This window comes from Panthera leo, chromosome A2 (assembly GCF_018350215.1).
Source record: "Panthera leo isolate Ple1 chromosome A2, P.leo_Ple1_pat1.1, whole genome shotgun sequence".
NCBI classification, from domain to species: Eukaryota; Metazoa; Chordata; class Mammalia; order Carnivora; family Felidae; genus Panthera; species Panthera leo.
In genome coordinates, this window is record NC_056680.1 from 133,475,055 (window position 1) to 133,536,002 (window position 60,948).

At 39.9% G+C, this 60,948-nt stretch overlaps 1 protein-coding gene across 2 annotated transcripts; it reads left to right on the plus strand.

Moving 5' to 3' along the window:
* The first annotated feature begins 22,733 nt into the window (after positions 1-22,733).
* CAV1 (caveolin 1) lies at positions 22,734-57,835 on the plus strand. 2 transcript variants are annotated; one of them, XM_042922696.1, is made up of 3 exons: positions 22,734-22,920; positions 24,347-24,511; positions 55,619-57,835. In XM_042922696.1, exons 1-3 carry the CDS (start codon positions 22,891-22,893, stop codon positions 55,958-55,960), a joined length of 537 nt encoding a protein of 178 aa, XP_042778630.1. In that variant the 5' UTR covers positions 22,734-22,890; the 3' UTR covers positions 55,961-57,835. The 2 variants fall into 2 exon arrangements, with proteins under 2 accessions (XP_042778630.1, XP_042778640.1); XM_042922706.1 differs by lacking the exon at positions 22,734-22,920 and adding an exon at positions 23,453-23,631.
* Positions 57,836-60,948: the final 3,113 nt, after the last annotated feature.

Below are 60,948 nucleotides of genomic sequence, written 5' to 3' on the forward strand. Positions count from 1 at the left end.
CTGGTTCCCTATAAATTTTTCTATCATTTGATGAACAGTATACACAATGAATTGTTCACAAACCCATCATACTTCATCTTCCTCATGAAATGAAAGTCTCTTGCTAATCCTAAATAAACTGATAGTTCTGTTTTCAATTTTTTAAATAAGAAAGTAAAACAACATAAATCACATGTACTTGGATACTGGTGCCATGAAGCCAGACTAGAGTCCAAAATTATTTTTGGAAAGTGAGTATGTGAAGAGTAGCTGCTGATATTGGCATGGATTTTCCCATCAGTTAATCTGGAAAAATGACCAGCTTCTAATAATAAAGCAGGTGTTTGGCTTTTTAAAATGCTTTTTATAGTTTTGAAAAATTTTCCTCTTTTCAATAGTCATCCACATCCCATTGATTTATTTAGATGCCTTTCTTGGGAAGCTGTTACAGTGCAGTGAAAAGGGCCCTGCCTTCCAGGTTAGGCATCTGGATTCCAGTCTCAGCACTGCCATTACTGAGGTGTGTCACCTCCTGCAAAAGGTTTCACCTCGGGCTCTCAGTTTTCTTATCTTTAATGAAAGAATTGAACAAAAGGATGTTTCAGGAACTTCCTATCTCATTGCTTTCTGTGACATCAGTAGGATAAAGCCTTGGTGCTATATGCAATGAATCTAGCTGTTCAGGAATTTTTTTTTAATTAAAAATTTTCTGTCAGAGGGCTGATGTGCTATAAATACAATAACAAATACATTCACTTTTCACTCTTCAGTTGACTGTGAAGATGAGTGTGTGGCTTTGATTATCTATGACAAGGATTCCTAGATTTTTAACAATTCTGAGGATTATTGTTACATTTTCTCTGAAAATAATGTGTTACTCTATTTTTTTTAGTTAATTAAAGTGTATTGTATTTGAAGATGTTTCTGCCAAAATCACTGCTATTGCCTTCTTCATCTTTTGCCTGGCTAGTTGCCACAGCTGCCTAATGGGCCTCACCTCCAGCCTTCAATATTATCTTCTCTAATCCATCTTCCCCTTCAAAAAATAGTGATCTTATCAAGACTCCCATGACATTCTCCTGTGTTAAACTATCAATTGTATGTGGTTGCCCTTAGACTAAAATCCAAACTCTTGAGCTATTTAGACAAGGCCTTCACTACCAACCCATTGCTGTCTACTGTAGCCCTTACTGAAGTGCCATACTGCTCTTAAGTGCCCAACTCTCTCTTCTGTCCCCATGCCCACATCACTCCTCTCCTCATGGCCTGTCCCATTCCCGCTTCTAAAACTCCTCGACATCGAGTGCCTCTTCTGTGTCTTCAGATAAAATCTTATGCAAACCCCTATTGTTACTTCCCACATGGTAAAACTAACCCTGTTAATCCCCTCTAGACTGCTAGATAGGTCGTTGAGAAGCAAAAACATGACTTCCTCTTTGTTTCCTGGGATTATGAAATGGTGCCCGGCACATAGTGAGCTCAATCAATATTTTCTGAATGAATAACTATGTGAATAAATAGTTGAAAAAAACTTGGAATGACTGCAGAGCTGGAATGGGGATCACATTTCAATTTCATAATTTTCTTTATAAAGAAAGAACCAAATTTTCTTTATTTGCAAGAGAGGTTTGAAATGCACTGATTCTAACAAGATTTCCTTTCTCACCATTTTCTCATTCATGAATCATCAAGGTGGGAAAACAAAAATGTATGTAAAACAGATATATTTCATCCTTGTCTTTACTTGTGATGCTTGTCTTTACTCTTAATTCTCTTATCTAAAATGTATTTTCATTTCTGAAGTGTAGGAAATACTAGCACTTAAAAACTCATTTGGAAACATGCTTCCTGGTATTCTAATATATTGCTATTTCCTTTACTATCCTATTTCCCATTTTGAAATGTATAATGCTAAAAGATAGTTTTATGGAGTTTTACATTTTAGAAAACCCAGTCCCATATGTTGTCTCATTTGAATCCCAGGACAAATTAAACAGCATGGCAGAGAAATCATATACATAATGGCTCAGTTTTTTTAGCTTGCAGCTTTGTCATTTTAGAATGTTTATTTGAGATAACATGAGCTTAAAGGATTTTTACAAGGCTACACATTAAGAAACTAAAAAAAAAAAAAAAAAATGTAGGTACTGCTACAGTGAAAAATTACCACCACAATGCAACTTATCATAAACCAGGATTTGGTATATTTCCTTCCTTCAAGGTATATATGTGGGGAGGACAAGGGAAAGAATTATAGGAGAAAAAATCAGAGGATAAAGATATACTAGATATTCAGGCAATAATTTGTAGGAATCAGAATAATTTGGGCTTCCACAATTTAATCATCACAATCTCCTTTCCTATTCACCCCCAAACAGCAAATGAGCAAAAGAAGGCACTCTTTGTTGTATTTTACAACATTTTTGTACCCACTCCTCAGCCTTTTTCTTTGGACTATATCTGAACTGTCACCAATAGAATATTACACTTTGATGCTTGCTTAAGTAAAAAGTACCCTTGGGTAGGGTAACATTTACATCCATAAACAGTCATCTATTACTTTAATGTGAATAAGAAGGGCATATTGAAAACTACATGAGGGACCTGAGCATGAGGGCCTTGACCTGAGTTCCATATGTGACTACCATATACTGATTAAAAGACACAGCACCAAAGAGAAAATTGGGACAGGAAAGGGAAAATAGAAGGCTCCCATGATACAATCATCACCCATCACAGTTTTGCTTTTGGACAGCCCTGCCCCAAACCTCTAGTGAAGGGGGACAATGGAAAATGAGCAAGGATAGAGGGAGTTGAAATCATCTAAAACTTTCCTTTCCTTCATAAAGAAATGTTATTTATGTCTTATTGAATGGAAAGGGCTAGAAGGGGTTGTGAGGGCTTTGCTACCTCCATGGGCCCTAAAGGCAATGCAGAAAAGCAAAAGTTAAAGTATAAAGAACACTACAAAGTCTGACCATCTGTCTCTCTTCTACCTTGCCTCTCTGTGCTGTTGACTGTTGCCATGTGTCCGTAGCAAAGAAAGAAGACCATGCAGCAGTCAGAGAAATCAGAGGACACCACTTCAACAATTATCCAAAAATAGGACAGAGACACCTATCTGCCTGCACTAGGACGTGTTAGGTCACTCAGCTTGGCTGCACGGCTGGAGAAGTGGTTTTTGCCATTATAGGAAAAGGTAGGGGTGGAAAATGATGAGAGAAAGGAAGAGACATGACTCAGAGTGGGAAACAGCACGTAAGCAGGGGAAATATTTCTCCCAGACATAAATGCATCAGGAAGAGATTGGAGCAAAAGGTCATCTTTGGAGCATTCTTTTCTTTCCCTGCCTCCTAGTAGCTTGTCATCCAGCACCTGCCAGTAACAAAAGGGGAGGGAAGGGCAGTAAGCAGGACCTGCTTCTCTAGCTGAATGGCATACCAGTTCCAGCCAACTGCTGGCTCAGCTAACTGGGACAGTGAAACAAGGAGTCATTTGGAAAGTTGCAGGGATAAACACAGTTTCCCAGTGAGGCAAGTAGCAAGGATTAACCTGCTTCTTTTACTGAGGGGGAAGCTGGTTGGAATCCTTCATGCCTTATATCAGCAGATGAATTCTGATCTCCGATACAAACAATAACATTTACATTTGGTGAGCATTTATTACCTGCTAGGGTTTTATTTAACCTGCACAACAACCCAATGATATAGGTCTTATCATCATCCCCATTTTTCAGGAGAGTAAACTCATGCTCTGAGGTTGAGGGATTTTCACAATGGGAGTCAGGATTTGAGCCAAGACAATCTGACACCAAAGTCTAGGCTCTTAATCACTACAGAGATGATTTGCTATTTCTAGCATGTGTCATAGCTGTTCTAATGATTTGTTCTCCCTTCCAGGCAAATTCTTCTTTTTCATTCACCATTCAGTCATGTCACCTTCCCTGCCCTGAGAAGCACCTTTTTTTTTCCTTTCTCCCATCAATGGAGTCAGTTCCAAGTCCTCAGTGGTAAGAGCTCCCCTCAGGCTGGTAACTGAGTTCCCTGTACCCTCTTCACTCTGCCCCCTTATGATCCCTGAGCCCTCCCCTAGCCTTAGACCGTGCTCTCCTGAGCACACCTTTTCCTTCCCTTTATGACCTGTGCTCTAGGCCCTACACTCTAGCTTAGGTCAGAAAAATATTTTTCAAATATCATTATTCTTACCTTTTTTAAATTTCATAAAATTTCACTATCTTTAACAAAGACATCCTTAATATGTATCAAAAGCACAATGATGATATTTCTCCTCAATACCTGACAGCTTGACACATAAAATATTAATAATTATAGTAATAATTTCTATTTAGACTAAGCATATATTTTTCTTTATTTTTAATTTTTTTTTTTTTTTTTTTTTTTTTTTTGAGACAGAGAGAGGCAGAGCATGAGCAGGGTAGGGGCAGAGAGAGAGGGAGACACAGAATCCAAAGCAGGCTCCAGGCTCTGCACTATCAGCACAGAGCCCGACGCAGGGCTCGAACTCACGGACTGTGAGATCATGACCCGAGCCGAAGCCGGATGCTTAACTGACTGAGCCACCCAGGTGCCCCTAAGCATATATTTTTCTAAACAGAGGGCACATTTTGTATCTTTTCTTATTTGGTTGGAAATTTCTTGTCAGTTTGTACATCTTTTAATATGTTATCCAATCTTATTGGCAGTTGTTTAATCTTGGAAATCCCAAAGAAAACCAGATATAAATTTGTTTCCTCTTATAGCGTAATTTGCTCATGATAAATTTTCAAAAGAAGAAAAACTGGATTAATGTATATAACCATATTAATGGTGTAGTTGTATATTGTCTAACTGCTTTGCAATAGGTTTGTACAAATTAAAATTGCAATAGCAGAATGTGCTAGTCAGCATTTGTGTGTATATATATATATATACATATATATATATATATATATAATGTATATTATGTATATATGTATATATATTATATATATTATGTATATATATATGTATTAGTAAAAAGTTATACATGTATATGTAATTTTTACTAAGGTATTCAGTGTTATTGTAGAACAAAATTGTAGTATTCCATTGTACCCAAATAAAAATTTAGTAAACTTTTTTTTCTATAGTGATAACAAGTATTGTGACCCCGATTCTCATTTATCCCCCTGAGTTTTCACTCATATCTAAAATAGTAATGCTGTCTGTGCTTTGCAATAATGGTTATCCTAGAGCCTATCATAGGGCATGGACTTTATATTTCCCAGTATTGGCAATGGCTAGAACAGATCTGCCCACTCTTCTCTTCCTTTTCTCTTTCTTCTCTTCCCCTTTCCTGTCCAGTCCAATGAATTGAACACTTTAGATGGCTTTAAAGGGTAAAGGTTTACAAAGTTTTGCTATGAGACAAAGAAAAACTAAATGGACCATACAATATGATCTTGATGTTTTTAGAACTTTGTCTTAAATTATTTACTTAACAAAATTTAATATTCTTTCTGACTAAAACTTTGTAAACTACAATGCACCCAAGTAAAGAAATCACCAAATTAACATGTCTGTAGTGGCAAATATTTTTTACATTCATATTTTCTCGAAAGTAACAGCCATAAACTAATCAATATTAAAATAGGGAGCAATATTGAAGATGAGAAGTCGTAACACTGGAATATATAAAATGAAGCATAAGATAAACTGAACCTTTGTCTCCAGTTTAGATATGATCTAGCTGAGGCAGTCACAGGAATAGGACACATCATTTGGGGTTAAATAATATAAACAAATAAAAACAATGTGGGGAAATCTCCAAAGAGTATTTAGCATACTCAACCAATTTCATGGGCTCCTTGTGTAGGGGCCATGCAGGGGGTGGAAACTGTATGAAAAGGGCATAATCAAAACATCAGAAATAAAAGACCAAAAAATCATTTGCTATCATGCAAAAGAAACAAGTGAACAATCAACTGAATTATTTATATACTTTTTTTTAATGTTTATTTACTTTTGAGAGACAGAGCATGAGTGGGAGAGGGGGGGAGAGAGAGAGAGAGAGAGAGAGAGAGAGAGAGAGAGAGAGAGAGAATCCAAAGCAGACTCCAGGCTCTGAGCTGTTCAGCACAGAGCCCAATGTGGGTCCAAACTCACGAACCATGAGATTGTGACCTGAACCGAAGTCAGTAGCTCAACTGACTGAGCCACCCAGGCGCCCCTTTTCTATTGAAATTTTATTAAAAAAATACTCCTTTAGAAAAACTACCACAAACTCGTAGTTTATAAGCCAGTGATTCTAGGATATATCTGTGATGATTTGCCAGCTTTTACTTCAGAGACTGGAATACTTAGGGTATAAAAGTCAATTGTAATTATTATTACTTTTTAATTTTTTAATGTTTATTTATTTTTGAGAGAAAGAGAGAGCACAAGCAGGGGAGGGGTAGAGAGAGAGGGAGACACAGAATCTGAAGCAGATTCCGGGCTCTGAGCTGTCAGCACAGAGCCTGACCTGGAGCTCAAACCCACAAACTGTGAGATCATGACCTGAGCCGAAGTTGGATGCTTAACCGACTGAGCCAGCCAGGCACCCTACATTTTATTTAGATGAGAGGAAGATGCTATCATAATTAAAAATTTGAAATAGACCACTGAAAAAGAGCCAGTTATTGGTACTATTTACTCTAAAAGTGATTAAAGGGCCACATGAAACATGAAAGATAACGATTCTATTAAAACTATTTTTTTTCTGAGAGAAAGCCTAAGTGGAATTCTCTTAATGAAAATTCTATTACAGTAGATATATACACACAATAAGATTGTGATCATAAATATATTCAAACAAAGGGAAATGGTAAAAAGAAGATTGTAAAATATTTTTCCTGCAAGAACTTTGGGGATGATGAGCATTAATCTATCTGGGACAGATTAAATGTAGGCAGGTTCAATGCTGCATATTCATTTAACTAGGGATTAAATGAATGAACCAGGAATTCTGAGGTTTGCCCAGCATGAAACACTTCATGGTTCAAGACGAGGTTGGGCTACTTTAAAGCAGTCTCTAAGAAACTGCTCTGTCTTCTTATAAAGTTAACAGGCTAGTTCTGCCTCAATTCTTATTACTGGCCAATACTTTTTGGGTGTGGCTAACAGGATAGTTTAATATAGCTCAAGACCTTCATAGCTAAAAAAAAAAAAAAAAAAAAAAAAAAAAAAAAAATCATGTTGGCTGCTACCCAGTTTGTAATTCTTGATTTCACAATCCAAGAAGCCTTCAGTTTATAGAAATGAAAAGAACTGCCAGTTCTCTGCAAGCAACTTGGCCAACTAAGCCTGTAGGGTTCCCCCTTAAATGATGCTTCCTTCAACATGTTTACAAATATTTCTTTAATAGTATGTTTGTTACTTCCTCTTGTGGAGTTGGGATTCCCTGTTAAGTCATCTAGGCTTCAGTTCTACTGTTCTTCCCATCACATAAAGGTTATTTTTGCATGTAATTGTGGTGGTGGTGGGGGGGGGGTCTTCAATTATAGTTCTTATATTGGAAAGTAGTATTTGCTGTCATAACTCTTGCTTTTAAAATGCCCTCAGAGTGTGCATTTTCAAGTTTCCCCTAGATCACAGCTTCTCATAGTTTAAAGTGCATACAAATAACCTGGAGACCTTGTGAAAGTCAAGATTTGGATTCAGTAAATCAGGAACTGGGCCTGAGATTCTGAATTCTAACAAGTTCTCAGGCCATGCTGATGCCGATGCTGTGGCTCCCTGGACCGCACTTTGAGTAATATAGTCCTAGTAAAGCTTGAGTAAGACATGGAGAGAGAAGACCATGAAGCAGCTGCAGACAGAAAAGAAGAAACTGACAGAGATATTTGTTGGGCCCTATCAAAGGATTCTACAATCTGTCCATAACTATAATCCCCCACACCTGCTTTTAAAACACATTCACATTTCCTCTGAAGTGAGTTGAATTGATTGAAGGCAAAGCCAGCAGTGCAGAATTAATCCCTTCCTCCAGTATGTGATTAGCAATCACAAATTGTCTCTGAAATTAGTGAAAAAACTTAATGGTCAAATTAACTTATGTGTGTGTGTGTGCGCACACACACACACATTTTTTTAAGAGTGAAATGTTTTATGATTAAGCATCATTGCTTCAAAGGGAGTGGCTGTAGAGATAAATTTCCCCAGGTAAAAGCAACTCCTGGTAAATACTTTATTTACTAGGGAAAGGGCCAAAAGGAAAGAGAGTTTCCTTTGTTATATAATGGAGCTCTGACTTAAAGCCAGATGATTACAAAACAAAGGGCTTTTGTGGAGGCATCCTCCCAAATATTTACATTAACTTAAGAAAAATACAGCATCTGTATCTCCTTATAATTTTTAGTAGTATTCAGGGGATAATGTTATTTTATTCTTTATCATTTCATTATAGTTAAAATGGAATTTTTAAATTTGTAAAAATAAAATATGTGATATTCTAATATGCTGTTTAAACACTCTAACAGTATATTATAAAATGGTAAATATTGCACATATATGTTATATTACTTTATATCATATTGTATTTCATTATCCTACTAGGTTTTTCTATGAGTTAGTCGTAAGTTGGATAAGACTTATAGTTTCCATATTTCTAAAGGGTGCTCATAATTTTGTTTTGCTTGAATAGAAGGAAATGTAGTCATTGTCCACATATCTAAATATTCTACCTCTCTCAGTTAGATGTAATGTAGTAATCTTGTTCACCACTTGACCCCAATTTTTCTGAAAATTGCTATATCCAAGCATTACATTAAATATTTTCAGTCTTGGATTAGATAAGACTGGAATTACTACTTTTATTATTGATATAAATCTATCTAGATGAAAAAATGAGCCAAATATTTATTTACCTCTTATTTCATGCTTTCTGAATGCATTATGCCTAGGTTATATTACCATTTCACTCTAAGTTTGGACTAAGATTTTCCCTATTTAAAGAATACTAGACCAGTTATTTTCTTAGGGCTATTATAATCTGGTTATTAAAATAGTCAAGGTAGGTAGATAGCTCAATTTCACAGCAGTTAATTTGATTTCTTATGTCATCATAATGAGATCCTAAATTGAACCTGGAATTTTGCATGGATCTAAGCACAAATTAAAAAGAACTCAATGTGACTTGTGTTTGCTTATAATTTATCATTTTCTCAATATTTAAATTTACTTTGAAGATGAAAAACCAGATTGTTCTATGATTTTGTTTTTAATATAATTTGTTAAAGACAATGTCTCAAAGAAAAAATTTTACAGGTAAAAGAAAATGTAAGGCTGTAGGTTTTGAACACCTACTTTTAGAGATATTTTGCTACATTTTCAAAGAAAACCACAAGTTTCATCAGAACAATAATAATAAAAATAATCCAGAACAATTAATCCAGAATAATAATAATGGCAATGACAATGATAACAAGAGATAGCCTAATGTTTTGAAACTGTCAACTATCTGGAAAATCACATTCTGCTTTAAGGCAAGAGAGTTCATCCTGTGACTGGTCTAGGCTCCTCTCTCTGAGGCCTTCTGTCAAGCATCATATGTGAGAATCTTCATATTGAAGTTTGCATTTGAGACTAAGAGATATTTTTTTGTTACCAACTATTTAATGGGAAGATTTTTAATATATAAAGCTTTATGAGAATTAAATAAAAGATAGCAAAAGGTTATAGCTCAGAAACTAGATTAAAACATGGAAAATTGAAAACCAAAAACCAGTTCCTAATGACTAATACATTTAATGTAGATTTGTGCTCTTCACACCTTCCTGTATTCACATCCTTGTTATGACCTCATCATTGATGAAAGTTGCTTGACTTTAGGGGAGGTCATGTGACTTGCCTTGGTCCACAGAAGGGGGTAGAAGAAACAATGTGTTATTTCCAGCTCTAGGCTTCTAGGAACCTGTTCATATTTTTCCTTCTCCCTTTTTGTGGCTGTGTTAGAAATAAGCCCATTGACACAATCAAAGGAGGGACACCGAGACTGGGAGCACAATGAAGGGAGGCTCTCATCAACGTTCTTGCAAGAGCAGGTATCTGAAGGACAGGCATACTCTGGGCAGTTAGGGCTGAAAATTTATCTCCTAGTGTGCAAGTCCCTCCCCTGGTTCCTCATTGGCTGAGTACTACAGAGGTTACAGCCTTACCAGGAAGTTGCCTATGCCAATCTAAGGCAAGAAGTAGTCTGATTGGAATAAATGTACATTCTCTAAGGTGACACAGAGATTTTCAGTCCCTCCTCCCTCTGTTCTTTGGCGCATGCTCATTGCAATGAATATAAGCCCTGAAAATGGAGAAGGTAAGAAGAACCAGAAAGTGAAGTGTCCAAGGGTTTGGAACTCCATTTGAGGTCGGGGCAGTTTGTACATATTTCCAATAGGTTGCAAACCTATTGCTAATTAGACCAGACAGCTTTTATTTGGTATTTCTGAAAATGAATCATCTCCCTTACTTCTCATAGCTGCTACTTCTTGATCATGAGAAGAACCTTATCCAATAGCTTGCTGGTCTAAGGAGGACAGAGACATGGAACAGAGACAGCACAGACTTGGAATGAAAAGCAGAGTTGCCCCAGAGCCACCTTAGACTACTTCAACTGAGCCCCAGACCACCCAACCCGTAGAATTACATAAATAAATGGTTGTTCTTGAGCTACTCAGTTTTATAGTTTATTTATGTCCAGTTATTGTAGCAATAGTTGATTGAAACACCCTAAAATTCAGTTTTAAAATACGCATTGGATATATGATGACAAAAAAAGTGTTGGTTGAGGGGCACATGGGTGGCTGTCAGTTAAGTGTCCGACCACAGTTTGTCAGTTATGATCTCACAGTTCTTGAGTTCAAGCCCTGAATCCTCTGTCTCCCTCTCTCTCTGCCTCTCCATCCCCCCAAAATAAATCAAATTAAAAAATAAACAAAATCTTAAAAATTTCTTAATTTTTAAAAAAGTTTTAAAAAGTATTCGTTCTCATCATCTTTCACTTTTAATCAGCTATTGTGATATCACTCAGACATAGCCATAAAGCTTCACCTGCACTGATTTAGTGTGTACAATACAACTATACCTTTACCAATTTTAGTTAGGACACAAAAAAGAATTGTATTTTTCTACACAGGATTTGCTACCCAAAAGTTTTCCCAAGAATTAATCTTCTTTCAATCATATTACATAACCAGCCAGATTGATTTGGTCTTGAGTAACAAAATATTTGATACAAAAACTATAAAGTAAACAGACATGATAGCTAAAGGCCAGATATATAATTCCACCATCAATATTTTTAGTTAATTAGAAGGATAAAAGCCTTAATGCAAGGCTATCAATAAAATATAAATATTGGCAGAAGTTCTACTATATTTAAATTTTGAGTTTTAGGCTTTGTTATAATTCAGAAATACCAGATAGAACTTAAGAGTAATGTTACTGGCAAAATCTTGGCAGGATTTGGTTGAAGGGAAAAAAGAAAACTGAATGATGACACTTATGAGATTTTAACTTAGGTTCTTTTCTGGATGCCCCTGGAGCCCTCCCCTGTCCCCACCCACCCCATGCCTAGGGAAGGATCTTACAGCAGAAAAGCAGAGATAAAGCTTTTCATGATTCCAAAAGCCTTGGTGAATGCCCTGGGGGAATTCAGGGCATGTTAAAAAAAAAAAAAAAAAAAAAAAAAAAAAAAAAAAAAAAAGTTGGGTGTTGATGTAAGAAACAAAGACAGAAGGAAATGGCAGATAAAATTAAATTTCCTTATAACCTGCAGCCTACTGACAAATACTTGGGGCAGGTGGAGTATAATATTTCTCCAGGAACTCCCTACCGTCTTAATGTGAATGCTTTGCTAGAGGGTGAAACAACCTTAGCTTGACAATAGGTAGGCCTCCAGGATCCTGTGAGTCTTCTTTAGCATATGAAAATCCCTTTGGAAACTTCCTCTTGACTTTACCTCCCCCCAACTCCCAAGTATATAACCAGTCTCTCCTCAAGGTCCCAGAGCAGGTCTTCCTGCCCCTGGGTCCTGTCCCTTTCCTTTAATAAAATCACCTTTTTTGCATCAAAGACATCTCAAGAATTCTTTCTTGGCCATCAGCTCTGAACCCATCACTCCAAAATCCCACCAGGTGATATGTGAGTATGCCTTCCTGTGCAAGGGAGAGGAAAAAAAAGCAAAATGATTTTTGACACATGTGTGTCTTTAGCCCAGGCCCAGATAAATGAAGAGGATCTAATAGCTGAGTTATTTGTGCTCAGAGCCTGTGAGACAGCAACCCACTAGAGTTTCTCTGCACCAAGGAAGGGCATTTCTTCTCTACACCACACTCACCAAGGGAGGCTCCATGCTGCTACATCAGCCTGCCCACCCAAATTCATTAGATGTAAATAGAGCCCAAGAAAAAAACAAAAGTAGCAAAAAGTGTCTTTAGTCCTAACAGGTGTATTGAATGACCATGAAGGACAGGGTAGCAGTGCCCTGAGTGGACCAATGATTGAGGACAGATAGGATGATGTACCTATCAGCAGATCTAAGATGCACAGCTAAGGAAGAGACTCCTCCATAGATTCACCCTGAGATGCGTTGGCAATTCATATACCCCTGGAATTTAGGCGCAATCCTAACAAAATGACAAAAACCAGAAATGGACTGAGCTGAAGTTTCTGCCATCTGAAGGAATGGGGGTTTGTGAAAGAAATTAAATTCAGTTATGTTGTAGGTTTTTTTTTTGTTTTTTTTTTTTTACCACAATACCCATGATTCGTTATCTCACTACTTCGAAGAATGAGAGGTGGACACAAAATGAGCAGTAGGCAAAAGTTTATTAGAGTATAAGATCAGAAAGGAAGAATAGTAGGAAAGCTCTCTTTACCTTCGAAAGTAAAAGCCTCCCGACAATAGGCAAGGGTCCTTGTTTTATAAGGTTCTGGTCGCCCCTCCCCTGTCCTTCCCCTTTGTTTCTTCTCAGGTTTTATCCTTATTGGCTGCATAACTCTAGGTGCTGGGTTGTCCATTCCTGATTGGCTCATTTCCATTGTATGAGGGGTCTATGGCCATACCAGTTCTTTGTGGGTCATAGGTTTTACTTACTTTTAGTCAGGTCTTTTGTCAAATTCCTGAAGGAAACCTGAGGGGGAGTCACCTGAAGGGTTTTGCTGTGGGCAGACACTCCCAGCATTGTTCCAAAATAGGTCTTTCTCCACCCAGGGACCTCAGGTCCTAATCCTTTCCCTCTCTGCCTATTTTATCCTATTTTTTTTACTATCATAGTTACAAAAAACAGAGAAAGTTACATCCCACAAAGGAATTCAGTAGTATCTATATTTTCCATTTTAAAACAATCTGAAGCAAATAAAGCAAAATGATGTTATTTGATCAAACTTGATAGTGGGTGTTCATTACACTATTTGCTGTATCTTGGGTGGATAAACTATTTTACAATAAAAATACTTTAAAGTAAAATACATTTATTTTAATTCTGAATCTGTAGGCTGATATGTGTCCTTAACCCTAGCATCTGGAATGATTTAGGCATTATCCTCAGCACTTTAAATGCATCTACCTCATTAAATGTTCATAGCACTGCTATTGGGTAGATATCAATATGTTTTCCATTTTACAAATAAGCAGAATGAAGTTAACTTAAAGAAATAGTATGAAAAGAATATTTTCTCATCCATCGTGATCAGAAAGGTCTTTAAATGTAAAAATAGTTGTTTATTTTTTAAGAAAATAAATTTTAAAAAATCATTTAAAATACTCAAAATGGAAAGGCCCAAGACAACCCGCCAATGTCAAGAGGTGCCCGAAATATCTCTGAGAGAAGATAGGCAAGAAACAGACAAAGTGAGTGTGTGTCTTCTCCAAATTAGTCCTTCCCTTCCCCCTTTTTCCTCTCTTGTGCATGAAAGCTGTCCCTTAGTGGGAGGAAATGGGTAGAAAGCAGAGTAAACTGATTCCCCTGGAGTGTATGTTGAGGAATTTCAAAAGGGATATTCAGGTGGTTGTGGTATGAAATTAACTCCTGAAAAGCTCCAGACATTTTGTGAAATTGATTGGCCATCATTCAGGGTGGGCTGGCCCTCCAAAGATTCACTTGATAAGGGCCAACACTAGTTGGCCCTAGTGTTCAGGGTCATTGTGGGGGGTCCAGGCCACCCCAACCAATTTCCTTACATTGACTGTTGGCAAAACCTGGTCCTATCCAGGCTGCCTTGGCTGAAAGTCTGTTTTGAAGAGAACTGTAAAGTTATGATGGCTCGTGTCATGGCTTCTTCCAAATGCTAGCCCAAAACTGAAAAACCCATACCATTGGGAGAGCCTGAGGAAACCTCACTGCCATATGCCCCATTGTACCCCTCACTGCCACCTGCGCCTCCAGCCACCTCAGCTGCTGAAAACCCACCAGAGCCTGCCCCTAGTCCGAAGGCCTTGCCACCTCTAGCACCACTGGCCTCTCCCGATGTGACTGGCTCTCCCGGACCACCAGTCCTAACCTCATATACCACTCCCAGAAGGCAATTAGAAGATCAGTCCAATGGAGACAGTCCCTCCTTGCAGCAACACCAGGGAGCCCTACAGATGCCACTGAGGGAAACTAGGGGACCCATCTATTATGATTAGGAAGGCCATATCCGAGGAGGCCAGAGTGTTTTTGTGGACCCTTTACCACTTTGCCCTTTACCTTTACGGACCTTTACCACTTTACTACTTTGGACCTCCTAAATTAGAAGCGCCATACTCCCTCCTATATGGAGAAGCTGCAGGCCATGATTGAACCAATGCAGTCCATATTTCAAACCCATAAACGTACCTGGAGGGACTGCCACCAACTCTTCCTGACCCCCTTTGACATGGAGGAGCATTGCTGAATTACCCAAGTGGCCCTAAAATGGTTAGAGGAGAGTGCCCTGGCTGGTATGCTAGACACCCAGGCTTATGCTAGGGCTCACTTCCCCGGGGAGGACCCCAAGTGGGACCCAAATGACTCAAGTGTAGATGGAGAGCTTGCAAAGGCTGAATGGTATCAAGGAACCCTTCTAAATGGCATGAAGGAAGTGGGGAAAAGGCCATAAATATGAGTAAAACATCAGAAGTGCTCCAGGGACCCAAGGAGAGCCAGAGTCAGTTCTGAGAGACTATGTGAGGCATTTCATCTCTACACCCCTTTTGATCCAGAGGCACCATTAAGCAGCTGATGGTCAATGTGGCTTTCATAGGTCAGCCCCAAGGGACATCTGGTACAAGCTGCAAAAGCTAGAAGGTTTCGCCAGCATGAATGCTGTTCAGTTGCTGGAAGTAGCAACTAAAGTGTTTGTCAACCGTGACCAGGGGGCGCGGAGGGAAGAACACCCAAAGACAAGGGCCAGTTGATTTGGACAAGACTGCCTCAGGGGTTCAAAAATTCCCCAACTATTTTTGGCACTGCATTAGCCTCAGACCTAAGAGCCTTCCCAGCAGATCAATATGGCTGTGTCTTGCTTCAATACGTAGATGACTTACTGCTGGCTGGAAGGGCTTGGAGGGTTGCATGGAAGGAACTCCTTACTCTCCTATGGGAAACTGGCTATAAGGTCTCAAGGAAAAAGGCCCAAATCTGTCAAAAGAAAATCAAGTACTTTGGCTTTTACCTCTCCCAGGGCAGTGCCAACTCAGCCCACCCGGAGAGAAAACAAGCTGTTTGTTCCATCCCCATCCCGTTGACTTGTCAGGTTTGGACATTTCTCGGGTCCACAGGTTTCTGTAGAATTTGGATACCTAACTTCCCATTCTTGGCAAAACCCCTTTATGAGGCCACAAAAGGGGGAGAGTGGGAACCTCTGTTATGGGAGCAAGTACAGTAAAGGGCCTTTGAAGAGATCAGATGGGCCCTTGCCAACACTCCTGGTCTGGGACTCCCAGACATGTCTAAGCCCTTCTTCTTGTACATTCATGAATGTATTGGAATTGCCGTGGGAGTCCTAACCCAGATGTTGGGGTCATGGCATCACCCGGTGGCATATCTCTCCAAGCAGCTTGACTCTGTTGCCCAAGGCTGGTCACCCTACCTATGGGCACTTGCAGCCATGGCCCTCTTAGTGTCTGAGAATGACAAGTTAACTATAGGACAAGAATTAATTGTCTGAGTGCCACATTCAGTATTGACATTAATGGAACACAAGGGACAATACTGGCTAACCAACACCGGGATGGTGAGATATCAGGGAATGCTATGTGAGAACCCATAGTGTGGACTCTAAATCCTGCAACTCTACTGCCTGTTGGGCCAGGTCAACCAGATCATGACTGCATTGAAGTCATGGATGAGGTGTTCTCCAACCGACCAGAATTGAGGGACCAGCTCCTCAAGAAGCCCGATACTGAGTATTTCACTGATGGTAGTTTTGTGAAAGAGGGAGCAAGCCTTGCAGGGTACTTCATGGTGACCCTGAATTCTATCATTGAGGTCAAACCCCTGCCAAATGGGACTTTGGCACAGAAGGCAGAGCTGATTGCTCTAACCCAAGCCTTCCAACTGGTGTCAGGGATACATATTAACATATACACAGACTCTAAGTATGCCTTCATCACCCTCCACGTACATGGGGCTTTATATAAAGAGAAGGTTCTAATAAACTCAGGAGGAAAAGACATAAAAGTATGGTAAGGAATTCCTTGAACTCTTAGACATTGTGTGAGCCCCTAAAAGAGTGGCAGTCATGCATTTCCAGGGACATCAAAGGGGTCTCCACGGCTGAATGGGGAAACCATAAGGCAGAACAAGAGGTAAAGCTGTGGCCTCCAAAGGAACAACAAATCAGTGGCTTTAAACACTGCACTGTCCCATTGGGCAGAATGGGACCCTAATTACTCACATGAGAGTACCTGGTTTAAGACTGAAAATGGAAGCTACCTCCCAGGTGGATGGTAGAAATTTGAAGACAGCCGAGTAGCAATTCTTGAGGCTCTAGCTCCAGCTTTTGTCAAGAAGTTCGATCAAACCCATATTGGCCAGACAGCTCTCAAGACTATGTTGAACCAATATTTCTACATCCCTCGACTCTCCAGCATAGCCCAAGAAATATGTCAGTGATGTGAAACCTGTGCCTGGAATAACCCACATCAGGGACCCAAGGCTGCCCCAGGGGTGCAGAGTGTTGGGGGAGCCCCATTTGAAAATATGATGGTGGACTTCACTGAGGTTCCCTGGGTCCAAGATTACAAATATCTGTTGGTCTTGTGTTCACTTTCTCAGGCTGGGTGGAAGCCTTCCCTACTCACACAGAGAAGGCATGTGAAGTGGCCTGACTTCTTCTAAAAGAAATCCTTCCTCAATTTGGGATCCCTATCACTATGGGATCAGATAATGGGCCAGAATTTGTAGCTGAGGTGGTGCGGCTGGTGGCAAAGGGGTTAAAGATCACGTGGAAGTTACACACGGCATAGGGACCCCAGAGTTCCTGGAAGGTGGAATGAATGAACCGAACCCTGAAGCAGCAATTAAGCAAACTGTCAGGAAACCCACCTACACTGCTGGTTGGCAACAATGTGTTGCCAATCACCTTGTTAAGGATCAGGCATAGCCCCATGAAGCAGATGGGGTTCTCCCCTTATAACATCCTTTATGGGCACCCTGCCCCCATTATCAAGGGCATAAGCGGGGATCTAAATGAGATAGGCAATCTACCCCTAAGGCAACAGATGCTGGCTCTTGGCTCTACCCTAACCACCTTACATCACTGGATTAGGGAGTGGTTACCTTTGAGTCTGACCACAAACGCTCACCCCTTTAAACCAGGAGATGCTGTATGGTTGAAGGAGTAGAATGTCCAGCCCCTAAAACTCTTCTGGAGGGGCCCGTTCACTGTCATTTTGTCCACCCCTAGTGCAGTAAAGGTAGCCGAGGTGGGTCCCTGAATTCACCACAACAGAGTGAAGCCGGCATCTCGAAACTGAGAGTGCGTTCCTGATCCAATAACGCGTTGTAAGCTGACCATATGGAAGAAGCAATTCGCAACTCCAGAGGCTCTGGGAGACTGCAGCCCTGCTTTCGTCACTCCGGAAGCTGACTAATCTACACAGAAGCTTGAGGAATCGATGGCCCAGTGGAACAAATAAACTGTCCTTATTTTCTATATCTGTTTCCTTACTGTGATGATTGTTGCCCCTTGTTTCTCACTGTTATTGTAATTCTTGCTCTACTTTTCACCACAGGATTGGCAGAGGCTGCCCTGACTGGCTGGAAGTGTGGCGACAGGTTTCTGTTAGCATTTACCTTCCCTTTGTGGATAGGATACTTCATTGGTATTGGTTTCTTCTAATCTGGATCCCTTCTGTAGACCTAGATTCCTCATCCTGTGACCCATGCATTCGCATAACCAGATCAGGCCAGGGAGTCACTATACCATACCCACTTCTCAGGCCAAGGAAAAGTCATAGAGGAGATTACAGATAGAATGAGAAATGTTGCTCATGTCCCAGTCCAGAGCTGGAAAGTTTGGGACCCCAGGGAGTTATCTGGAGGACGGTTTTCAACTCTCAGGGGATTCAAAACCCTCAAAGGTATTATCCTCTTGATTTTGGGAGCTTACTTAATCCTACCGTGCCTAGTTCCCCTGGTTATACGGTCTGTCTCCATCCTCACTGAGGTAATGGTTGAAAGGAAAACTGCCATGCATGTGATGATGTTATGGAAATATAAACCTCTAAACCAAGATAATGCTCTTTGACCCAAAATAGGGGGTCCAAGCATCGAAGAGGGGAATGTGGCAGAGCCCCTCCCTAAGGAACGTGGTGAATACCTTAAGACAAGGGAAGGCAGCCTGGCTATGTGTGTGTGCGCGCAACATCACAACTCTAACATAGACCAACCATTCAGACTGTATGTTACCATATATGGGAGACAAAGGAGCAAAAACTGTACAAAAGGCAGCCCCTAGCTGTGCTCAGGGCTCAGCCTTTTGGGTCTTAGCCCACTGAGCCCATGATGGTACGAAAAAAGCTGCCTCCTAGAAAGAAAAGCCTCGGTGTCCTGGCTGTGTGTGAGTCACTGCTACATGATAACCACTGTTATGATGCAAACAGTAATCCCTTTTCTGAACTCACTGACAAAGTCATATTTGGGCAGTCTTGGGCTTCTGAGTGTTGATAAATGTTGGAAAGATGCTTCTTCTTAAAACCATTGTAAGTAGTCAAACCTTAGACTCCTAATCCTAGAGTGGAAATTGATGAAGCCAGTTTAGCATAACAGGACCTCATGGTGACTGGAAAGGAAAGCTGGAGAGGTGGGGGGGGGTGGGCAGGAAGGTGGTAGGAGGAGGAGGCTAGAGAAGGTAAGAGAACACAAAGGGCAATTAACTTCACAATTATTTTTTAATGTGTATTTATTTTTGAGAGAGAGAGAGAGAGAGCACGTGTTTCTCTGTGTGCCTGCACTCAGGAATGGGGGGGTACAGAGAGAGGAGAGAAAGAATCCCAAGCAGGCTCCATGCTGTCAGCTGGAAGCACAGAGCCCAATGTGGAGCTGGATTTCAGGGACCTTGAGATCCTGACCTGAACCAAAACCAAGAGTCCGACGCTTAACTGACTGAGCCACCCAGGTGCCCCAATTAACTTCACAGTTTTACCATGAGTAGGTCCTCACCAGGCTGCTTAAAAATCCTATGTCCCAGAAACTGTTAATGATAAGGGACCATAAGGCAAGCTGAGAGCCAAGCACAAGCTAGCACACCACCACCCCCCACCCACCCCAAGGTGGGATACATGTGATATTCCTCAGGCACTCCTGGTTGTCCAGGAACAAAGGAAAGGACAAAAAACAATTGGTTAAACTGATAAGAGTCTTCATCGGTTTACAAATAACCTAGTACAATTACAAAAAAAAAAAAAAAAAAAGGCAATCTTTTTAATAACCTAAAGTCCAGGAATGCCCTACTGTCTTAGTGTTAATGCTTTGCTAGAAGGGAAAACAACCTTAGCTTGACAATAGCTAGGCCTCCAGTTATCTATGAGTCTTCTTTAGCATATGGAAATCCCTTTAAGAAACCTCCCCTTGACTTTTTCTCCCCCAAATCCACAGTATATATGGATCACTCTTCACAACCCCAGTGCAGCTCTTTCTGCCCATGGGTCCTGTCCCCGTGCTTTAATAAAAATCACCTTTTTGCACCAAAGACATCTTCAAGAATTCTCTCTAGGCCATCAGCATCAAACCCCCATCACAAAACCCCATCAGTTAACAGGTGCTCTCGTTATTTATCAACTTTAAAATGTTTCATTACCCCACAAAACTCCTTAAGAACAAATCATTTTCATGTATTTAGACTTGAATTTCCTCATCTCTAAAACAGATGGATTTGGATGAATGGTGTCCCTTTTAGCTCTATATTTTCAGTAACATATAATGCATAAGCTGACCTTAAGGCTGTTTCTTTTGGGGCGCCTGGGTGGCTCAGTGGGTTAAGCAGCCGACTTCAGCTCAGGTCATGATCTCGCGGTCGGTGAGTTCGAGCCCCGCGTTGGGCTCTGTGCTGACAGCTCAGAGCCTGGAGCCTGTTTCAGATTCTGTGTCTCCCTCTCTCTCTCTGACCCTCCCCCGTTCATGCTCTGTCTCTCTCTCTGTCTCAAAAGTAAATAAACGTGAAAAAAAAATTTAAATAAAAAAATATATATAGGCCAAATGAGTTGCCATACACTCATTTTTTAGTAAATGATTTGGTGAAAGTTACTGACTTACCTCCAAACCTAAAGTTATCTGCAAGGGTATCAAAAAAAATATTTTGTTTTCTGTATCATCTATTCATTTCAAATATTATACCTATGCTAACAATGTTCTCCTATCTTTATTTCTCATGAAGTTGGAGCCAGTTCCCCAATTTAGCTATTACAAACCATATAATCTGTTTCTTTTTGGTTCTAGCTTCTTGTTGAGGCAGGTTAATGAAGAGTTTGTGGTTTTTCCTCTCATTAGGAATTCATTCTGGCATTGACAACGCTTCAGTGATCATTATGATTCCGTGTGCTGCTGTTGATTTGACTTCGCCTTGGATTTCCCTCCGGTGAGTGCTAGTTAAGCATTCACTCACAGGCCTCCCCGGAAAGTCCATTCCTTGCTGGAATGCAGGACACACTCTCTCCCAGTTCCTGTTGGCTTTTTTTCACAGTCAAGATTACTCATCACAGCTGAGGACTGAATAACAATAGATGGGAAAGGGTTTCCACATTTTTCCATAGAACATAACCACAACTGCTTTGCAACCAACACTTATGAAGGAAGAGTTAGATGAACAGCAGTTTTTCAGCAATCATTAGAGGTAGACTGGGCACCACACAACACACTGACGCTGACACCACTCTTTCCTAGCATATCATGTTTGTTAACACACAATTTGTTCAAAGAATTTAGAAATGGAATTTGGCAGAAATAAACATTTAAAATCCCAATATTTTAGGAGATCATCAGTATTCTAATAATGACTAGCCAGCAAAATCAAAGTCATGCATGCCAACATTTGTGATATTTGTCCTGACATGTAATTAAAATTTTTTTTAAGTTATATTGTTTTTTTGCTATCAACAATAGCCTGTCCTTTATACTTTCTTTTATATTTTCGTAACTTCTCTCCATCTAGATAATTAATTCTAAGTGTTCCATCTTCTATTCCTCTTTCCCCCCCCCCACTCCTTTTGTGCCCCCACCTGTATGTACAGACTGCCTTTATTTTTAATGTAACCTGTGCCCCTTCAGGTTGTTCTCAGCTTTTTTATTTCAAGCCATAATTTTACTTTTGATTGTATATGGAACCTTAGTTAAAATGTCCTTTCTGAATAGCGAATATCTTGACTCATGATAGCTCAAATGTAAAATGACTGCTTATTGTTTAATTCTTATGTTGCTTTATAATAAAGAAAGCAGCCCCAGATTCAGGAAGAGATAGAGCATTTTAAATGCTGACAATTTTTTAAACTTCTAATCAAACAGTAGAAAAACCAAGTCTCCTGTAACTCACAGCCAAGTACATTAGAAAAAACTCCTCTATGATAAACTTGCAGCCCCAGTTAAATATTTCTACAATTGTAAATATTTTATGTTATTTTGTAAATACGGCATAACTTGTTGGCATAAATTTCCTTTGTTCCAAAAAGAACAGTAAACTTTAACATTTTCATTTATTTCAAAGCATTTGGGAGAATTTCAGAAGTGGTTTGGGAAATATTAAATTCTACATGCCTGCTTCTCCAAGTTTCCCATCCACACCGACTAGATGTAAAGGATTGTCACCAAAAGCACACCACACACGCGCGCCCACACAAATTCCTTCCTTGTGTTTAGACGAAATGCACCTAAAGGTCCCGGGCCATTTTTCATCCCTTCCTCTGTGGAACAGGGAGATAGCTGTGTCTTGATCAGAGATGGAACCTGGGCGATGGGAAGAAACGGCTCAGAACAGAGCAGAATTCTTTCTGAAGCTCTGGTGCCCATACTGGGCATCTCTGCTTATGCGCCGTGTCCCTGCACTCCCCACCCCTTCAGGGATGATGCACTGCAAAAACATTCGCTCTCCGCAGGACGCCTCTCAGTGGTTCATAACTGGGAAAATCTTGCCCCAGGTTTAAAATATCTGCCCAAGCAACTCAGAGCGGGTGAAACGCTTTTTCATTGCTCTTTCCTCCCTGCGGGCGCTCCCCACCCTCCGCTGCCAGAACCTTGGGGATGTGCCTAGACCCGGCGCAGCGCAAGTCCCGGCCAACCGCGAGCAGAACAAACCCTTGGCCCGCGGCCAGGAGGCTCCCTCCCAGCCACCGCCCCCCGCCAGCGCCTTTTTTTCCCCCATACAATACAAGATCTTCCTTCCTCAGTTCCCTTAAATAACAGCCCAGGGAAATCTCAGAGCCTTCGTCCAGCCACGGGCCAGCATGTCTGGGGGCAAATACGTAGACTCCGAGGTAGGCTTGGGTGGGTGCGCGCCGGGCCCTGGAGAGCACAAGAAGTGTCTCCTGCTATCTCCCACTCCAAATATTCCGACTGCTTTCCTTGCCCCAGCCCTCTCTTGACTTTAGAACACTCCTCTCGCGCTGGCACCTCTGAGGAATGGGCCTGGGCGGGGAGCTGAAGAGAAGGCAGGAATGTTTTAGATTTTCCTATGAGAAAGGGGCCCTGGGCCCCCCAAACTAGAGAGAGGAGGAAAAGAGGACGGGGGTCCTGAAATTAGGTCTGCTTGCCGGACCGAGGACGTATTTCTAGGTGGGTCCGGGGTGCTGCTTTATTTCGGGACTCCCACCGTCCAATCCCTGACTGCTGGGAGGCGGCGAGCTGGAACGCAGGGTGGGAAGTCATTCACCCGCAATCCTGGGGACGGTCCCCGCGACTCCCCGCCAGGCACCTGGACCGGTTGGCCGGAACGGCAGAGTCATGTTTGCACTTTCCAAAGCTCTTGGGCCACCTCAAGAACTCTTCCTGCATCTTGGCGCCTGGAGGGGGTGTTTGGAGAAGGATGGAGCTCTACTCTCCCCAACTACCACCACCAGGTCCAACTACCCTCCTGCGCTCGGGCTCCGCCCGAGTGTGGAGACCTCGTTTTCCCAAACAGGGCCGCCGCTCAACCACCGGCCGGCAGCCTAGGAGTGACCTGAGGGTGGGTCGAGGGCGCAGTGCAGGTGAGATACCATTGTTCTAGGGAGTTTAGGGGGGTTGACACATGGCTTGGCCCAGAGATGGGGGCTTTCGGGCTGTGACCACTACGAGCGCGGAGAGAGCGTAGGGACAAAGAGCGCAGAGGAAGACTGGGGGGTGGGGCGCGAACAGGTGCGAGGGATATGCGACCTGGAAGCAACAAAAATGGGGACAGCCCATTTTTGGGTCGGGGGTGTTCAACCTGGATCTGAAAGATAAACTGGAAGAGCTTACTGAGAGGAGGAATGGGGGACGGAAAAATGGAGCAGGTGAAGCACTCGGGGCGAGCGTGGCGTGGCGGAAAGAGTGGCTGGACAGACGTCAGAGATCGGATCTCCTCGCCTGCTGGGGTCTCGGCGGGGTACCGCGGGGTACCTCCGGCAGGGCGCGCGCTGGGCGGGGGCCTGGGCTGACTGCGCCGCGGGGTTTGCCCTGACCCCTGGCGGCGGGCGGGGGAGACAGGAGCTCCCTGCCTGGTACGGAGGGGTGTGGTGTCCTCTGCTCGATCCTCTTAAAAAGCTAGCGGCGCCAAGGAGTTTACTGTGCGCTGAGCCACCGCTGCCGAAGCGGTTAGTTCGATTTTGAGCCTCGAGGTTTGCTCCGCCGCCAGCCTGACTTCTGATCACTTGTTTTCCTTTTTGAAATTTTCTTCCCATTGCCCGGACCACCCTCCCCCTCCTGGCCGTCTGCCCTCCGCAGGGACATCTCTACACTGTTCCCATTCGGGAACAGGGCAATATCTACAAGCCCAACAACAAGGCCATGGCAGAAGAGATTAACGAGAAGCAAGTGTACGACGCGCACACGAAGGAGATCGACTTGGTCAACCGCGATCCCAAGCATCTCAATGACGACGTTGTCAAGGTAAGGTGAGGCGGCCAGCTTATAAAGGACGCCCCCCCACCCCACCCCCGCCCCTGAGACGCTGTCAGGGTTGGGACATTTCTCTTCTGGCAAGCAGGCTGTGCATCCTTCTGTACCTTTGCCACACATATCGTTTTCTGGGCTTGATGTGTGGGAGCTCCAGCAGTTTTCAGAAATGTCACATATCCCCTCCCCCCTCCTGCTGGCTAGTTCAGCCGGAATGTAGCTAATGGAGTTTCATATAACTGCACTTTTCCTACAACTGCACTTTTCTCCTGGCAAATGAACCTCTGGATCTCTGCAACAGATTGACCCACACTCCTCGGGAGGGTGGGACAGTTGCCCTGCAGGTCACCCTCTGTCTATTCCCAGGCTTAATGTCTAGTGAAGGGTGGTGCCCTATTGCACATAGAATTAAAGCAGTAAGGTCATTGCATAAGGTCTTGTGCCAAGATGAGAACCGGAATGCAGAGTGGGCAGATTATCGTAGCTCCAATCAAGATATTTTCTTGAAAATAATACAGTGGGTAAAAATGCTTCAGACTAAGTACAAGTAATACATATAGTACATATTATATATAATAGGATATAATATTATACATATGAAAGGTATTTTAACTGGAAAGGTATTGTACTCATGCACAATCAAGCTAATTTACACAACCAAAAATAATGTGTACTTCTTGATTTCTCCCATAGACACCTCTAGTTAGGTATATAAAATTGTTTCTTCAGTGACTACCTGAGTCAGCCTTCCCTCAGCTAATGGGACACTCAGGTTGGAGTTCCTTTTTATACTTTCAGAATGTTTTTAGTGATTAAAAAAAAAGTTAATTGAAGGAGTTATTGGCCAAATTTAGATTTCAATCAGTGGTCAGTTTTTGATTATCATTATATTATTCAACTTCGACCCTTTTAGCAAATCAAGTCAGAGAAATTTATTGTCTGAACCCATCTGGATTGGGAAATCATGGGCCTAAGCCATTCTTGGCAGAGAGTTTTCTTTGAGGGGTGGGGAAGGCCAAGGAAAATCCTGGCCTGAAAGATTACAGTGTGAAGACCCAATTCTGCATAACCCAGAACAGCCAATGGGGCAGATGAGTGATTTCCACGTACCCAGCCTTCTATCTGTGGATGGGAGGAGCTAGAGCTCAGAAACTGTTCACATTTATGAATAATATATTTCAAAAAGGGAAACAATTTAACCTGTAACTGGAAGGAAAACGTAACTGTCAGAACTGACTCTCTTGGCTTGCTGATGGAGGAAAAAGGAAAACTGGAGCATTAGCGGGTTTTTCTACTAGCCAGATTATGGAATATTTAAAAGCCGCAGCAATAACAAGAGTAGTTTATAAACTGGAAATTAAAGTTGATAAAAACTATTTACTAGAAGCATCACTTCAAAGGGGCAAGGGGGGCGGGGCAGGGCATTTTTATTTTTTGCCAGTCTCATGTAGCTTTGGATGAGAAGAGATGCCAGGAAAAGAGGCAGATTTCAGAAAGGGACAGCTTCATTGGAGCCTCCCTGTTGTTCCACCATAGTGTGAGTGGGGTTCCTGGAGCAAGCAAGCCTCCCAGGATGAGTCAGAGAAGCCAGCAGTGTGGATGTGGGTCTCTACACATAGCATGACTAAGCTGAGAAAGAAAGGCCCCACTGGGAAAAGAGACTTCAACACAGATGGAAAAAAGGCATAACAGGCTTAGAGGAAATAGCAGTTTACAGAATAGCATTTCAAAGAGCAAGTGTGGGGATCCTCATATTAAAAAAAAAAAAAAATTAAAAGGAAGAGTTACAGCAAGCTCCTGCTGGCCTAGAGAAAGCAAACCCCTCCCATTTGCTCCTATGAGCAAAACAAGACAGTTAGACAGAAAAATCCACCTTGGGAAGATTTTGGAGACCAGCTGCTTGGTCAAGAGAGGACTTCAGAGAATGCTCTACAAAGACAGACCCAAGCTACAAGTACAAATTTTGCCCAAAGAGTGCTGTCTGCCAGTAGAGCCAGGAAGGGTGGCCTATATTCTATGGAGACTCCTATTTTATAAGTGTTTTTCTTTGAGTCCAAGCACAGACATAATGACAGAAAGAGGGATGATTCTCTCCAGTGTACATGGCAGTAAATAATAAATTTCCCTAAATTTTCCTTTTGATGACACAGACTTCTTAAAATAACAAAATCATCCCAAGTTCTGTGAATGCACAGTAGCTTAAAACTTCATGTGATAATAGAAGAAGCAGTGGTCAGGATACCAAATCAGGTAAGGAAAGGCCTGTTTGAAAGGCAAGTAGCTCCATTAAAGCTGCCTCTGCTGAGTCTGTCATCTCTGGCCTCTTGTGGCTCTTTCAATTTCAATTTCAAATAATTAACATTAAATAAAATTTAAAATTCAGTTCCTCAGTCACACTAGCCACAATCTGAGTTCTCAGTATATGAGGTTACTGGCTCCTGTATTAGCACAGGTACAGAACATTTCCATCATCATGGAAATTGCTTTTGGACAGCTCCAGACTAGTTCCCTGCACTTTTAAAAGTCTCTTATACCAAGTTTAGAAAAATAACTCTAGAAGGAGAAGAAATGAAACACTGATGTACAGTGTGAGGAACAGCATGGTTCATCTGCACAGTGTCCTTTCAGTCTCATAAAACAGCTACTTAGGGAGGAAAAGAAAACTCAGAAGCTGGGTATGCCATGAATTTATATTTTAAGAGGGTAGAGTATTATCACCTATTCCACTAGTGATAATGACATAAATTGGTCTATACAATTCATTCCAATAAAATTAGTTTATCTCACTAAAGGTTTGCTATACTATGAGATATCTATATAGACATTTGTCCAAAAATAGTAGGCTATGAATGCTTTTTAAAATTTCTTCTGATTAAAGTGATCACAACTTCAGACCCTCATTCTCTCTCTGAGATTTCTGTCTTCTTTTTATGTTCACATTTTCATTTGTATGTTTACTATGCACTTATTTGTAACTTCTATATAAATAAAATGGGTTCAGATATCATATTAGCCATCAATCAATTCCTTTGTTAAATTCATCATATGCTAGACTACACACTGTGTTACATACTACAAAGGATAATTCCCAAAATAAGTCCTAACAATCACAAGGATTACAGTTAGTGAGACAAGATGTAAATAGATAAAAAGTTTAAAAAAATACACACACACACCATATCACAATAGTAAGTCACTGCCAAATGGTAACTAATGGGTCCTTTTTGCTTTGACTGCCAGGAAACATATAGCTAGATTTTAAGTTTCATTAACCCATGTTACTTACTCTTTCCCACGTATGGTTTTGTATTTTCACTTTCTTTTTTAAGACAGGATATTTTATGTGGTGTCTACTATAAAACTTCTCATCATCATTTTGGAAATAGATCAAATCTATAATGTAATAAGTCAAAAGTAAGTATTATTGAATATTGAATAATAAAAAGGTTTTTAAAAAGTGAATGGTATTATCTTGATCTTGCTAATCAAACAATGTAGATGTATATCGGATTATCACATTGTACACTTTGAATACATTCAATTATACTTGTCAATTATTCTTCAATAAAGTTTTAAAAAAAGTGAACGATATTGATGTTAAGTGTTAGGGAGACCTTCCTGTGGATAGCACAACAGGGTGAGGGAAGGGAGACGAATTATAGTTTAATAGAGAAGAGCACAAAAGAGTGCAATCTGAGTTGGATCACAAAGGACAAATAGAATGCAAATAGCTGAGAAAAGCACAGGAGGACGTTCTAAATAAACCAGGCAGAGATGGGAATGTCTCATACAGGGCATGATGGAAGGTTTAGTAGCCCGTTTTGATCGGAATTAGAGAGTTCATGTGGCAGAACGGTACATCATAAAGATGAGCCAGATGATCATGGCCAGATGGCAGAGTCCTTTATTCAGCACTCATGATAACTTTGGACTTTATCATCTCAGCAGTGAGAAGGCAAGAAGACTTCAAGTTTGAGTATGACATGGTGAGGGTGGGCTTTCTGGAAGATGACTAGTTAAACTATACTATGTAAGGAAAGGTAGACAGTCTGGATGAGCAGAGAACTGTTACGAGGTAATTGTATTATGGTCTAGACATGAAATGAGAAAGACGGTATGCAGTGGCACTCGGGATAAAAAGCACAAAATGACAGAATTTTAGAATTGGAAGAGAACATAATGGTTACCAGCCTAACTTCCAATTATTTAAGGGAAATTTAAATAAGGAAGTTTAAAATTTTATCCATGTTTTCAAATGATTACTGTCCAAAACAGAAATTTTGAAATATAAGGAAGGATAGACAAGATTATGTGATTCTTATAGACTATTGCTTTGAGGGAAGGAATGAATTGAGATGATTCTGAGATTAGTCCTGAGAAAAATCAGAACATATGAGAGAAGAACTTGGTTGGAAAATAAAAATATGCATTTGTAACTTTCTATCCTAAAACTTGAATGTAATAATTCTTAAATATTTTCAGACACAAAATTTTCTTTGGAAGTCAAAAAAAAGTCATACACATGGTAATCAGACCGGTTTTGATTTCAAAATGACGTCCTAATGCATCCCTGATCCCTTTCAGCTAGAAAGCAATCTAGAGCCATTGACAATTAATCTCAATATAAAGGTCATTTTTAATTCTCTGTTTATTTGATATACATATAATCAAAGCATAAAACTTAAAAGATCAGATGGTCTCAAAGCACTCAGTACCCTCTTAATATTTTCTTCTGTTGGAGTTGGTTTTGTTGGTTTATTTGTGTAGGAGATAGCTTCACAAGATGGTGATAGACATGCTGCCACATAGGACGAGATCATGCATGGAATTCAGAATCTCCAGCTTGTAAAGGAGCATTATGGTCATTTTTGGTGGGAAATTATTCTCACATCACTGAATAAAGAATGATACTAAGTTGGGGGTTATTACTCATTCATAAGCATCTGAAAACACAAGTTTAGCCAACAATGATATACGTTTTAAATGTTTATTAAAAGAAAGTCTCTTTTTCTTCTCCATCTCCTGTCATCAAAAGACACTGAAAGATTAACTCAAATTTGGTTTGGTTATGAAATTTCATAAAACTTATTAAAATTTAGACAAGATACACCAAATGTCTTTGAATTATGAAAAAGTTCATGGTGTGGCTTATTCTTCCAATTCACAACAGCATTGGCTACATTTTAAAAGAGCTTAAAGTAAGAACAGCTGCAATAGTAAACAGCATCTGGAAAGTCCAGTAATTTGAAAAACCACCTGCTTATGCATCCTGCCCACTCAAGTCCATAAAATAACAGACATTTTCATATTCTGAATGAAACTGCTTTAATTTGCCCTACTTTTCAACATAAGTTCTCTATGATGAAACACGCACAGAGAATTGGCCCCTGCAAGAACAGGGCTGCGCGCACTGATCTGTGGGGTTCTGGACCCTTTCATGATACTCCTGGCTTGGTTTGTGTGAGGAAAGGGCAAGGGTGCTGTTTTCATACAAAGGTGATTTATGTCAAGAAACACTCTTTTTTCTTCCACACTCTGGATCTTATATATATTATCTGCTTTACAGTACCCTAAAGCCATAGAGAAAGAGATTTGCTTACTATACTTCTTTTAAAAGAAGTTTCTTAAAAAAAGAAGCCCCCAGCCCCAAGATAAATGCCTGGTGTATAGGTACTCAGAGGCACCTTGATAGAGTGGAAAGAGTATTGTGCCAAGATAAGAAAAAATATTTTTGCAACTTTTGTAACTTTCTTCTCTAAAACTTGAATGTAATCATTCTTAAATATGCACAGACACAAAATTCTTTTCCTTTAACAGTCAAGGGAAAGCATACACATAGTAATCAGATCAGTTTTGGTTTCACCATAATGGCCTAAAACTTTCATGATCTCTTTCAGTTAGAAAGTATCTAGTCCCATTAGTGGAAGACTGGACACCAAGGAAGAAGTAAAGAATGGTTGGGCCAACAGTAGTCCCCGAGAATTGAGCTTATAAATAGGAATCAAACTTGTTTGGCTAATAAAAGCTAATAAACACCAGCCCTAAAAATATTTTGGGCAAGCTATTTTGTTTCTATGCTTCAATTTCTCTAACTATAAAGAAAAGAATGAGAATCATTCTCATATAATAGCATTCCCTCAAAAAGTCATCTACCTTTAAGTAAATAATTATTACGTACTATGCCAGTGGCTACCATACGGAGCAAGATAGATAGGAGCACTACTCACAGAGTATAAAGCTATTTCCTTGCCTCTATATAGTTTATTTTGCAAACTTTTGCTGGAATTTCTTTAACAAATTCTACTGTCTGTTAAAACTTTATAACCTTCAGGGCTTAGTTCAAAAAATGACTCATTTATAATGCCTCAAATTGTTCCTGAGCCAGTAAACAAGGCACGGGCAAAATAAGGAACATATATATTTTTAAACAATTTGCCTCTGTTCCTGTCCTATTTAAAATGTAATTAAATTATGGAAAATATTTCTGTTCTTTCATATTGTCTCTTCCAGCATTGGCTCTCAACTTCTAATATTCCTATTGAATCCTTAAAATTTGCAGCTCTTTAAGAACCTTATAGCCTCTTTACAAACCCAAGAGGGTTATAAAAATGTGGCTAGGCATCAGAATCACCAAAGGAATTTTTTTAAAATACAGGTGCCCGGGGAGGCTGGGTGGCTGTCGGCTGAGCATCCGACTTCAGCTCAGGTCATGATCTCATGGTTTGTGAGTTTGAACCCTGCATGGGGCTCTGTGCTGACAGCACAGAGCCTGGAGCCTGTTTCGGATTCTGTGTTTCCCTTTCTCTCTGCCCCTCCCCCACTTGTGCTCACGCTCTCTGTCTCTCTCTCTCTCTCTCTCAAAAAATAAATATTTAAAAATTTTTTAAAAAATACAGGTGTCTGAGCTTACTATAGATCGATTAAGTTAGAATATCTAGAGTTGGAGCCTAAGGATCTATATTTTTCAAAATTCCCTATATGATTTTTGCAATGTAATTACATTTTGTATAGGTTTAGAAAGTTTGGCTTAAAGACATACACCATGGATGGCTCTATCCTAAGAAAATAGAGGACTATATAGTAACACTGTATAATTCTAGATATTCTCCCTTCCAGAAGAATATTTGAGGATTAGGCTAGCTTAAACCTACCAGAGAGTTTTGAAACACCATGAAAGTCTCCCAAATCCACTTTGCTCAATGATTCTCCATCCCTTGAGGCCACTTGGGTTTATAGCCAACCATAAACTTAGCACTGCAGGGTGACCTAGGAGTGGGTAGCCACAGGCTCTAGTTTGTCCCATTCGGACCAGTTGGTAGTGATCAGCCCCAAGTAACTATTGGCCTCTTAATATGGCCCTTAATAGTGCCATAACAGGCCTTAATAGATATGGCCTCTTAATAGTGCCCCTTCCACATTCAGAAGTGTCATAGCTTAAGAGATAAATTATATGGTCATAGATGGATTGGCAATGGCCTATAGCTGATTCCTATAACTTGGATTACACTGGAAATCCCTACACACACTAATTTTTAGCAGAATGGGCAAAATTTCCACACGCCAGGCATGACATGCCTTTCTTTCCAGCTGACCCCTTCCTGCCCTTCATCGCAACCATCAAGCTGCACTGTAACTTGAAGGAGGAGCTCTTAAGTGCCAATCTACTCTTCTGTCAGCCTTTAGTTTCTCTCCCTGCAACACAGGGTTAATGAAACTGACATCCTTCCATCACATATTTTGTCAATTCCTCCGTCAAGGATTAAAATGTTTAAAATAGTTTTAACTATTTTTCAGTTAGTCCAGGAAACATAAAATGGCATGCTTTTCACATGAACCATTGTTTAGGGTTGGGGGAAGTGTTTTTAATTTTGTCTTAAAGGAAATCTGCATGATCCATGTACAGTGCAACTATCAGGGGAATTCTTTGATAGAACGGATTTACACCTGCACAGAATACATATTTCCTGCCTCTCATGGGAACTATGTTGATGTTTCAGATATAAAATACATCTTGTTTTCTTTTATTGAACCTTGAAAAGATGTCTTCTTGTTGGTCATTATTTCATGGCAGGGGAAATACATATTCCTAAAGGCACAACCAAGCTTCCTCTTCAGCTACTGTCAGCTGTTTAGGTAATTAAGAGCCAGGCATTTTTAATTTGGAGGAGGCTTAAATAAATTTGATGTTGTGTATATGTGCTTAATATTCTATCTTACAGCAATTTAAAAGTAAAATTTTTAAAGCTGTATTCAATATATAAACCTTTCCTGAGCCCAGCAAGGACATTACAGTAAAAATGGACATTGATAGAGTCTATGTAAAAAGATAAATTGTGTCTAGAGCTTGCATTGGATCATCTCCTATTTGTTGCAGGTATCAAACACAATTACATCTTCTCACTTACAACGAGTAACTGGAAAAGATGCTGATATAGGGACCCAAGTAGTTGAGAAAGTGTAAGACTGGGAAAAAAAGAAGCAAAGATAGAGAAAAAAAGAAGGCCCCTTCTCCCCATCTTGCCATCCATTCTGTGCTAGAATGAGCTTTGCACATGCCAACTCCAGTATCCCAACGTCCATTTCTTTCTTTGCACAATGCTGCCATGTCTGATGGCACGGTCAGTGGGGAGAAAGCAAGGGACACAACCAACACCCAGATCAGCAGGGTCTTCTGTGCCTAGCCAAGGCATTTGTCCCTTTATAAGCCACAGCAATCCACAAAGGCATCATTAGGCCAGGAAGCGAACTGATGAGATAAGGCCTTTACTAATAAAAAGGGCTAAATTCAAGCAGTGGGGCCATCCAAAGGGTGCCAGATGTGCAGGCAAGAGTCAAACAGGAGATGGGATGCTTCTGCCAACATTCCTACACACTAGCTCAGTGGTACAGATTACTTACTCCTCCAATGACCCTTTGAGGTAGGGACTATTGTTATTATCACCATTATATTCCCTTTGCAGATAAGGAAGCTCAGGCTTATTCATTTACTCAGAATTACATAGGTAAGAAGTGGTTGAGTCAGAGTTTGAACCTAGACAGTGAGATTCTAGAGCTCAGGTTCTTAACCATTGTACTCCATCCAGTGCCTCTCTCTCTCTCTCCAGCAATAGATCATAGTCCAAGCAGACAGTCATGTCACCACAGTGCAGAAAGAGATGACTGTGTTCTCAGAGTAGGTGGACAGCATTTGGCAAGGGGGATTCCAGAAGTCCTCTGAGTTGGGAGTGACAGGCCTGTAGTCCTAAGGTCAGACTCTAGATGCTGGCAGGTGGGTTGGGGAAGGAGGGAAAAGGACCAATGTGAAGACTAATGTAAGACCCCAAACCTCAAGAAATCTAGATGCTGGGTGAGTTCCCAATAAGACAGGGAGGGTCAAGTCCCAAAGACCAGAATTGGGGTACAAAGTGGGGATGTGGTCTCAGTGACTAAAGTGTAATACATGCCCAGAACCAGACAAGATGCAGTGCTGGCTTGTGCTCAATCACCTGGGTCTTTAAAGCATCCTGATTGCCCAGGTTGGCCAAAGTGCCTGGGGTGTGGCTGGTCCTACCTGGATGTGTGGGGAGGAGGAGCAGATGTGAGAGAATGAGGCATGTCCTGACAGGCACTTTCAACTTAACAGCTTTATTTAAGGTTCTCAATTTGCCTATTCGATTTCTAGACATTTGTGCTGTTACAGTAACACGTTGTGAAAACAAAACAGTTGAGAAAAACCTTAGTTTTATGCTAGTAGGAGAAATGCCTCTTTAATCCTGAAAGTAGTTTCTCTGAGACTTCCTCCCTAGTAATTATGTATTTGTTCTCAAAAACAAATGCCAGAAGTAAGGAACAGACTTAATAAGGCATTTTACAAGGCACCATTAATCTCTCAGAAGAACAATGGGAGTGTTTTATCAATCATGGCTCACTGTTGGCCTTTTCTATATGATTAGCAGTAATAAAATATAGCTGGAAATGGGTATACCAAAATATGTCAAGGAAATGGAATTGCATTCATTGTAGATAACCAATTATTTTGGTTAGGTGAACAGATCTCTTCCTTACTTGATCCTGAGCACCATGCTTTTTAATAGGGAGAGAAATTGCCCAAAATAGTTAATAATCACCATTTCACCAAACTATTGTAAGTAAACACCTCCATTACTGTAGTTATAGAGGTGAGAATGAGAGTCATTCTCAGATAATGCACTCCCTTAGAAAGGCCATTTAACAAATATTTAAGAAAGAAGCATGCACTCTAAACCAGGCACAAAGGATGTCCTGAGTCCTTCCACACCAGAGTCTTCCTGACAGAACCACAGCCTTCTGCCAGGGCTCATCGCCTCTGTTAGCTTTTGCTGACCAATCTCATAGGAATTGGTTATCTCTTTTCTTTGCTTCCACCACATTTTGTTTTTATCTCTATTTTGGCATACATCAAAGCCTTCTAAGTATTCTGCTTCGCTATCCCCATGTCCTCCCCACCTTCCCTTTCCACTGCATGCCTGAGTCCTTCAGAGCTGGACAGTGACCCCCTGGTGGCCCCAGAACTGTGGCTGCCCAGTACCCACCCCAGGGCCCCACACTGAGTCTGCCATCAGAAAATGGATGTCAAGTTGAGTCTGCTGAAATTCTTCTTTAAGTAACCGAATGTCTCCTGCAAGTGAAAGGACAACAGGATTACATTATTGAGTGTCTTCCTTTGCCCCTTTCTCTATGGCAGCCACATTTTAAACCTTCTAAAAAAAAAACATATCCAGATAATAAAGAAATCCAAACATATCAACTCTATTTACTAAAGTAAAGAGAAAACATGTTCTGTGTATATGTTTATTATTAAAAATTTTATTTTTGTCTCCAGTTTGAGGAGGACACAAATGCATCTCTCCTGAGCCTTCAGTGAGCAGGCTATGGCACCTGGATGGTCTCCCAGGGCCTGGGGGATAAGGATAATCTCCTAAGTTTCTGGCACGTAGGGCAGGCAAATTCCCAGAATGCCAAGAGATGCCATTATTGATGTTTGATGTTGCCCACTGGGGCCAGAAGACTGACAGTTGGATATTGGGACACATGAGAAATCCCTTACAAAGAAGGGGGTAAGAATTCCCTGTCATACCATCCATATGCCTCTGGACAATGGCAAACATCAGAGGAATGACTAAGTCAGGAGACAGCTCTGAAGAAAAATTCAAACCTTCCACACCTGAAGGAGCCAAAAGCTTTGAGAAACCCAAGCTTCTTTTTCCTTCTCTTTGGCTTTATTACTTCTAGATCTTAAGTACATAGAGCTCTGAGATTTTACTAACTGGTAGGTGGTAACCATTAATCCACTATTCCAACAGCATAGAAGTTTCTTTGTACCTCAGAGGTCCTCTCTCATAGGTCTCAGGTTTAAGAAGGAGAAGGAGGAGAAAGAGAAGAAGGAGAAGGAGGAGAAGAAAAATGGACCAATACATATAGATGTCTCTAGAAAGGATCAGACATCATTCATTTCATTGTTGATGTCTGTCCCAAATGAAAAGAAGTTAGCTCCTTTTCCATCCTTTCTCTCATCTCCTGTGAGAGGAAGTGGATTTACTGCAATATGTATAAAAGTAAGACTTTTTGGTTTGACTCCAGTTTCCCTATCAACAAGCTAAGTATAGGAGATCAGGATCTCATTTAGTTAAGAATAGATAGGACTAGGAAGTAGCCATCAAAAAAAGGGTGATGATGTGTAATGAGAATTTTAGGTGTGACTGGTATCTAACATACAGCCAAGACCACAGCCCTACCTAGCACATTTAATATTTTATCAATGACTGGAATACAAGAGGACTCACAACTTACAAATGACACCAATTACAATGACCTTGTTAATATCTGTGATAAAAATAACATCAAAGTGGTTGTGACAAATTGTAAGTAGCCCATAAATATAGGGCCTATATTTATGGCCCTATTAAGATAAAGGGCTATACAAAGTGAGATAATGATAAATGACTAGAAATAGAACGTATAGATATTAAGTAGGAAACAATTTATAAAAATTTTATAAAAATTTATAAAAAATAAGGTAAATTTATAAAAAAGAAAATACCAGGAAAAGGTTGTCATTCCTGTGGAAATTTGATGTGGAAAACCAAGATGCTTGGTGAGCATAATGGATATGGAAACCCCTTGTTATAATTCCATATTATATTGGTCTATATAAGGGACCAAGATCTCCAGGGTGATAATCACTATTGTAAATGTGCCCTTAAATGAATCCACAATGCTCCATTCCCCTTGGGCAATAGGGGATGCAAGCTAGTCTACCAGTTTTTCATAAACACTAAACATCTCAGTAATATAATGATACTTTAAAGGAAGTATAATAGATGGAATCAAATGGACAATGCAATCAGAAGAAATGTCACCTACAAGATTCTCTACTTCATTTCCTATTTGTTAGACTTATTAAAAATGCGTTCTGTTTTGATCTTATGAGGGAGGTAGAGATGCTAGAAAGATCCCACAGAAGAGCAAAAGGAAGCAGATAAGGGATGAAGAGAAACCTCCAGGTATGGCTGAGAAGGGACTGCTTTGTCTGGACAATTTTTTAGAAGAGTTGGAAGGGAACATGGAATGACAGCTGCCTTTAGGTATTGCCAGGTTATTATGAGACTTACAAGAAAAATACTGCTCAGACACAATCACCATTCAGGACAAGGAAAAGGGAGGAAGGGATGTACACTTAAAAAAAAAGTGTTAGGTTTCCTGGGAGAAGAAATTTCAAGTAATTAGAGGGGTTAATCCCAGGAATGTGTCACAGAGGTTGTTTTATAATAGTTGTGTGTTAAATTCCTTACTTGTCTATGTAACTGCTCAAATTCCTCTACCTCTGCAATTACAAATAGATGTATAACAGCATTGACACACAGTCTCATAATTAAGCACTGGCATACATATGAGCACTTTTCCTCTATTCCAGCAGGATACCTGGTTTGTTTGAGGGCAAAGAGTAGTTGGTACGGCATTGTTTTAAACAGTGGTTGGGAATGCATGTGGTAAACATCTGAAAGTAGAACACTGAAAAATGCATGCATTGTATGTACCAAAAGGTCAGTATGAAATATTATCTCTATGGCAAGCCTGCCCATCCACTCCCACCTACACATTGCATATTCAAACAATTTCACAGTTTGTATAAACCTCTATTGTGATTTAAACTCACTAGACAGTATGGCTTCTGCAAAGGGGTGGCTGTTTTGTGACTTTAGACCACATGATTTAGGCATAAATCATCGGGGGAACATCTCAAAATACTGTTGTATCCCATCCCCAGAAATTCTAACTGAACTAATTTATGATGGGGTCCAGGCCTATGTATTGTTGTTAATTTGTTTTTTTTTTCTTGTTGTTTTTTGTTTTTTGTTTTTCTGAAAGCTTTCCAGGTTAGGCTAATGTACAGCCAGATTTGAGTCTGGTTTAGACTCCGAATTTCTTAATAATAAAATTATGTGCCATCATAAAACTTTCAGGACCATAAGGGCCACCATGGGGAAATTATTCCTTCTCAGCATCTTCATTTTGGGGAATCCTTAGCACTCCAATCCTTAGCATTGGAGTATGATATTGTCTCTCAAATTGCTATTACAAAAAATACTTTCTGGAACTCTAGTATAGCAACTGTGTAAGACAGACTTTGTATGTGGGATAAATCTCGTGTCACTCATGTAATCCAGTCCTGTTGTTTCCCTTTTCTTTTGCTCATTCTTTCTATTCTCCCCAAGAGGAATATCATCTGGTTAGAGTGTCATCCCCAATCCCCTTTTTCTACATGGTTCACGGCTCAGGCATACTAAGAATGGAGCTGACAACATGCACTGGTTTTTCTTCTACTGGTACAGAGGCCACAGGAAGCTTCACTAGGCCTAGCGACAGGCAGGTCTCTGTCGTTTCTCTAGTGCCTGGCACAGAGAAGAGAGAAGTGCTTTACTGATGCCAATTACTCCTCAGAGCAGATGGGGAAACTGAGCCTCAGAAAAAGTCTGAATTCTACCCTTTCTTGGACACTGACCTCCAGTGTTGCCTTGAGCCTTAGAAAAGTCACTTGGACCCTCTGGACAGCAGTTTCTTCACCTATAGCAATCAATAAGAGACTAGATGGTCCCTAAGTTGCTTTCACTTCTAAAATTCTATGATCCGGTTGACCAGTATTCATAAGAGTGGAAGCCTCTAAAGGTATATGAAGTCCATTCAGAGAGAATGGTGGAAGACTCCTCATCAATACTACTTTTACTTTCTTCCTAGATTTTACCAATTGTCATTCTCATTCTTAATATTCAGGCTGTGGGATTCAGTTAAATCATCTTTGAAGTACTGAGCTAACGACAGATGACATGCTGAATATACTACCAATAAATATTTGGTACTAAAGAGATGAGGAGCTGGAGTTCATTTTCCCTTCTCATCTGTGCTCAGAACTGTGGTCTTCCCTTTTATTGTCCTTGCCTCAAAACTTTGCTTGTGTCCCAAGATAGACCAGAAAATTAGTTCCAAAGTAGATTACAAACTTTCAGTAATCTTTTTTGTAACCAGTTTATTCCTCTTCATTCACTTAACAGATTACACCCTTACTTATAACTTTAGAGCAATGGTCTTAAAAAAGTCTGACTAAATAAAAAATGCTCAGACTTTCTGAGTGCTGACAGTTGTCAAATTCACCTAGCCCATGTGGCCACATTTCTGAAGTTCTTTTAACAGCCCATCTGCAAGCAATAGAATCAGATGACTAAGAGCTATGGAGCAGAAGCACTATTACTTTGAGTCAGATTTTCCCATTAGCCAGCTATAATTTATTTCTCTCTGATCCATACAAAGTTTCAAATTTAGGGCCCTGTATGATTTTAATCCTATCACTTAGCGCCCAACCTGTACGATGCCAAAGCTAAACATGATTTCAGACCACCTGAACATTCTTCAGGAACTAATCAACTCCCTAAGCAAAGCTATGTCTAAATCCATAGGTTTGAACCCAAATTTCATGAGAAGCAAAAATTGAATTAATCTGAGTTTACTGTTATTAATCACCTTTGATCACTCTTTCACCAAAATTACTAAAACTGTGTTAGAATAACTTAATGCGATCAATAAATGCAATTACTAACCCTTGGATGGGATAATAACATATTCAGAACTTCTTTCCTAAAGGACATTTTATCAGGTTGGTGCTCTTGTAAATAGAAGAGAGAGAAATATAGCTAAGCAAATGGCAGCATTAACTAATTCATTCATTTATTCAGCAAATATTAATTTAGTACCTAATATATTCCAGGGAGGTGAGAGCCTGAGTGGCTTAGTCAAGTGTCTGACTCTTGATTTCAGCTCAGGTCATGATCTCACAGTCCTGAGACAGAGCCCTGAGTCAGGCTCTACTCTGGGCATGAAATCTGCCTAAGATTCTCTCTCTCCCTCTCCCTCTCCCTCTGCCCTGCTTGTGCTCTCTCTCTCTCTCTCCTTTCCTCCCACACACGCGCGTGCATGCTTGCGCACACACACACACACACACGCACACACACACCAAACTATATTTCAGGGAGGTTATAGTCTAGTAGCAGAAATAATCTCTCTCTAGCTCTTACCCTCTCTCTCTCTCTCTTTCTCAAACACACACTCACTCAATCAAACCATTAAATAAGTGTCAGAAAGGCTGGATTATAAAACATCCAGGTGAGAAAAGGGGTGGGGACCAGAAAGAAGTCTTTGGAGAAAGAACATTTAGATTAATACATGACAACTCCAAGATAGCCAGGTGAAGAGTGATGGAAGGAGTGTTCCAAGCAAAACTAACAGGAGGTAGGAAGGCCCTAAAACAGGGAAGGACTCGGGTCATTGTCCTGAAAGAAATTACTCAAAATTCCAGTCTAAATTCAAATTATTACTGATTTGGGGAGTAGCAAGAAAGAAAATTCCTCTGTTACCTTAATAATAAGGTGGTGCACCACAGAAGGACATCACCCCTCCCTGGTAATGATTCCTGAATAAGCTTGAGCAGCCAGAGGTCATCTCTATTTTATTTGCACTGCCCCCTTTTCAATGACTCATAACCAGCTATGTTTCCTTGTTTCACTTATTCCATCCTCAAAAGTAGGTGTTTCATAAATACTGAACAAATGAATGAATGAATGAATCAATCAATCAATCAACTCACAAAGCCATAGTACTATAAACCAAAAGTGCCTGCAATAAATATACAAGCATTCTAGGCTATAAATATTTCTAAAGTTCAGGTCCTAGCTCATCGCATCAAATTATGATTTTCTAGAGCAGTAGTTTTCAACCAGGGATAATTTTGCTCTCCCTCCTAAGGGATATTTGGCAGTGTCTGGAGTTATTTTCAATTGTCACAGTTCAGGGGGTACTACTGCATCTATTGGGTGGAGGATAGGGATACTGATAATCATTCTACAGTGCACAGGACAGTACCCCTACTTTCACCCCACAACAAAGAATTATCCGGCCCAAAATGCCAACAGTGCTCAGATGGAGAAACCTTGTGGTAGAAGTTAGGGTCTGTGTCTTGAGAACCACATAATGGCTGTGATTATCCTTGCTTAGACCTGACAAGAACTCTAGTTTAGATCCTTTTCCTTACTTGCCTAGCAATGTAGGCAAGTAGATTTATTTCATTAATTTTCTATTTGTTTAATAAACAGACTCTAAGCACTGGAGGGGAAAATATTCCAGCAGTGAGGTAAGATGAATGCTATTAGTAACCCTAGTTGACTTAACTGAATGGTAGGAAATAACTCCCACCATCAGGAAGTGAATTGTAGAAACTGAAAAGAAGTTAAGAGGGTTGGAAATGCTCTGGTTCAAACAAATGTCTATGCAGACCAATCGGTAGTTTGAAAATGGTGAAGACATTTCCGTTTCTTGTGTCTTTGTTAGAATGGAAAGAGCTTTTATTTTCTTTAGTGTGGTAATCATTCATATTTGTCCCATGACACACCCAGAAGTTTAAAGAATAACAAACTCCCAACTGTAAACACAGAATTTCGTGAGCAAGTGAGGCCTCTAGATGAATCCTTATAAATGCTGTTTGGAGGTAGAATAAGATTTCCATGCATTAAGCAATGCAGGACTTTTCTATTAAGAGAACTTCCAATACTTCCAAGGGCTGAAGTTATTTCTCCTCAAGGATGGCAAACACGAATCCCCAAAGGCACCATTCCTTCCTGTTCAAGTTCACTGCTTCAGTCAATTCTCCTATCACTAGCCCTTACATGGCCTATTTTTACTCTGTTCACTTGTTCCATATCACTTGTTTGGTGACACTCAACATCAGCAAGTGCCACCAAATCGATATCAGAAGACTGAAGATTTAAATAAGGAATCAAAAGATATGCAGTCTGCTTTGTACTGAACCATCTGCAACTAAGCACTTTTTGTGATCATAAATATGTGAGGCCATGTTGGCAGAAGAGATGGTTCAGGTTCCTAAAGAAGGTTCAGAGCCAGCTCGTCACAGGTACACTAAATATAGTTTTACATTTCTATCTGGGATCCCCAGAAAAAGAGGGTGGGCAACCTACTCCAGGAAGCATGAAAATGCTTTGGAACCTGGAAATCATCATGGAGGATAGTTTTCAGGAATTTGAAAGGAATGTATATTCATTTCTTAGGGTTATCTTAACAATAATCCCACACAGGGTGGCTTAAAGCAATAGAAGTTTATAGTCTCATGGTTCTGGATGCTAGATGTCCAAAATCAAGATGTCACCAGGGCCATGTTCCTCCTGAAACCTGTATGGGAGTCCTTTGTCTCTTCCTAGTTTCTGGTGATTTGCTGGCAATGTTTGGCATTCCTTGGCTTGCAGCTGCATAACTCCAATCACATGGCCTTCTCCCTGTTTGTCTTCTCATTACCATCTTCTTATAAGGATGCCAGCCATATTGGATGAAGGGCCCACCCTACTCCAGTATGACCTCATCCTAATTACATCTACAAGACCTTGTCTCCAAATATGGTCACATTCTGAGGTACTAAGGATTAGGATTTCAACATGTCTTTTTGAGGAGGACACAATTCAATGCATAACAAGATGCAAACTAGGAATGTATATTTTTGTTATCAGAACAGAGAAATTTAACTTAAAATTTTAAAGTGTAATACAAACCCTAGGGTAATTCTTACTTCCTCCTAAGAAGAGCAAAAGATGGAGAAACCTGTTGGTTACCTTCAAATGATTGAAAAAGAAGAAGGCAAAAAGGAATTAATCCAAAGCAAAGAGAGTCCCATTACTTGGTGTTGGTGCCACCTTCTGACAAATCCAGGAGCTCAGTCAGCTGGGGCATCATCTTCCTCAGGATATATTTGGTTGCTGTGTGCCTCATGTTTATAATAAACTCCAGAAGGCTAATGCACTTGATAGAGATGAGTGATGCACTTTGATAGAGATGACTTAATCCTTCTTGTTTGCATAATGGCAGGATGCAAAATAAGCACTCACCTGCCTGAAACGATTTCAGGAATGCCAAGAGTTCTCCTTTTCCAAAATATCTCCTCCATTCTCCCAACACTGTTACTGAAATCCCTGACATTTCCCCACTTCTCCTGGTTGGAATTCTTGGACCAGAAGCTCCTGATGTAGCACTGACCATTGCCCCCAGGCACTGTCCCAAACATTTTTCATAAGTTAAGTCATTTAGTACACAGAACAATCCTATGAAGTAAGTACTATTTGACCTCCAATTTACAGATGAGAAACTAAGAGAGAGAGGCTTAGAGCTTATGTAAGGTAACATAGCAGAGTTGAGATTCAAACCTAGCTTTCATGCTATGAACCAGGGGAGGGGACAATATTGCCTCTCAAAAGTAGGGAGCAACACAGTAACTAATCTATTATCATGCCCACTCAGAACTGTCAGATTTCTCAGACACTCAGGTAGGGAATGAAGTAGGGAATGAAGCCTAAGGCAGCTTTTGTTTCTCAAAGTATCTTCCCCAGACCCTTTGCATTAAAATAGGGGAGGGAGTACAGATACCTGGACCCTACCCTCAAACCCACCAATCTAGGATCTCAGGGCCCAGGCATCTGCATTTTAACAAACATCACCCAGAAACTTCTTGAGTGTACTAATGTTGGACAACAACTGGCCTTACAGGAATGGAATAAGATACCATCTTATGGGGGCGCCTGGGTGGCGCAGTCGGTTAAGCGTCCGACTTCAGCCAGGTCACGATCTCGCGGTCCGTGAGTTCGAGCCCCGCGTCAGGCTCTGGGCTGATGGCTCGGAGCCTGGAGCCTGTTTCCGATTCTGTGTCTCCCTCTCTTTCTGCCCCTCCCCCGTTCATGCTCTGTCTCTCTCTGTCCCAAAAATAAATAAAAAATGTTGAAAAAAAAATTAAAAAAAAAAAAAAAAAAAAGATACCATCTTATGGTAAACATGGAAAAGCCAGAGAGAGATGACAAGACAATGGGGACCCTGGTGACCAGTGGTTAGTCAAATGACCCAAGGGTCCTGGGTATAAAGGAGCTTGGTTGCTGGGGAGTGAGGGTAACCTCATTTAGCATGGAGGTTTGACAGCAGGAGGACACCCACATCCTCTGGCTTGGATCAGATGCCCTGTCCTGGTGACAATGGTGATTTGCTGAGTCTGAGAAGCATTCTGTATCAGTTTGGATGGGAAGCATGGGTATAGGCAAGGGAGAGCAACCAGACGTGGACTCAGAAATTCCTATGTGACTCCACTTGAATGAGCAGTATTGCATAAACAAAATGAGAATTTTGATGTGGGGCTGAGGAGAATGGTATGATGAATTGAATGAGGATCCTGAGAGACAAGTCTTGTATTTGATCCAGTCAATGATTACAACCTCCTTGAGGCTCAGTCTCATAGTCTGTAAAATAGGGAAAATAACTCCTGCCTTGCAGCTAGCTCCTCACATACAGGATGTGATATGAACCCAGAGGCATATAGTGCTATATAATGTAAGTTATTGCTATTCCAAGGCCTCTGTAAAAGTCTGCTGCCTCAGAATATACAGTTGACCCTTGAACAACATGGGGGCTAACAGTGCCCACACCCTGTGCAGTCAAAAATCCATATATAACTTTTTTTAAAGTTTACTTATTTTGAGAGACAGAGAGAGAGAGAGAGCGAGCATGTGCTAGGGCAGGTAAGGAGCAGAGAGTGAGGGAGAAAGAATCCCAAGCAGGCTCCATGCTGTCAATGCAGAGCTTGACACAGGCATTGAGATTGTGACCTGAGTCAAAACCAAGAGTCAGATGCTTAACTGACTGAGCCACCCAGGTGCCCCTGAAAATCCATATATAACTTTTGACTCCCCCAGAACTTAACTACTAATAGCCTACTGTTGACCGGAAGCTTTACTGATAACAGGAATAATTAACACATATGTTGATTGTAATATGTATTATGTACCATATTCTTAAAATAAAGTAAGCTAGAGAAATAGAAAATGTTATCAAGAAAATCATACAGAAAACACATTTATAGTGTGGTACTGTGTTTACCAAAAAAAATGTGTGTAAGTGGACCCAATAGTTCAAACCTAGGTTATTCAAGGGTCAACTGATTCTGCCACCCTAATACTCTGCCTTTCTCTGTACATTTTCCTCCATTCCTGCTAAGAAAGTAAACAGAGTCCCTTAAATGCTTTCTGAAGTACAAATTAGTTGTAGGCCTCCTTTCCTGAACTGGGGACACACAAACACACATATATGCAACAGGAATTCATTGGGAAAAGAACAAATTCACTCCCTCACTATCCATTCCCCACTGGGGTGCTCTGCTGGTCCCCTGCAGGGCTGGGCCTAGCTGCTATTCCTGTTTCCACCTTCACTTTCTCTTGGTGACGCCTCCTCACTGTACTTCAGTGCACATCCCCTGCGTTTGGGCCATGTTTACATAATTGTAGTTATTCAGATCATTGGGACAAAACCCAACCAAGCAAAAATATGCTTTCTAAATCATTTTTTCTAAATCATTTTTCCTTAAAGATGAAGACTTCAGAGCTTGGATTGCCCCTTTCCATGGTGCCCAAGTCACCTAAATGATAACCACTTCATTTTGATCAAAATGGTCATGGCAATATAGGGTTGTGGTAAATAAGAACATCATTTTGAACAAAATGAGACACCAAAACAATAGATAAATAAAAGCGCACTTGTGATATCAGGTAAAGAATTCATAGGAGATAATATGATGGTTAGTGAAACGTTATATATGCCTACATCCTTTCGATGGACATTTATAACTCCTTTAAAATAGTATACTTACTGAAGAAATGTTTATTTGATAATTGTGGGTGTATAGTACTACTAGGTATCATGGAAGATATCAAGCTGAATGCAACAGACACAGACCTCCCTTAAGTCCTGGTTTGGTCCAGTCACTTATTAGTTAAATGACCTCTTCTTAGTGGGAATATAAAAGATTTTTTGCCATTCTTATTATAAAGATAACCTAGAATTTCACAACTTTTTGAATGGAAGCAGATGAGTGAAATAGGGTACTCATGTGAAATGTCATTATTCTGAGGCCTCTGCTGTGTCTGGAAAGCAACAAGGGGGAGGTCAGTCCAAAGGGAGAGACCCAAAGGTCCCAACTGGAGGCCCAGGTCAGGGACTGCAGATCTCCTCCAAATTCCTCCCCCTGCACCCACACCATCTCCTCTTGTTCACAGAAGTAGGTAAATACCCCCCTTACCATCTTCCAGCTTGAAACCGTGATTAATAATGCAACCCTCTCTTTCCCTCTCCAGGAGGCAATCCTCTGTTTTCTGTAAGGTCAAGTTGCCTAGTACCTACCACCCCAAGGCAGCTCAAAATACATCAGTGTTCCACCCCAGATTTACATTTTTCTTAGGGCTGTGTGTGGACTCTCTGGGAATCCAAGTAATCGCAGGCATTAACAGAACCCAGGCTGCCTATTTTCAGTTGAGGCTGCAAGAACACTGTAGCCTTTTCCCTCAGTGGTGCCAGTTTGGCCCAGTGAACACATGGGTATTTGCCCTTGCCCCTGAGAAAATACATGGGCATTAGGGCAAAGTTCCTACATTCTGGTAACATTTAATTGTGCTAGTCCTCAACCCTCTCTACACCCACACATTCATGCACATGTATTCCATCAACTTCAAACGCTGCTCAACATGTTGGAAATATACATGAGAACAGTGAAGTGAGCTTGCAATCAGTCTAAACCTACTTTCTGTGTGACTGGGTTTGGTACATACGTTCAGATTTTAGAAGTACGTATTTGATTTTTTAAATGTACTTTTGTTTATACTGGGTTTAGCATCATGAAAATAAATCAGGATTTCTATTGCCAGTTAGAGTGTTTTTCATAATAAATAAGTCATTCATCCTTGTCCAATAATACATATTTATAGGATTAAATTAGGAAAAGCTTTCAAAGAGCATTTCCATTCATTATCCACTGACTTCCATGTGCCATCCAGCAGGAGCTCCCAAAGAGAAGCAGAAAGCAAACTAGGACTTCACGGCATGGAGGGGAAAGAGTAGCATGAACAAAAAGGAGCTATCACTAAATCCAAAGGGGCAGGGCATAACTCTGGTTTAGTCTTTTGCATGAGAAAAGAAGAGAAAGCTTGTTAAAAATCAGACTCCGCAGGCCCCACAGGAGAGAATCTGATTTGAGAATGAAATGGGACCTGAGCGCCTTTTAAAGAAGCACTCTCCTCCAGTTGATTGATTCCTTTGCTACATGGCCCCTGCTAAGAACTCCTTGGAATTGGGGATCCCTGAGTAGTTCACTCACAAGTATTAAATAGAAGAGTCCATGGGCACCTAGGTGGCTGAGTCAGTTAAGCATCTGACTCTTGATCTCAGCTCAGGTCTTTATCTCATGGTTGTCAGTTCAATCTCAATGTTGGGCTCCATACAGGGCATGAAGCCTACTTAAAATATAGATAGATAGATGATAGATAGATAGATAGATAGATAGATAGATAGATATAGAGATATCTCCAGATTTGGTGATGGACTTTCTAGATGGAGTAGATGAAGCTGGCTCTTAGTCTTTGGTGCCTATCTGGTTATAAATCCAACCCACTTTAGGTAAATGAATGATGGAACCATAAATAGCCTAAAACTTTTCTAACATGCTGTTTGACATACACTGAAGAAAGTTGAAAATGCTCTTTCCTTTTCATATATTCCTGAATTTTTCCCCAAGACTGAATTCTAGTATGTTTATATACATACGTTGTATGTAATTTTATTTTTTTAATGCTTATTTATTTTTGAGAGAGAGAGAGGGACAGAGCATGAATGGGGGAGGGGCAGAGAGAAGGAGACACAATCTGAAGCAGGGTCCAGGCTCTGTGTTGTCAGCACAGACTCCGACGTGGGGCTCAGACCCACAAACTGCAAGATTATGACCTGAGCCAAAGTTGTACGCTTAACTAACTGAACCACTCAGGCACCCCTGTAATTTTCTGTAAGTATGGAGAATTGAATTAATAGAAAAGAAAAATAAAATATAAAATAAGAAATGATAATCAAAATAAAGGTGGTTTGTTTTGGAATTGTTTTAGTTATCCAGGGTGGCATAACATTACCCCAAAATTCAGTAGCCTAAAACAACAAACATTTATTATCTTGCAGTGCATCAGGAGTCCCAAGTGTGACTTAGTTTAGTGGTTCTGGCTCAGGGTCTCTAACAAGCTGCAATCCAGGTTATCAGAGCTGAAGTTACTTCAAGGTTCAGCTGGGAGAGGACCCACTTCCAAGCTCACTCACATGGCTGATAGCAGGATTCAATTTCTCCCAGGCTGTTGGACTACAGGCCTCAGTCGCTCAATGATTGTTGGGTATCATCCTCCTTCATTTCCTTCCACATAGGCCTCTCCATAGGGCAACTCACACCTGGCATCTGGCTTCTAGCAGAGTAGGCAAGCAAGAGAGTAAGAAAGGAGGCAAGACAGATGCCACACTCTTTTTTAACCTAATCTTGGAAGTGCACCCCATTACTCTTGCCATGTTTTTATTATTTAGAACGAAATCACTAATTCCAGCCCATACTCAAGTGGAGGGTGTTATATGAGGCATGAACACAGGAAGTAGGGGAGGAGAAATCATTGGGATCCATCTTAGATGCTATTTATCACACAATATGTTCATTTGTCTCTTTCATAATTTATCATCCTATTTGTGCTTTACTGAAACTAAATGTTAATGTAAAGCCAGTATTTTCTGATATAGGTTAGTAACATATTCTGGGAGTAGTCTAGTAGTGTTAGAAAGATACATTGAGGTTAGAAATTGAACTCAGGTCTCTAAATGTGGAGATATACAACTACTATGTTAACCAGCAGAAGAGACTATTAGTTACTGTATCACTTAGGGGTGTTTTCTGCTATAGAAAACTGGAAACCTGAATAGCTGTGGCTTAAAATGAGTGTATATATGTGTCACATAAGAAGTCTAGAGACGGACAGCTATTGGCATTGTTTTTATAGGCTGATAATGACAAAAGCAACATCTTCTATACTCTTGGCCTTTAAAATATACACGTCACTTCACCACAAGATGCCTTCCCTACATTAAGGCAACACATCATATTCTAAGCAGGATAAAAGGGGAAAGGGCCACATCATGCACCTCTGTCTCTTTTCAAAAGGAAGATAAAGCTTTCCTGGAAGTCCCACACAGCAGACTTCCACTTATCCAGAACTGGGCCACATGTTTTCCTTAAACCAATCTCTCAGTACGGAGACTAACACTACCATGGCAAGTCTAAACCAACCATGTCTTACCTCTGAGATCAAAGAATTATTGCTAGTACCTGAATAAATCAGGATTCTGTGGATGTTGGGCAGACAACACACAAGTCTTTCGTAAACATCTTGTATATTGTTATTTATGTGTTCTTTATAATCACAATTTCCACTAATAGTCTAAAAAGATATTTTCCCATAGAAACAATATGTAAGCTTCATTGCTTATGAAATCCTAAATGTACTTAAAGTTTCTTTCTTAAAAAAATCCTTATTCAGAAATAAAATGTCAGATTTTTGAGACAAAAAATGACTCTGTATTTTATTAATACTGTGTACATATAAATTTTTTAAAAAAAATATTGCCATGACATACTTTTAACAAGATGAAATCTTTTTAGATTTATTATATTAGTCAAGTATGATCAAAACACAAGACAGATTGTTTTCCTTAACACCTGCTGCTAGATTTTTGTTGACTTATGTTTCTGAAATTATAGCATCATAAGTCAATGTTGCACAAAGGAATTTAATGTCATTTATAAAAATCTAGTAGTATAAACTGTTGATTCCTTACAAAACATCTATTAAGACACAGAAATATCACTGAAACACATTTATGCCTTTGATCCTGAAGTCTGCATAATGATTCTTTCCAGAAGGACAACTTGTTCCATAGATTATATAACAGAAAATCAGTTCTTGGAGGTGCAGGTCAAGCTCATCTGAGGCATCTCATTTTAAGAAAATAAATGGCACCTGCACCTCTTGGTTTTTGTTTTAAAGCAAATCTCTAATTCCTCTTCTGCTCCAAACCTAAGTGAGCAGATAAAGCCCCACTCTAGGCAAGCCCTACTCTCATGTAAGAGGAGTAAGTCCCTGAGGAAATGAGACTTCAGAGTGATATGAGGGATAAATTAACCAATGATGGATGTAAACAGTGAACATATTGGAGATTGTCAGAGAGAGGTGCTATCATTCATTCAACAATAGATCTGCAGGACCTATTGAAAGCAAGATGATGTTCAAGTTTAGATGCAAGTCTAGCTGTCTTGCTGTCTTGCTGGCTACAGAATGTAGCAGCTAGATTGACTAGTGATGTGTAGTGATAGCAGTAGCAGAGGAGCCTGGAGAATTCCTAAGCCTGAATTCTAATCCTGTGTCTGCCATTAAGTGGGAAGGTATCCTTGATCCAGTCATCTGACAGTTTTGGCTGTCAATTTCTCAAATGGGACTCCATTTCTTTTAGGATTCCTTCAGCTCTCAACATCTATGAAAATGCTGAAGCAATTATGCTTTGAGTGATGGGGATTGTGAACCGACTTTATATGGAATTACTGATTATCTAGCAGAACTTTATTGGGGCTCAATGCATTGTGAATGCATGTCAAAATGAAGATATTTTAAAAAATACTCCCTCCTGCTTATGTCACCCTAGATAAATGTACAAAAGCATTCATCTTCACGTTGCTAAAGGACATTTCTCGTAACCTTACATGGAGATAGCTTTCAAGTCAATGCCTTGGAATGTAATGAGAGACTTACAGGAGACCTAGAGATACGGACGGGGTAGATGGAGAAGGGATATGGTGAGACAGATGTAATTCCTAGGGATATAGTGTGGAGCACAGGACTAGACGCAGGCCTGGGAATCGGGAAGTTAAAGTTCTAATTGCAGCTTTTCCACTAATTCACTTGGGACTTTAAGAATGTCTGGCCCATTTTAATCATTCTGTGCCTCAGTTTCCTTATCTGCCAATTAGAGTGAGAGTTCTTGGCTGGGTGCCCAGGATTGTGAGAACATACTGTGCAAGGCCAAGAAAATGCAATCAGTACCAAAAATGCAAAACATCCTAGTTACTAGATGTCCTAACTTAAAATGGAAACGCTATCAACAATGATTCCTTTAATAATCAAAATGTGAATATTTTGAGAAGCATATCTATCTGGGTCAAAATTAAGCAAATAAGACTAGTATAGGGACTTGTAATCCCAGGTACACATAAGCAGAAAGAGCTTACCCTGGAAGTTGAACAAGTTCCACCTTTGCCACTTAACATTTGTGTGACCTTGAGTAATTTCTTAACCTCCCACACTACCCTCATCTGTAAAATGTGAAAAATGGCATGCATCTCAGAGGGTAGTGGTGAAGATCATTATAAATGGAAATTACTTCTTTTGAATCACTTGTGCTTTGTGGTTGATAGCTTCAATAATAATAATAACTGTCAATTAAAAAGCTTAGCCAACCACAGCAAGGAATTTTTTTAATGCTACTATTTATTGGGCATTTGCTATATTATAATGCTCTATCCCTGTACTAAGACTTTACGTACATTATCTCATGTACTCCTCACAAAAACCTATTATTATTACTGTTGTAGAAATGGAAGTAGAGAGAAACTAAGCTTTATTTCTGGTTCCAGTGTGTTTCCTTTACCTGCCTTGCTTTCTTTTTCTCAGCTGAATCTAAATGGCTATACTTTTAGTAATCTTTAGCCATTTAAAAATTTCAGGACTAAAGCAGCAACTAATTGAATATACTTATATAACATGTTATTTTTGTCATGTTGCTCTCTACCCCTGGAGACCAGCTCTAAATTTACATGCAGATAAATCATGCTCACTGGCAGTTAAGAATTTTCAATATGTTTGTTGAAAAAAATGAATTTATAGTTAGGTTTAGAAAATAAATTTATTATCAAGAAATCTTATCCACATTCATATGTCCATAGATCTTCACTAAGGACCAACTGTATATATGATGTATATAACATCATTGTTTTTTTTTTTTTAATTTTTTTTTTAACGTTTATTTATTTTTGAGACAGAGAGAGACAGAGCGTGAACAGGGGAGAGGCAGAGAGAGAGGGAGACACAGAATCTGAAACAGGCTCCAGGCTCTGAGCTGTCAGCACAGAGCCTGACGCGGGGCTCGAACTCACAGACCGTGAGATCATGACCTGAGCCGAAGTCAGACGCTTAACCGACTGAGCCACCCAGGCACCCCTATAACATCATTGTTAATATCATCCTCAGAGACCATACTGTGGGAATTCTTACAGTTACCAGAACTGTAAAATTCAGCAATTTTATATTTTTTGTTAATGTGCCTTTTAATTATGAAATACTATAATTGCCTTGGAGAAGATTCAAAAAATATTTTTTCTAAAGTGATATGTTGAAGAAAGTGTATCTTTCAGACCAGATTCAAACCTCAAATTTACCTCTTATCTATATGGACAAATTATTAACATTTCTGAAGCTTGCATTTTTCCTGTAAAATGGGAATAATACATTAGGAGTTGATGTGAGTTAAATTGAGAACAGTGTCTGACATAACAGCCAGTCAACAAATGTTAGTAACTCTCCCTTCCCTAGGAAAAGAATCTCAAGGCAGCCATGCTTCAAGTCTGCTCTGTAAAGAGGTAGGAATACCCTACTCTAGTAAAGTGCTTCCTGCCCTCCTTTGATAGTAAACTGTTTTTATTTTTTAATAAAAGTGAGGTACCCTCTCCCGTTGTACACTCAAAATGTATGTTCCCATTTCTGGGCACTCATGGACCACCACTGCCCATCTTTTAACCCCATATTAAGAATGTCTGCTCTTGTGTATTAATTTTGACTTCACAAAATCCTTTTACAAAAGAAGGTCACCTTTTAAAAACAAAACTATTGGGTATCTTGCAGTTAGATGAAGAAAAACCACAGACTTTTATTTCTTTTTAATTTTTTAATGTTTATTTATTTTTGAGAGAGAGACAGAGTGCGAGTGAGGGAGGGGCAGAGAGAGAGGAAGATACAGATTCCAAAGCAGGCTCCAGGCTCTGAGCTGTCAGTACAAAGCTCGACGCAGGGCTTGAACCCATGAACCATGAGATCATGAGATCATGACCTGAGCCAAAGTCAGACGCTTAACCAATTGAGCCACCCAGGAGCCCCCACAGGCTTTTATTCTTAACAGCTTTAGGAAAATACAGTATCAAAACAAAACTTGACAGTAGACAATTAAGTAAATTGCACAGATTGATCTGACTTGCTACCTATTTCATACGACCTTTTAAAATTTTAACACAACTAAATGTTTACTACTGAGTCTAGATCTAAATCAAAGAAAAATTAGAACAATAAATCTGTTTAACTTCATTTACATAATTGCAGACATACCATTTTTACATATTACATTATTAGGACATTGGACAATAGATCAAGAAACAGAATGTTCTAGAAAATAAACTTTATTGGTAAGCATCATGTACTTTTTCCAAAAGAAGTTTTATTGTGTTGAATCAATTGTGGCTTCTTGGCACTGAGAAGCTCCAGAGAGTCACCAAGCCCTCATTCCCTAATCCTGAGCTTGCCTGGGTTGTTGCTGGCAATGATCAACTTGTCTGGATTTCAAACTACATTAGATCCCTTCATATACCTGCCTTTGCCAAGCAGTTTAGTTGGCTCTGTCCTACTGTTCCATTGTTAATTTTTTTTAATCCTATACTTCAGTTAAGTTTATATAAATCCTTGCAGAAAGAGAAAAGCTCCTGGGAATTCATTGGTAACATGTACTGTAGGAGAGAATGCTGTTAGGAAAGGTGTTGTGTTTGCATTCTGGTCCCACCATTGCTGTGTGCATCACATTAGCAAGTCCCCCTCCATGTCTCTGAACTTCTTTTTTTTTTCTTTTTTATGTTTATTTATATTTGAGAAAGAGTGAGAGAGAAAGAGAGAGAAAGAGAGAGAGAGAGCACAAGCAGGGGAGAGGCAGAGAGAGGCAGAGACAGAATCTGATGCAGGCTCCAGGCTCTGAGCTGTCAGCACAGAGACCAACGTGGGGCTCAAACTCAGGAGCCATGAGATCATGACCTGAGCCGAAGTCAGATGCTTAACCAACTGAGCCACCCAGGCGCCCCTCTGAACTTCCGGATCTTCTTTTGTAAAGCGATACCAACCTACCTTCTCAGATTGGTTTGAAACCCCAGGTCATATGGAGACGCATGTAGAAGCACTTGGTTACTATTAAGTGCTATATGACTGCAAACTCATTTGATTACTTCCTAGTGGACACCAACAGGGACCACCACAGCATTCACTGCTGTGGACCACTGATATTTGCATCTGTCTTTACTCAAAACTTTACATATTTTTGAATAAATATGTATTTCCCTTACCATATTTTTAACTGTCTTCCTTTCTAACTTTCTTCTTGCTGTTAATGTCACGTTGGTTTCCCCTAGCAGGCAAATCAGAATCTCAAAGCTCAGGACTCATTTTAGGCTTTTCTCTCTCCCTAACCTTGAAGTAACCAAATCTTGTGGGGTCTTCCTTTAACATCCTTGAAATTCATTCTTTTCTTTCTTCTTTTTCCTGGCTATTCATTTTGGGCGCTCCCATCTCAAACTTGGGATATAGCAGTCTCTCTGCCTTGAGTCCCTTTTCTCCAGCCTGCACACTGCTGTTAAATTCATCTTGATAAATGGCTGCTTTTCCTGCTCCAGTATCTTCAATGGACCCTCCACTATAGGTAAAATAAAATCAAGATTGGCCTCGACCTGTCTTTCTAGCTGTGTGTACAGGTCTGTCTGCCTATATACTCACTGTATCACCCTTCCTTATTCCTGGGGTCTTGCTCACACCATTTCCAAGGTCCCTTCTTCCTCTCTAAATCATACCCCTATTTTCCAAGCCCTGCCCAAGCCCCACCATCCCTTGAGTACTCATAGCTCATAGTGAACTAATTTGAAGAAATTCTATCAACTGAGTTTTCAAAGAGCCAGTATTTGACTATACAATAGCTCCTTAACACTGTGTGTGTAGTTGTGTTGGTCATGTCATTTACAGTTTACTGTGTACCTTGTATACTTATCCATGTTGCCAGGTTTTACTTGAAGGCAAGAATTTTATTTTATTTTATTTTTTAATTTTTTTTTAACGTTTATTTATTTTTGAGACAGAGAGAGACAGAGCATGAACGGGGGAGGGTCAGAGAGAGGGAGACACAGAATCTGAAACAGGCTCCAGGCTCTGAGCTGTCAGCACAGAGCCCGACGCGAGGCTTGAACTCACGGACCGCGAGATCATGACCTGAGCCGAAGTCGGCCGCTCAACCGACTGAGCCACCCAGGCGCCCCGAAGGCAGGAATTTTAAAGAAATATCTACAGAACATGTTAAAAGTTCTCCTGGATTCCACCCCCAGAGATGCAATAAGGTCTAGGTGGGGACCAAATATCTGTGTTTTCTCCAACAGGTTCCAAGTGATGCTAATGCTTCTGGGTGCCTTTGAGCATCTCATACAGAACCTGTTAATAAAAACTAATATCTATTTATGGATACTCAATAGTGGTTGCTTTTCTTTTCCTGTATTATAGCTCACATTCTGTCACTTCTTCCTTTTAGATTGATTTTGAAGACGTGATTGCAGAACCAGAAGGAACACACAGTTTTGATGGCATCTGGAAGGCCAGCTTCACCACCTTCACTGTGACAAAATACTGGTTTTACCGCTTGCTGTCTGCCCTCTTTGGCATCCCAATGGCGCTTATCTGGGGCATTTACTTTGCCATTCTTTCTTTCCTGCACATCTGGGCAGTTGTACCGTGCATTAAGAGTTTCCTGATTGAGATTCAGTGCATCAGCCGTGTCTATTCCATCTACGTCCACACCTTCTGTGACCCGTTCTTTGAGGCTGTTGGCAAAATATTCAGCAATATTCGCATCAATATGCAGAAAGAAATATAAATGACATTTTAGGGATAAAAGTATACCTGATTCTTTTTTTTTCCTTTTAATTTTCTTGGTGCCAATTTCAAGTTTCAAGTTGCTAGTATAGCAACAGTATATGAATGAGTTTTCTCGGTTCAGAACAAAGAAATCACTCAGTTTTTGTAACTATTATTTGTCTCTTCTGAGCTATTTCATCTATTTTTTTTGGTGGTCTCAATTTTTTAAACCCATTTAAAGTTTTTGCCTTACATTCTTATTTGCATGTGGATCATTGTTTTATTGGCTGAGACATGGACCTATTGTTGAAAGGTAATTTGAGAGAAATATGAAGAACTGAGGAGAAAAAAAAAGAACAACCTCAAGTGCCTATTCTAAAATGTTGATCATTTTATGGTAAGGGAAGAATTACAGGCTATAGCCATTGAGTGTACAGGTATGTGGGCAGGTTTTAAGCAAACTCTTCCCCCACAATCTGAAGTGTTAGTAGATTGCTGCCATTCACTTTAAGGATCCAATCGGATCAAGTGATCTTTATCAAGTTAGAAAACATAATCTACATTCACATGTTGCGACTAATGCCTTACACTTCTTGAAATTTTAACCTGTGATACTTTCTGTGCCTGAATATTTGTCATATAGATAATGAGACCTAAGTGCCTTCCTGTTCTTCACATTTTCCTTTTCAAATAGGGTCCAACTAATCAACTTTCATTAGGTCAGCAGTCTCCCTGAAGACCAAAATTAGAAAATCCATTGCCTAGTTCTCCATGCTTGTTTCTGACTTTCAGAAACAGAGTTGGATGAAGTTCATGTCTGCATCTGATTACGTAGCATCTTTATCCATATCGAGTATGGTCTATATCAACCCCATGAAACGAATTAAGGTGGACAAGTGGGACTGAGCCCTCTCTGGGCTGGCAGGAGTGGAAGCCAACTTTCCCTGCCTCTCATCAGCTGAATGAGGTCAGCATGTCTATTCAGCTTCGTTTATTTTCAAGAATAATCACGCTTTCCTGACTCCAAACTAATCCATCACTGGGGTGGTTTAGTGGCTGAACATTGTGTTCCCTTTTCAGCTGATCAGCGGGCCTCCAGGGAAGGGCTCATAAAATGGAGGCCATTGTGTGAGACTGTCAGACTTGTTGCAAATGTGACCCCTTCAAAGTAAAGCACTTGTAACCATCTGTTATGCTGTGACACACAGCCCCTCCCCCTGCCAGGAGCTTTGGACCTAATCCAAGCATCACTTTGCTCAGAAAGAAGATGGGGAGGAGGCAGTAATAAACGATTGAAGTAATTTTGCTGGAATAAATTCAAATTCTTCTGAACTCAAACTGAGGAATTTCACCTGTAAACCTGAGTCATAAAGAAAGCTTCCTGGTACATCTAAAAGCTTTTTATTCCTCCTGCTCATATTAAGATTCTGTTCTTGGGGACATTATTTTCAACCTTCAGTTATATGCTTATATTTTTATTCTCATGCACCCATTGGAACTCTGCTTGATTTTACTTTTCATCTTTTCTGTTTTCCTGACACTTTAATTATCAACCTGTTACCTATGTTTAAGTTTTGCATTTAAAACAGACACTGGCATGGACATAGTTTTACTTTTAAACTGTGTACATAACTGAAAATGTAGTATACTACATACTTTTTAAGTGTAAAGATATTTTTATCTTTATATGAGGAAAATCACTTGGGGAATTGCTTTGTGATTCAATCTGTAAACTGTGTATCCCAAGACATGTCTGTTCTAGTCCCTTTTGCAAATCAATTGCTGGTCCAAAAGATTGCTGAAATTTTATATGCTTACTGATATATTTTACACTTTTTTATCTTGCATGTCCTATAAAGGTTACAAGCCTCCACAATAAAAATGTTTAACAGTTGAACAGTCAGAATTATTATTTTTCCCCAAAACAGGCATGTATGTGTCAGTGTCTATGTCTGTGTCTGTGTGTGGTGATCATGTACATAGTGTGTGTATATATTTATAGTATGTTTGTGGGAGGTAATGGGCTTCTGCTTATCAATTATTGCAAAGTAATTTAGGTGGAATATTTGTTCTAAGGCCATCACCATGCATGAGTTACTTCAGATAAAAGTTATAATTAATAAGAATTATTTACTTAGCAGTTACCCAATGCTTTATTTTTTTAAAGTTTTTATTTAAATTCCAGTTAGTTAGTACTCAATGTAATATTAGTTTCAGGTGTATGATACAGTGATTCAACATTTTCACGTAATACCCAGTGCTCATCTCAACAAGTACACTCCTTGATCTCCATCATCTGTTTAACCCATCTCCCCACCCACCTTATATGTCAATTAATTTGAGACCCCAATAACTTTGTGATGAATATTAATATTCTCATTTGGTAAATGACACATCCAGGGGTTAATGCTTTGAAATTTGCTGTGTCTTAACTGGGATTTTGTTAAAAGGGCTATTTCAGTCACAGTTTGTTTTTGGCCTTGGTTAAGTTTACATTCAGAGCTGCTGTATTAGGGTTCTCCAGAGAAGCAGAACCAATAAGAAATACATTGGTTGTTTATATTCACAAATATATTGGTATATATACAGAATAATATAAATAGATACATAAAGACATAGAGATAGACAGATAAAGAGATTTATTTTAAGGAATGGGTTTACATGATTTATGGAGTCTAAAAAGTCTCAATATAATGCAGGGTGAGTTAACAAGCTGGTGACCTAAGAGAACCAATGGTATAATTTCTGTCTGAAAGCTGGAAAGTTCAAGACCCAGGAAAAGCTTATATATTAGTTAAAGTCCAAAGGCAGTAAAAAAACCAATGTCAGTTTGAAGGCAGTCATACAGGAGGAATTCTCTTATGCAGAGAAGCATCAGCCTTTTATTCAGTCCCTTCAACTGACTGGATAAGGCCCACCTACATTGGGGAGTGCAGTCTGTTTTACTTGGTTCTACCAATTTAAGTGCTATTCATCAAAAACACCCTCACAAAAAACACCCAGAATAACATTTGACCAAATATCTGGGTGCTTTGTGGCCCAGTCAAACTGACACATAAAATTAACTATCACAGCTTCCAAAAAATTTTTGCAAAGGGGATCTTCTAATCTCTCTCAATCTGAAATTCCTTTCATGAAGTTTATAGAGTCTCTCTCTTTGTTGGACACTCAAGCAGGCACTGAGGCCACTTATTTAAAAACCCAATCTAGCATTTATATTTATTCAATAAATCCATTTCTAGTACATGAAGTAGAAACATGCCTTTAACCACTGCAGCATGTGAAATCCTAGCCAAAGTTATGTACCCAATTCAAGAAAAATTCATGAAGTGACTTTAAAGAATGATTATCTTTCTTTTGGTTTTATTATTTGAGTTTCTGAATGAATGCATATTAACAAAATAAAGGCTTTACTTAAGTATTTTTTGGTTCAGCCACACACATGAAACAGTTCCATTTCTGGACATATAAATAACTACATGGCTTCAGACAACTTGTATTCCATATTGGGAATAAGCAGCTCCACACACTCAGTAAGTGTTAATTAAATAATAATACACATCAACCACACCAACCTAGTGGAGTAGAGGTCTATCTGAACAGCTGACTCATACCTTCTCTGATGTAGGCACTGCTATTTAAATGTTCTAGTTATAAATTAAAATTCATATTTATAAAACTGGGAGGAAAGGGGAGAGGTAGAGAAAGATATTTGTAACATAACACAAAGGGTAAAATCACAGAAGAAAAGATCATGACTGTGATACATAAAAATGTTAAATTTCTAGGGGCGCCTGGGTGGCTCAGTCAGTTAAGCATCTGACTCTTGCTTTGGCTCAGTTCATGATCTTATGGTTTCGTGGGTTTGAGCTCCACATCAGACTCTGGGATGGCAGCACGGAGCCTGCTTGGGATTCTCTCCTCCCTCTCTCTCTGCCCCGCCCCCGTTTGTGCTCTCTCTGTCTCTCTCAAAAAACAAACTTAAAAAATGTTAAACTTCTGTATATTAAGAACAGTAGAAACAAATATAAAATAATGATAGTATATGTGCTGCCGAAGCGAGCACATATAAAATAATGATAAAGAGTGCTAAAAAATGTGTGTTGTGTATCTATATATATGTGCGTAAATGTATATACTGCAAAGCATTATAGTACACTTAAAATATAGAGAACTCTCATAAATCAAGAAAAAGATGAGCACAGCAGTAGAAAAATAGGCAAAGATATGAAAAGATAATTCACAAAAAAAGTGCACAACAATCACATGAAAACACATTTATACTCATTAGTAATGATGTAATAAAAAAGCAATGAGATACTTTTTGCCTGAGTTTGCAGTAATCAAAAATAAAAAATAATATTCAAGTTGGTGAGAATGGAGGGAGGCAAGCAGTTTCAACCACTGCTTCTGTGAATGTAATTGGCACAAGCCTTTTGGAGGACAATTAGATGTACTTATGATTGATCCAACAATTTCACTTATTAATAAAAATAACAGATATACCAAGGTTCATCACCGTAAATGTTCATTATATTATTGTCAGTAGTAGAGAATATTGGAAACAACATAAATATTCAGAAATAGGGAACTGGTTAAATGAATTATGGTATATACATTTAATAAGCTACTATTAGCTTTTAAATATTCTTATTTAATCAAGAATTTAATGACATGAAAATATGCTCATGATGTTAATTTAAAAAGTAAAATTAAAAATTGTATGTAAGATATGCTACTTCTTTTTTTGCTTTAAAAAATGGAGAGGAGGATTCAAGATACTACATCATTTCTGAGTGTTTTACAAGCATTATGTCATTTACAAAATCCTCATTTTGCAAAAGATTTCATCCTAGTGAGTCACCCATTCACATAACTGATAAGAATCTTGTTTAATCCAAGTGTATCTGACAATCAAAGCCCTGCTCCTTCTGTTCCTCTATCTGCACTGTATGGTTTCTGAGCCCTAACCTTTCCCCCTTTTCATGAAGTTTTCTGTTCCTACTG

Bases quoted from the DNA above. Each gene is read 5' to 3' on its own strand.
- CAV1 (XM_042922696.1), top strand. From the start codon at position 22,891: ATGTCTGGGGGCAAATACGTAGACTCCGAG. The intron at 22,921-24,346 runs GTAGGCTTGGGT...TGCCCTCCGCAG, and splicing joins GCAAATACGTAGACTCCGAG to GGACATCTCTACACTGTTCC. The intron at 24,512-55,618 runs GTAAGGTGAGGC...TCTTCCTTTTAG, and splicing joins TCAATGACGACGTTGTCAAG to ATTGATTTTGAAGACGTGAT.